General features: G+C 35.3%; 2 protein-coding genes and 2 long non-coding RNA genes across 16 annotated transcripts in view; 2 read left to right on the top strand and 2 right to left on the bottom strand.

Moving 5' to 3' along the window:
- Positions 1 to 3,194: 3,194 nt before the first annotated feature.
- Positions 3,195 to 51,321, bottom strand: LOC132697639 (uncharacterized). Of its 10 annotated transcripts, XR_009618265.1 has the most exons (12): positions 51,156 to 51,321; positions 50,857 to 51,029; positions 49,463 to 49,620; positions 44,893 to 45,018; positions 37,323 to 37,647; positions 30,509 to 30,681; positions 29,294 to 29,451; positions 24,808 to 24,933; positions 19,337 to 19,491; positions 9,129 to 9,440; positions 4,633 to 4,741; positions 3,195 to 4,105 (listed from the first exon to the last, which is right to left on the bottom strand). It is a non-coding gene; the product is annotated as an uncharacterized LOC132697639 (long non-coding RNA). The 10 variants fall into 10 exon arrangements; XR_009618268.1 differs by lacking the exons at positions 37,323 to 37,647; positions 44,893 to 45,018; positions 49,463 to 49,620; positions 50,857 to 51,029; positions 51,156 to 51,321 and adding exons at positions 10,306 to 10,894; positions 10,947 to 11,023; positions 32,752 to 33,091 and having other exon boundaries at positions 30,509 to 32,682; XR_009618266.1 differs by lacking the exons at positions 37,323 to 37,647; positions 44,893 to 45,018; positions 49,463 to 49,620; positions 50,857 to 51,029; positions 51,156 to 51,321 and adding exons at positions 32,660 to 32,682; positions 32,752 to 33,085 and having other exon boundaries at positions 30,509 to 32,608.
- Positions 33,197 to 37,292, top strand: LOC132697638 (uncharacterized). 2 transcript variants are annotated; one of them, XR_009618262.1, is made up of 6 exons: positions 33,197 to 33,328; positions 33,383 to 33,651; positions 33,859 to 33,930; positions 35,602 to 35,676; positions 35,743 to 35,939; positions 36,780 to 37,287. XR_009618262.1 is itself a non-coding variant. In XM_060663182.1 (6 exons), the coding sequence occupies exons 2-6, from the start codon at positions 33,626 to 33,628 to the stop codon at positions 36,877 to 36,879; spliced, it is 351 nt and encodes a 116-aa protein (XP_060519165.1). In that variant the 5' UTR covers positions 33,197 to 33,328; positions 33,383 to 33,625; the 3' UTR covers positions 36,880 to 37,292. The 2 variants fall into 2 exon arrangements, 1 of the variants encoding a protein (XP_060519165.1); XM_060663182.1 differs by having other exon boundaries at positions 35,743 to 35,820; positions 36,780 to 37,292.
- Positions 51,322 to 51,412: 91 nt separating the features above from the next.
- LOC132697637 (uncharacterized) lies at positions 51,413 to 56,328 on the top strand. Of its 3 annotated transcripts, XM_060663179.1 has the most exons (8): positions 51,895 to 52,164; positions 52,222 to 52,291; positions 52,358 to 52,435; positions 52,484 to 52,555; positions 54,209 to 54,283; positions 54,350 to 54,427; positions 54,483 to 54,554; positions 55,407 to 56,328. In XM_060663179.1, exons 1-8 carry the CDS (start codon positions 52,152 to 52,154, stop codon positions 55,504 to 55,506), a joined length of 558 nt encoding a protein of 185 aa, XP_060519162.1. In that variant the 5' UTR covers positions 51,895 to 52,151; the 3' UTR covers positions 55,507 to 56,328. The 3 variants fall into 3 exon arrangements, with proteins under 3 accessions (XP_060519163.1, XP_060519164.1, XP_060519162.1); XM_060663180.1 differs by lacking the exons at positions 51,895 to 52,164; positions 52,222 to 52,291 and adding an exon at positions 51,413 to 51,644; XM_060663181.1 differs by lacking the exon at positions 54,209 to 54,283 and having other exon boundaries at positions 51,893 to 52,164.
- Positions 56,329 to 63,265: 6,937 nt separating this feature from the next.
- Positions 63,266 to 72,089, bottom strand: part of LOC132697625 (uncharacterized) — a 17,836-nt gene continuing 9,012 nt past the window's right edge. Inside the window, exon 3 of the long non-coding RNA XR_009618258.1 lies at positions 63,266 to 63,385. This is a non-coding gene — a long non-coding RNA (uncharacterized LOC132697625). The remainder of the gene's footprint in view (positions 63,386 to 72,089) is intronic.

Consider the following 72,089-nt stretch of genomic DNA (forward strand, 5'->3'; position numbering starts at 1 on the left):
TTCTTCCTCTCTCTACGAAGTTCCAAAAGAGGGAAATTCAACTATACCAGCTGAAGGAAGATACCATGAAGTCACAGAAGAAAACAAATAAAAATAGTTTTCACAAATTAAAAATAAATATTTATACTAATTTAATTGGTGTTAAACCTGCAGATTTCGCATTGCTACATATATAGGATTGGTTGTGTTTTGGTCGACAGTTAACTTGATAAATAACATACACAAGTTTTATTTAAAAAATATTTCAGAAATGTATCATTTCAACATTTCAATCTAAATAATGTCTTGACTTGTATTAACTCTTTACCCCGAGTTTTCGTAACTAACGAAAATAATATTGATAGTAAATAAAGTAATTTTACTTTGGTTTACCATACGCAAATTAAGGAATTTTCAAAAACTATGCTTGATGACTGCAAACGAATTGCTTTCAAACATTCAATATTTTATTTAGGACCAGACTATAGAAGTAGAACACTACTAAATGTTGGCTGCAATTTTTTTGCACGTGACGAAAGTTGGACTACTTCTGGGAATACCTTCTTGATGTTACCCTACTCAGTTCAGGTAACGGCACTCTGCACCTCGTATCCACATCTCGCTTCCAGTGACCACGATCTGCTCGTTTCTATGGGCAACAATATTGCTCATAAAAATTTTGATTCTATACTTGTAAACAACAACTTCCACTTTTTAGCACAGAAACATGGATTGCCCGCTTGGACAAGCGTCTCCTATTCATACGCCAATTTAATATTGAACACTACTAAATGTTGGCTGCAATTGGTTTGCACGTGACGAAAGTTGGACTACTTCTGGGAATACCTTCTTGATGTTACCCTACTCAGTTCAAGTAACGGCACTCTGCACCTCGTAGTCGCAACAGTTTTCTGGAGGATCCGATGAATTATGAGACCGCTTGAGGCAAGATCTCCGACAGATTTGTGTTTGCTGTTATTGCTGATTAAAATTTTGATTGTAAACAACAACCTTCTCTTTCTTTAGCAGAAAAACATGGATTGCCTGCTTAGAGAAGCGTTTCCTACTCCTATGTCAATTTAATATTGAACACCATTAAAAGTTGGCTGTAACTTTTTTCGTTCGTGACGAAGTTGGGACTACTTCTGCGGTGATATTACCCTACTCAGTTCAGGCAACGGCACTCTGCACCTCGTAGTCGCAACAGTCTTCTGTAGATTATTTTGACTGCGCCGTGTTCGAGTTTTGAAGAATTTCAGAAATAATTACTATTAATAATAAGGACAGTCAGGACAACCACAAGTCAACAACATCAACAATGACTCGCCAGAAACTTCAGGTGTTTGAATGGGAGTTTCTTGCACATCCACATCTTACTTCCAGTGACTAGGGGCAACAATATCGCTTTTCCTATGAAAATTTAATATTGAACATCATAAAATGTTGGCTGTAACTCTTTTCGTTCGTGACGAAAGTTGGACTACTTCGCCGATAGATTTGTCGCTACTCTTATTTTGACTGCGCCGCTTCTTGATAGAGCCTGGGTCGAAAAACTAAAATTTCTTCTCAATACATCATCCTGGCAAAATTCAGTCTCGTTTAAATGGTCGTGTTCGAGCTTAAGAGAATTCATAAATAAAAAACGCGATTTGCCGGAAAATGAAGATAAACAAAAGGAGTGAAAAATATTAATCAGGCGTGAGGTTGCCAAATGTGCCAAACAAGAAGAGACTTTAAGAAAAATTAATTCGCTCACAACGGTCATTAAAAAGTCATGTTATAGCTATCATTGCGGCCATTTTGTAGCCTATCCAAATGCAGAATATCTGTCTCGATAGATTGCGGTAATGACTTCTTCTTCTTGAGGTACAAAGAATCAAATATGGTAATTCAATTAAACCAGCTGAAGGATACCATGAAAAGTCACGCTTACAAAGAAAACAGAAAGAAAAATAGTTTTTACAAATTAAAAATAAATATTTATACTAATCTATATGGTTTCAAACCTGATGATTTCCCATAGTTACATGTGTAGGATTGGGTTTTGTTCGACAGTTAACTCGATAAATAACATACACAAGATTTATTTAAAAAATATTTCAAAAATGAATCACTTCAACATTTAAATCCAAACAATTTTTTCATGGGTATTAACTCTTTACCTCGGGTTTTCGTAACATACGAAAATAATATTGATAGTAAAATAAATACACTAAATAACTTTATCTTGGTTTATTATTGGCAAATTAAGGAATTCTTAAAAACTATGCTTGATGACAGCAAACGAATTGCTTTCAAACATTCAATAAAACATTAGGACCATACTATCGAAGTAGAGAAGAACGGCCAATTATATACACATTCTTCAAAGTACTCATTTTTACCTGCAGGAACCAGCAATTGAAGGTTTGCCATCTTCGGAAACATAAATACCTGCTAGAGTGTGTTCGTTGTAAATCCACATCTCCCTTCCAGTGACTACTATCTGCTCGTTTCTATGTATCTATACTTGAAGATTTTATTTAGGACCATACTATAGAAGTAGAGAAGAACGGGCAATTATGTACAAATCGTTAAAAGTACTCATTTTTGTCTGCAGAAACCAACAATTGAAAGTTTGCCATCTTCAGAAACATAAATACCTGCCAGAGTGTGTTCGTCAATAGCTTTTACCTTTATCATAGGCTCTATTATAAATTACTGTTTATTATAACGACAGTGGGGACAACACCAAGCCACAAACATGATCAATAACTAGCCAGAAACTTCAGGAGTTCGGATGGGAGGTTCTTGTACCTCCACATCTCGCTTCCAGTGACTACTGCTCGTTTGTATGGGCCACAATATTGCTCATGAAAATTTGGATTCTATACTTGTAAACACCAACTTCGACAGAAACATGGATTGCCCGCTTGGATAAGCGCCTCCTACTCCTATGCCAATTTAATATTGAACACTACTAAATGTTGGCTGCAACTTTTTTGCTCGTGACGAAAGTTTTTACTACTTCTGGGAATTCGCGTTAATAACTTCTTCTTGTTCAACTGAATTAGAACACAGAGAGAAAAATAGTTTTTATAAATTAAAAATATTGTACATGCGAGTGCGAAAAATAATAAAATTATTTGGTAAAGAGGCAATCGTGCGTAAGTAATCTAATAACAACAATTGAAGGTAACCAATGGGGTAGTCAATGCAAAACAATTAAACAGATTTTGATGTTTATTGAATCATTTATAAATATTTACACTAATCTATCTAGCGTCAGACCTGCTGATATCGCATCGTTACAGACATAGGATTGGTTGGGTTTTGGTCGACAGTTAACTTGATAAATAACGTAAGTTTTATTTCAAAAATATTTCAAACATGGATCATTTCAACATTTCTTAATAATAATTCTTAAAAACTATGCTTAAAAATTTCCTAGATGAAAAATATTTTAAGTAGACGTCCACAAAATATATAATAACAGCAATAAGAAGCGTTACCTTGACTCAGCCAAATATAATTATAAAGAACATTTATCGGAACCGAATAATATTAATAATTTGTTTGTATTTATTTACAACAAACATCAGGTACTTCAAAATTCTTAACATTAGAAATGATAGTTTAGAACTTTGCATATCTTGCAAAAATGTTACAATTCGCAATACACCTATGATAGAAGGTAAAACTTCTACAGTTAGTAGTTTAAATCTTTGATCGAAAAAGGTGATAAAGTCGCTCATCATCTGACAGTCGAAAAATCTGTAACAATTCGAAGAAGGCAAGACTGTTCAAATCGACTTTGAAGAGTTTGAATCGGATTAAATTATCAACAAAAATCAGAACTGCATTAATAACAATAATCAAGACAATATTTTTCTATAAAATTCAACAAGTACATTAATTCATAAGTGGTATAAAAATGAGTGGATAATGTAGAATGTAACTAGTTCAACTTTTAGAATTTTGAAGAAAATGTTATGATCTACAATTTCATATTATTTGATAAATCATTATTCCTAGTGATGTACCCAAGGCCTCCACCTCCAAAATCCAGCCCTAGCAAAACTTTCACCTCGTCACCACATATATGCCGTATTACATATTTTTTTCGAGTGAGAAAAAGTGACAAGCGCTGTAAAAAAAACATTTTTCAATCAATAATTAAAATCGATATTTACTGTCTGTTGAAAGAATAGCATAGCATATTTTATAGTAAGTTCCAGTAATTGTTTTTTTTTTGTTGAAGTGCTGAAAATATGTTTTATTTTTAATATAAAATATAAATATTATGATATATAAGCTTTATTAATTTATAATTTATTTTATTTATTAATTTATATATATATATATATATATATATATATATATATATATATATATATATATATATATATATATATATATATATATATATATATATATTAATTATATAATTTTTACTTGTTAAGTCTAGTTTAAGACCCATGTTTTTACGTTTGTCTTTATTACCTCCCAAATTACCATAAATTACAGAAATGTGTCATTCAGTGTAAAGAATCAAGATTATTGTGACCAAACCGTACATTACAACGAACTTATATACATTTAGATAAATATATTTAAGGCAATAAACATCTCCTTTGCAAGTAACAAAGATCGACAACGATGCAAAAGACTTACCTCAACAACTACTCCTTGTAATGCTGTAAAGGTGATATAGCACGCGCAGCTATAAAAGTAACTGTACCGCAATCACAAATATGCCAAAGGCGGTTCTTCCTGACGTGATCTAAAATAAATTTGATACTGAATACTGATTACTCTGGAAACAATGACTTACTTAAGATTTTGTCGCAACAACAAGTCAAGAGAATTAAGAATAACCGAAGTGCTAATTAAAGGTTTCGCGTTTGTTGCAAAGGAAGAAGACGTTAATGCAAATAATGCAATGCAATTATTGATTTGGTGGTGAACTGTGTATTACGAACAGCGGACTTTATTGCAGCACCTGCACATTTAATTTAACCGATGACTGAACTCTATCCTCTTATAAATATTCATTTTATCCGTTCCTTTGTTGATATCCGATTGGGGTCTCGGAGACGTTTCGCCAAGATCCCACTTATCATTTTCAAAGATTGACTACAAAATTAATTCGATGACCGCAAACTAATTGCTTTTAAAAATTCAAATTTTTAGGACCAGGATGAGGTGGAGAAAAACGGACACCTATATAAAATCTGTTAAAAGTACGTTTACTCATTACCCATTTTTACCTGTAGGAACCAGCAATTGGGTCTACTCTGGGATTTACATCATCCATTGTTGCTTTTTATAGCCTATAGAAACACGTGATACCCGCCTAAGTGTGTTCGTCAATAGCTATTACCTCCATATAGACTCTTTGTTTTCTTTCTGCTCTAATAGATTACAAAATTGTCGCCATTTAGTTTTCTGGTATTGAAATTTTCAAGATTGCTAGCTTAATTGTTCTATTAAACAATCCAATGCAATTTTTCTTTGCTTATGTTGTTATAGACGATAGACGGATCCACAGCAATGGACGTTCGTCCGAGTTTTAGTTTATTTCGGGCATCGGCAAACCAAACTACCTCAAAGATCCAAAAACCAACAATTTGATTACCATATAAATACAGTTCCGCAATAATGCAAAAAGTTAATATTTGGTAAAATTGTATTTTTTTTTTATTTGTCCAATTTGTACAATTTCTAGAAACTGCCGAGGATAAGACAACTTTTACTTATATACAGCATTTCGTTAAGTGTTGCTTTGGCCATGAAAATGTTACTACTTACCATAATATTAAAACACGCTGTGAAATAAATTTTGTGCGTTGGTTGTCTTTAAATGCGAAAAATAAGAGAGAAATGAAAGTTTGCTTTAAGAAAAATATTATATATTATTATAGTTTGTCGCTTACAACCCTGGCAAAAGGGCAGCAGCGGGCCAGCAAATTAATCTCATCAAAAGTTAAAAACTTTTGGTTAATTATTTCGCTCTTAAAAACGAACGAATGCAGCAATACATAAACAAAAAAACAAAAAGTTGATAAAGAATACTTTCTCACCACAAATTTCTTATTTAAGGAAAAAATATTTTAAAATGAGATTAAATACATATACAAAAATTAAAATATATGCTTTGAAATAAATGTTAACCAGTTGCGTTATTTGCACCTGAGTAATATTATAAAACTAATTAAAGGGCACTTCTATTCGATTACTGCAAATCTTGTGTGTCCTTACACTTACACATTAAGGATACCCATAGAAAAAAACCGAAATATAAATTATATTACAAGAACCGTGGTTGAGATCGAATCACTTAATTGGTTAATTTGGTTTCGCTGGAACTGATTGCCATGCATTGTCTTCTCCACATCTCGGGTATTATAACTGAAGAACTGTAAAATCAGGAAAACAAAAGACCTGAAGATAACTGGAAGAATGAAAAGTAGTCATTTACTAGAAATTGAATCAGGGGAGATTCTGCCCCCGCTATTTGTAAGTTGATTGTTTTCAGTGATAATCCAAATCAATAACACCAACCAACCAACTATCTAACCAACAACCAGAATATCGGATATTGTATTGTCCTGCTAGCTCACAATCAATCAATCAATCAATATTTTTATTTATATAAGTGTACTTATTGATCTAGTGGTTTCGTTCCTATAAGCTTATTTTCAAACCAGGAAGTAGATTCCACGGTCTTATCTGTTTCAATAAAGTCACCTTACTTGTTCAACCACAAGACAGACGTTTAGACATTAATGTAAATAGTGGTTACGCTCCAACCGCTGAGAAATCATAAAATGAAATAGAACTATTTTAGAGACACCCCACTTAAAATTCTTCCGTTAGTTATGAAATATCTTGCTACTTTCTGACATCTTCGTTCAAATTTTTATATTTTGGTGGAACTTCTTACTTTGCTCCCGATAAATATGACATCTCAAAAATAATTTAAAAAATGTTGCACGACACAAACGAAAAACATTTTACTTCTATTAGCTCAGTCCCTATATCTGTAAAAATATGAAAAACACCAAATCACAAAATATTTGTTGGTCTGTATAATAGTGTAATTAAAAAATTTTAGTTTACTGAATTTTTCAAGTTTGCCTCCGAACAGTTTTGGTTGAAACTTCCTTCTTTTTTAGTTTTGGTTAGTTATTATATAAAAAACTAAAAAAGCAGCAAATGCCAACCAAAAATGAGCAAAATATAGTGGTGAGTTAAACTTAAAAATTAAATTTAGATTGGTTCTTTTATGTGTAACTAATGAATGTTTTTATTTTCAAACTATCTCAGCTTTAGATATTTTTTTTTATTTCTTTAATTTAGTTCTAATAAACAAATAAGATTTTTTCGGAAACCGATCGACGGATGACATCAAGACAAGAGATCATTTTTTATTTAATTTATTTTTTAAAAAAGCTTACTATAAAAAGCTAAATATTCAATGTCAGATTTACGATGACCCAACTGGTGAAAATAAAAAATCACCTCCACCTCCAGTTTAATTGAAGATTTTGAAACCCCGTTTCTTTTTATTTTCAACGCACTACATATCAAAATTACTGCGATTGCTTAACTACGTTGAAATAAATCTTTTAAAATCGCAATCTTAAGGAGCACTAATGGCCAAAGATGAGCAGAAAATGTCAAGACTTATTGAGAGTCGAGAGAGTGAACTTTGTCAATTGAAAAGTCAAAAAACGAAATTTATGGTAATAAATCGCACCCCCAGCACTGAACAAATACCCAGCACTAAAGCTGTTGAGGACGTAGATGAAAAAATGTATCTGTGTGACCACAAAATGACGGTTCAAGTCAAGAAATTAGAAGGATAGCTCGGCATATAACAACCTCAAAAGAATTATTTTTATACAAAATACACGTTTTATAGCTAATTTAGAGAAATATATTAAGATAATATTTAAAAAATTGTGGCAGTTATTTAGAAAAATCTGCCTACATACCTATATCATATTATATATTGTTTAAAAGAAATTTTATAAACTTTTAGAATTTTGCGTTTATTATGTCAGAATCGTTAATTTTAAATGACCCTGTATACTATGCAACACATTTATCTAGATAAATCTGACCTAAGAGCATGTAGCAAACCTGCGAGTAGAAATGGCAGCTAAGTTAAAGTTTTAGTTTTATCATATTTTGAAGAAAAAAAATGATAAAATTGAACCTGAACTAGGTATTTATGGTAAACATTAAGCAAGCATAATGAGAAGCAAATAGTGAATCGAAAAATGTAATAAACGGTAAAAAAGAATGTTAAGTCATATTATTGTTGAAAGCGACGAGTGTAATGTAAATTTTTAAATTTAATTCGATAGGGACTCGAAAATTCAAGTACCCAATTTTGAAAAGCGTAACCTACCAACGACGGCCACAAGCTCGGTATACAGATATATATCTCTATTTACCATTTTTTCTTTTTTCAAGGAGTCCTTATTAGAGAGATGAGACCTGTCACCGGGTCGAAGGTACAAAATCTTCAGGAAAAGTCTTTAAGTATTCTTTATATAAATAACTACATAATAAGAGTTGAAAAAACACTACTCGTTATTAACAATACAGACTAATACAACGGTCATAGAAAAAGTATAATATGCAACACGTTTGGCAAACTTTCTAAGTCACTCGATTATTAAACACTCTCTCCGCTGTTGTGACTTTCATTAAGCTATTTTTTATTTTCGAGACCAATTTCTAAAATACAGGGCGTTAAAATTTACTATTAAAATAACATTTTCATTTATAAATTTCCCAATTTTTCACATATTTTGTTGAAACTATTATTTACTGTGGCGAGTTACATATAATTTTCATGAAGATTGTGTACATAAAAAGATATAGTATTGTATTCCCAACTTTTCTCTATGTACGCCTATGGACAAAAAACTTATTTCGTTTAATAAACCTTTTACTTTACCCAATTTTTCCTTCTTGTGTATTTTTTATGACAATTGTAATTTTTAAAATAACTTAATAAATTCAAAATTAAAAATAAACTAGTAGATATTTTTTTATTTAATTGAGCATAAGAAAAGTTTTTCAAAAATTAAAAAAAAATTATTTATCGAAAAAAACCATTATATAATGAAAAAATACTTCAAAATATGACTTACGCTTGTCTTGGCAGATGCTCTACACTTGAACGTGAAAAGTAAACTGACTCTCAAAAACCAAACTTCTCCCCTTCCTGCGTCTAACAATCAACGAAGGATATTGAAACACAAACTTGAATAACCCCATTTGTAGATGTTCGGTATTACAACGCAACATAGTAGGCGCGTGACCCGGCTTCGCGAGTCCATCGTAGGCCGCCGGCCCCTGGAATGTTTTGATCCGATGCCGATCCAGACTGGTCCAAACAGTTCGATAAGTCTCTCTGGCAAGAAGTCGCAAAAAGGTGCTAGAGTCAGCATTCATGTACCGGGCTAAGTAATTAATTTAAAGAATATTAGTCCTTTGTTTTCTTTAGAAAATATAATTTATCATAATATAATTTAGTTTATCAAGAAATTTTGGTAGTGATTAATCGAATGCAATAACGAGAGCACGGGTCACTAATCGGAATCCCACACATTATGGTCCTTCAGCGGAATGGTTTTCATGGAAAAACAGTTCAATCATCGTAAAATCACAAGGAAAAAGAAGCAAAAGCGAGAGTAGAGTGCAGAATCATCAGTCAGTCATCAGACGGTCAACGAGAAACTGTAAGTCTGTTCCTTTACAATCCCTTGCACATCCTTAGCATTTGTCGGTTTGTGTAAGCAACGTAAACAAAAAACCGAAAATGAACGAATCACAACCTTTCGAACAACAAAACGCATTAAAAATTAAAGATTTGATACATGAACGTGGTCAAATCAAAGCAACGCTCATTCGTTTTTCGGCATTTCTCAGCAAATTCACTTGTCATCCGTGAATTGCAAATTTAATTTCGCGGCTAGAACAAATCAGCATTTAACAAAGTTCAATCGGAGCAGAGCTGTTAGAACGAGGATAAGAGCAGTGAACGCGAAAATTTTGAGGAAAAGTACTTTGAATCCGTAGGTCGGGCCAAAACGTTAGTAGAACGATATCATGATCAAAAAATGGCTCAAATACAAACGCAAAGTCCAATTCAGTCGGTAAATTCTCATGTTACAGGTAGTCCAAATTTTAACAAATCATTTCCGGCAATCGAACTCATTAAATTCCATGGTTAATACGATAAATGGGATCAATTTCACGATCTATTTGTAACTTTGATACACGATGACCCAAATATCGACAATATCAAAAAATTTTACTACTTACTAGGATGTTTAAAGGGTGATGCCTCAGAAATTTTGGAATCCATTCAAGTAACAAACGACAACTACCTGATAGCGTGGAAATTATTAACTGAGCGTTATGAAAACAAAACGTTAGCAATTAAAAATAACATCAAAGGTTTATTTAATTTACCAATGGTTTCCAAGGACAAAGTTAGTCTCAGAAAGCTTGTCGATGAATTTCAAAAACGGTACCGCGCTTTAGAGTATTAAAAGAGCCAGTTAAGCACTGGGATCCTTTATTAATCTATTTAATAATCAGCAAAGTTGATCAGAGAACATCCAATCTTGGGGAGGAATTTATCATTAACAAAAGGTTGACAAGTCCCACCTTGGAAGAGTTTTTGCAATTTTTAAACGATCGATGCAAACTTTTGGAAACCACTGAACTTAACGTAAAGGTTGAAAACAAGTTACAAAAAACATCTGATCAAACAAAATAAACTTTCTGGGAAGAGAAACAAAAAAGTTCAATCATATTCAACAACGCAATCAAAGCCTCTTTTGTAAAGATTCGCATGGAATATATCGGTGCGAAAAATTCTTAGCGTTACCGGTAGCTTCGAGATTATCTGAAATTACAAAACTTGAAATTTGCTCGAATTGCTTGCGTTCAAATCATACCACTACAGATTGCACTTCTCAGCGATGAAAAGTATGTTCGAAAAAACACAACACGATGCTACATGTAGATGCCAAATCTGAAATTTCGGAAAAAAATTCTGTTGAAAATTTAAAATCTACTTCAGCTGAAAACACGTCAAAATCGGTAGGGTTAATAGTTAACCACAACATTAAAAATGAACCTCAAGAAATTCTCTTATCGACAGCGACAATTTTAATTCAAGATCGCGATGGAAGTTGGCAACCCTGTCGCGCGCTACTTGATAGCGGATCACAGTCAAATTTCGTGACGCAAAATTTGACAAAGAAATTAAATTTGTCTTGCGCTGAAATCAATACACCCGTTGTAGGTGTTGGTAGCACACAGACCAGTATAGCAAATCAAACGCGTGCTAAAATAAAATCGATTGAAAATAATTTTGAAAACAAACTAACGTTTTTAATTCTCGATAAAATAACTGAAAAATTCCCAACTCTTCAAAACGCCGTATTTGGTTTTATCGTTTCCGGTCCTTTAAATTTAAATTATAATACAAAAAAGACTGTTTGTCATTTATCAGTTAACCGAACATTAGAAACCCAGCTGGAAAAATTCTGGCAAATCGAGGAATGTTCTTTTGTAAAACATTATACCGAGGAAGAAACTCTTTGCGAAAAAATATTTGCGGAAACTGTAAAACGCAATAAGACATTGTAACATTACCTATCCGAGAAACAGCAGGCAAAATCGGCAACTCTCTTGATGCCGCTTTGAAAAGGTTACATTCTATTGAAAGAAAGTTTAAAAGAAATCATGATTTTAAGTCATTTTAAGAGGGAATATGAATCACTTGGCCACATGCAACAAATATTCGTTAATGAAAGTGAAACGAATAGAAGCATTTTTAATTTACCGCACCATGGGGTAATTAATAATTCTAGCACTACAACAGCATTAAGGGTAGTTTTTGACGGATCTTGTCCTTCGGTGATCGGTCCGTGTATACAGGACGACTTATTTTCACTACTACTTAGATTTGGAAAGCACAATGTTGTAATAACAGCTGACGTGGCGAAAATGTATCGTCAAGTTAAAATATCCGAGCATCAGCGTGATTTACAACGTATATTGTGGCGCGAAAATTCGGAATCTCCAATTTCTCATTACGTTTTGACAACAGTGACGCAAGGCACTGGTCCAGCTTCATTTTTAGCTACCAGAGCTTTACAACAAGCTGCTATCGAAAATCGTGAATAATATCCAGATTCATCAGCCGTAATTATGCGAGATTTTTACGTGGACGACCTAATTACTGGGGCTCCTAACGTAGAACTAGCATCCAAATTAAAAACTGAAATCAATGAAATATTAAGTCAATATGGTTTTTTCTGAGAAAATGGACTTCAAACGCGGTTCAAGTAATTGAAAAGGAAAACTTTGTTAGTACAGACAAACATTACGTTCATGAAAAAGAAATAAAAAAGACTTTAGGTTTGGTATGGCATGCAAACTTGGATGTTTTGAAATACGAGGTCAGTAATTTCAAACAATCCCAAAAAATCACTAACACACATTCTTTCAGCTATTTCAAGCATATTTATCTCCAAGTTCCTTAAAAATATTCGTAGCTAATCGAGTTGCCGACATTCAAAGAAAAACAAACACTTCACAGTGGAATCGTATTCCTACAAACCAAAATACCGCTGACGTTGTCTCTAGAGGTGTCAGGCCGTCAGAGTTGATCAATCTCAAACTTTGGTGGTTCTGTCCCGAGTGGCTTGCGAATGAGAAAAAATCATGACCTCAAGCAACAATTAAGTTATGGAATATTCCCGAAAAAAGAAATACTAAAACAGTTTTAACAATTACATCCGCAAAAGGTTTTGAGATTTTCCAAAAATATTCGTCCTTATATAGGTTACAACGTATCATAGCAATATGCTTTAGATTCTATTCTAATTGCAAGGTTAAGAAAGAAAACCGAAATTTTGGAAATATAGGCGTTGAAGATATCGAAAGGTCGATGAATGTTACTTTAAGACTAGCACAATCGGAAATGTTTGTCGCTATAAAAAGTAATAAACCTTTATCAACAAAATCAAAACTATATATTATATATATATATATATATATATATATATATATATATATATATATATATATATATATATATATATATATATATATATATATATATATATATATATATATATATATATATATATATATATATATATATATATATATATATATATATATATATATATATATATATATATATATATATATATATATATATATATATATATATATATATATATTTATGGTCTCCCATTTTGCATCAAAACGGCCGCCATTCCACTCTGAGAAGCATCTACAGAAATGGTCGTAAGTTGGTTAGTGTCAAAAAATTGCAAACAAGGTGTTTTTGTCAAAGTTTGCCACGTCTCTTTTCCACTGAAAGTGGAGGGGAGACCGAAGCAATCCTACTATACTTTGCTCACTTTGCTACCGATTGGAAGCAGTAAGTATAGGGCCCAAGCAGCTCAGTTTCTCAAAACATGGGCGGGGTATAAAAAAAGAAAGTAAGTAAATCAAAGGTTGGAAACCGGGGCGCCAGCTAGGATAAAACCCCAACCTATACTATAAGTTAGTGATAGTGACTAGTGTCCTTGCTCACTAGCCACCAAAGAAACTCACAAAGTTAACAAAGTTCGAACCCAAATAACCAAAAACCAAATAAATAATTAATAAATAAGACCGGCACGTCAGTTTAAATCTCCATATATTGGCTCAAGTACACACTAATCACAGGAAGCTTGGTTACGATCGATCGTTTACAAATAATTCTTACAAAAAAAATGTTTCTATAATTGTGTGCTTTATCTTTACCCTAACTGAGCTCTTTAATTTATATTGATATTTAAAAATTGAAATTTGTATCTACAATATAACCTAAATATTTAAGATGCGGTCTACAAAACTGACATTTTTCGCGAGACTGTAAGACCAGATTCTAGAAGACGATCAAAAACCTTACCAATAATACTCAAATACGACTCAAAATCTGAAGAGATAATAATTATATCATCCAAATAGACGAAAACATTGGGTTGAAGGTCAACTCTAACACTTTTTCCATCAACCTTTGGAAGGTTGCCGGGGCATTAGTTAATCCGAATGGCATTCTTTTAAAATGAAAAAGTCCACGACCGAGGACCGTGAAAGCACAATATTCTCGACTGCTTTCCTTAATTGACTTAAGTACTTTGCACCACCGAGGCTATCAAGTATAGAGGAGACAAGGAATAGGATATGCATCCTTTTTTGTAACGGCGTTCAAACGCCTGAAGTCAACACAAAAACGATGAGTTCCATCTTTTTTTGGTACCATTAATATCGGGGAAGACCAAGCGCTTTTCGATGGTTCAATAACATCAGGTTCTAGCATTTTTGTCAGTTCTTTCGTTCTTTAATAGGCGGACCTTCAACAATAATCTCGTGCTCAACCACATTAGTAAGACCTAAAGTGGTTCCCATTTTTGAGAACTTCTCATCAAGCAAGATGTTAAGAGAATTACGTTGTTCTACAGACAGATCTACTACGTCACAGACAGTATTCATTTGACAAACATAAGGCTCATTTGAGAAATGTCACTCATTACGGCGCAAGTCAGGGACGATACCCATTTTCGTCCAGAAATCAGTACCTAAGATCAAAGGATGGGGAAGGCTTGGCACAACCAAAACGTCGACAACGCAAAGTTTATCTAGCAAGCACATATGCCCTGGTACTCGACCTAAACTTTTACAAGACTGTCCATTGGCAACATGAACGGAGACAGGTGGCGAGGTAATCTTGAGTCCTAAGTCTAAATTCCCAACCAGATTGACCAACAACGGTAACGTTAGCACCGGAATCAAGCATTCCTAAAATAGTTTTCCCTAATATGGTGATTTCAAGATAAGGGCGTTGATCTTTATCAGCATGAGATATGACATAATCGAGTAATGCTTTATGAGGAAAAACATGATTGGTCGAACAAGGCAAAGAGCTGGAGGTACTATTTCGACCGATTAGTTCCTCCTGTGATCGTTTCCCGCACGAGGTGAACATTCCGGGCACGTGCGAACGGTGACATTTGATCTTTTACAGCGAAAACAATGCTTGCAATGGATATATTTAAAGACAACTCCTGAGTGGATGCTGACAAATATGCAAGTTCGGGTTCCACATAACTTTGGTTTGACCTACGAGTGGGAGGTCTATAGTGATCCGCACGGAACTTTTTAACCTCAAGTTTTAGCCATTCAGCCTCAAGTTCATTAAGAGAGCTTACAATTGGGAGTTGCATAACGTAGAATGGAGCCAAATTCCTTAAAATGATATCGACCTGAGTTTCTTCGGGAACATTGCCATAACAGCTAAACATAGTACTCATGCAAGCGAGATAATCCACGATTGTTTCGTTGGGACCTTGTGTACGGGATAAAATTTCCCCAAATAAACGAGATTTATAATCTGGTGCTAAATAATGCGAAATACAAAGTTGACGAAGTTCTCTCCAATTTTGACACCTTTTAATAACAGACCTATTCCAAAGTAGTGCTTTTCCCTGAAAAAGATCTAAAGAGGAAGCGAAAAGATCGGCCTCTGAGACATTACGGGCATGGCGAAGTTCTTCTACACGCTCTAAAAATTGGCCCACCAATAGAGAGCAATGAAAAAAAAACAAATTAAATAATTAGTGCTAAGTACCCAAAATCTTCAATAACTAATATTCAAAATTACTCGCTGGCAAAAATATGTGAGTGACCCCGCATTGATTCAAAATTCAAATTCAAAAATATAGCCAAGTATTTTTTGCAGTTCGAACCAATATACAAATCCAAACTGACGGCCCATTAATTCAAAACTCAATAAACTATAAAAAATTGCCAGAAATATTTGAAAAGCTATAAAAACAACGAACCTACAAAATAATAAAATTTACACGTTGGGTGCTAAAAAATTCCCAGAAAATGTACACATTGGGCGTTAAAAAAAAAATACACGTTGGGCGTTAAAAAAAAAAATTACACGTTGGGCGCCAGAAAAATTGCCACGTCTCTTTTCCACTGAAAGTGGAGGGGAGACCGAAGCAATCCTACTTTACTTTGCTCACTTTGCTACCGATTGGAAGCAGTAAGTATAGGGCCCAAGCAGCTCAGTTTCTCAAAACATGGGCGGGGTATAAAAAAAGAAAGTAAATCAAAGGTTGGAAACCGGGGCGCCAGCTAGGACAAAACCTCAACCTATACTATAAGTTAGTGATAGTGACTAGTGTCCTTGCTCACTAGCCACCAAAGAAACTCACAAAGTTAACAAAGTTCGAACCCAAATAACCAAAAACCAAATAAATAATTAATAAATAAGACCGGCACGTCAGTTTAAATCTCCATATATTGGCTCAAGTACACATTAATCACAGGAAGCTTGGTTACGATCGATCGTTTACAAATAATTCTTACAAAAAAAATGTTTCTATAATTGTGTGCTTTATCTTTACCCTAACTGAGCTCTTTAATTTATATTGATATTTAAAAATTGAAATTTGTATTTAATAGGCATAAAATTAACCGGAACATAAATAGAGGCTTATCTGTGATCCTCCAGTTACCAGCAACGAACGAGTCGGGCAAGCTCTAAGATGGCTGTTCTGTATACAGCCTACGGGTTCACCAGTCAGTGGGATAGGCACGAATGCTTATCACTCTTGGACGAGGAGATATGCACTGCAACGTCCTGAACCGAGCTAACTTGAAGACTTGATGAATTTTTGGGTTGCAGAATTCATAACACGTGCCGTCCACGATGTAAGGTGGCACCAAATCCAATTGAACCGGAACTGGGGAAAACCAAATCGAAAACCAAAATTAAAACCAAAAACCAGAACCGCCTGATGATCGTGGGTGGCGGTGAAGAGTGCCAGGTGCTAGGTTGGTTAGCTTTAATCCAGCCTAAGCTGTAATGTTGGGGACGTCCAAGCAACATACTACCAACAAGACGACGATCCGCAACTTCTATACGAAGAAAGAAAGATCGATGAAGTTTCACAAAGTTCCAAAAAAAGAGACCGATGGTGCTGGCAATACGATGTTCGGTTCCGACACCACTAGGGTCAATGGGCCAATAATGACAGGAGTTAATCAACGTAAGGAGAGCAAATATTATCTAAATGCTACTCGCTATTATCAATAAAAACCAATTAATACACATACATGAACGAGATTACGGAGTAACGTCTTAGGAAATCGAAGACGAACGTGGGCCAAAGGTCGAGTGCTTAACTGTACGAATGGCCGAGTGCATTCGCGTTGACAGAGGATTGAAATATAACCTCTCCAAAAAGCAACAAGTGTAAATAAATGAAAGCAAGGGACAACAATGGAAATTGCCGTTAGTTCGGAAATAAGAAGGAATACAGGACGATCGTCTCGTGCAATAACATCTTAAATTGCAGCCAAAATGCAAGGACTTACACTTATTTACATTTATTTTAGGACAGGCAAACCACACCAAGCAATTAAACAGTTACAGTGTGTTCGAACAGAATGAAGTAGTGAAGAATAATTAGCAATACCAGTAGCTTTGAGGATTAAGACAGTGTGTAATTGTGAGAATAAAACATTTAATAGGTAGTCTCCGAGCATTATTAACCTACATGTGAGAAACATAAGTCGAAGTAGCCAATGACAAATTGAATCCGCTACTTTAAGTTTTGAAGTGCTCTCTCATGTTCACCCGACCATTGAAAAGTTACATCTTTTTTCAGTAAAGAACGCAAAATTGAGGTTTTTTCAGACAAACCATCTACAAAGCGAGCTATATATGTGACCATACCCAAAAAACGTTGAATATCTTTGACATTTCCTGGACTTGGCATGTCTAAAATGGCCTGAATCTTAGATCTATCTACCTCTATGCCACGCTCACTTAGTTCATGTCCCATATAGGAGACTTTTTGACATAGAATTTTACATTTTTCTTTGTTAAAACGAATGTTATGTTGTGCAGCACGCTTTAAATTAAATTATGACCAGAAATCGAGTTACTAAAGCAGATAACGTCATCTATAAAAACTGCACAGCCTTCTATGTCTCCAAAAATTTCTTGCATGCGTTGCTGATATACCTCAGATGAACATGAAAGACCATAGGGTAATCTCCGGAAATAATATCTACCAAAAGGTGTCGCAAACGTGCAAAGTTTAGAGCTTTCTTTATCTAATTTTATCTGGAGAAACCCCTGAGTTTCATCTAAAGCACTAAAATATCTAGAACCATGCATTTTTGATGCTATTTCATCCCAAGTAGGCAAATGAAAGGTTGGTTTCCTTTAAAATTGATTTAATCGAGAAGGATCCAAGCATCGTTAAAGGTGAAAAAATTGTTACTATATACGAAGCGAACCATATCAAGAAACTGTTGAAATGCTCGTCTAAAATTGCCAATACTAACTCTAGGGTGATATTCGTAAAAAGAGACACCACATCAAAAGAAGCAAGCACAAAGTCCTGAGGTATTTGAACACCGTTAACAAGTTCGTCAAATTCGAATGTGTTTCTAATTCTAAATTTATTGAAATTCAGCGAAAGAGGCGCTCAAAATCTGACCAACGAAACATGCTAATGGCTATGTAGTTTCTCCGACACAGGACACTATGGGACACAGTGGGCAGTCCTCTTAGTGGACTTTCGGTAAGCCATAATACTAAGGGCTTGTTCTTTAATTTTTTTCACTGATATTGACGACGTAGGGTCTCTATGGACTGGAATATACATGGCATTATCTCCTAGGAGTTCCAATGATTTTTGTATATATGATTCTCTAGACATGGCAACCATGACATTGCCCTTGTCAGATTTGGTAATTAGTAGGTTAGAGTTAGCTTTCAGAAATTCCCTTGTCCTTCTCTCAATGTCATATGTCGATGCACGTGTTACTATTAATATAATTACCAACGAGGTTTGTGGCCCTCGAGCGAACCAGGTCTCTATGCTGTTTGCAAACATATTGAATGATAGATCTGCGAGTAATTTGAAAATATTAATGTACCTTGGTGGAATAGGGAGGCTAAATTTAGGACCTATGGCTAGAAAACCACAAACTTCAGCAAGTATTGTTGTGCTAGAAATGTTCTTAAACCATTTAACATAATCAGCAAAGAAACTGTATCTTCGGAATGCCAAAGTCCTTTGATCTTTTTTAAATTATTCCCCTTAATTTTACTAAAAATCGAATTGTATTGAATGCTCGGTGTGAATAAAAAATCATCTAAAATATTAAAAGGAAGGCTTTTTCCACGTAGAAAGTCTGTATGTCGCCTCAAAGTATGTTCAAGTGTCATGTTGTGCATTTTTTTAGTTACCTTTTGTGTTAGAAATTCAAGTTGTCTATGGTTAGTGTTGTTAAGTTGTTGAGGTATGCGCCACAGTTGTGTGCCATCTTGTAGGTATATGGGAGGCACGACGTCAGTGCCATATGTGATTCCAATCCTACGATAGAATTATCCCATTCTTACTCCTAGAAACAAAGTGTAAATACAGTTAGGGGCTACTGGTAACTTGTTGCACAAAATAACTACGGGATCGCCCAATATTAACTAATATAGAGGGAGCAATACAAGATGCAAATGCTCATTGAATAGTGGCTTTTTATTGTTAAGTCAAGCTTTCGCCCAAGTATTTAGGCTTCCTTAGGACACTAAAATGTAAAAGGGAAACACTCTATAATAAAAACAAGAAGAACACACTGGGCTTATCAATACATACATCAATTAAACTCTAACAGCAGAGGGGGCACAGTACTCCTTGCACAAACAGAGAACCGTGTTAGCCATTAAAGTAAAGGCTGCACAGATTAAAATAGTAAAACAAAGGAAACTTATCCTAGACAACAAGTCACTAATTAATAAGTCAAATAACCGTAAACGACAAAGACCCAACAAAAATGCAACCCAATTCGATTCTGTCGGAGATAATCTGCTCAACGACATTTAAAAAAAAACAGAGAAATTTGACAGTTGGAAAAATGCTCAGGCACATATAAAGAAAACTTGACAAATCAAAGAATCACCACATTACAAAACCAAAGAATAAAAAACAAAAAACCCACCAACGACCATTAACTTCGAATTTACGTTTAACCACGGTGAAAAAAGCACAGAAATAATTTTAGTATTCGACTAGATCAGGGGTCTCCAAACTACGGCCCGCGGGCTACTAGAGATTAGATGTTGTTTATAGCAAATAAATTTAGTTTACTGAAGTAATCTATTTTTACGTTGAATATTAATTAATATGACATCTACATTGATATGGTCATGGGCTAACTACTCATAACATTGTTGTAGGTTATTATATACTAACCAACAAATTATCGAAATGAATTCAACCAACATTTTATACATTTTAAATAAAAAAATAACTTATAACAAGCATAATGACATATGAAATTCTAATGAGATTTATGTAATTGCGATTTTTCACTGACAATAGTTTGTAGTTGTGGGCTAATTTTACTTGTACCAATTATTAAAAGAGATTTAAGATGCCCATCAGTCAATTTAGATCTGTAGACATTTTTTGTGTACTTCATTTTGGAAAAGGTCTTCTCACACAGATAAGTAGTACCAAAAACAGAAAACATTCCACGAGCAAATTTATGCAAATTATCAAATTGTGTCAGTGGAAGACACTTATAAAATTCCAACAAGGATAAGTTTTGATATTTGTTCTTAATGATATCACTGCACTTTAAGTCAATCATTTCCATTTGAAGTTCCGGGGCTAGGGTTTCAATGTCAGTTTCGAAAGGATTCTGAAAAATCTTAATTTGATTCGCAATGGCATCAAAGTCCGAGAAACGAGTATCAAAATTTATTTTTAAAGCAGTCAAAGTTTCGATTGCAAAATTGATAGGAAACTCGGTCTCACTGCTTTGGCTAAATATTTCACATGACTGATTCAACTTTTTATCACCGGCGACAATTAATGATAATATTGTTTTGGCCCTTAGAATTTCTTGGCGTGATCAATATGGCCCTAAGGCTGAAAAGTTTGGAGACCCCTGGACTAGATCACAGACCCACAAAATTTTTTCACCTAAACCAACACAACTGGGCTTTTCTTGAATAGCAATCTGCTCAAATCGCGACTCAGGTAGACTTAAGATTGTTAGGTTGTTTACAGATCTCTATAGACACTCGCATTTTTCGTTGGTAGAAGAATTGATTACATGCAAGAATGTTAGTCATTATTTAAAATAGAAAGATGAGACCTCTCAGAAAACACTATGGCAATATCTAACATATTAAATTTCAAAAGTTTTTAAGCCACAGTTTTTGAAACACGGTTGCTACGGCACTTTTGACCTCCTTACGAAAATTTTTATCTTAAAAGTAACAACATATTAATTTAAAAAAACATCAATACACTAAACCTCATCAATAATAACATATTCAACTTACAGTTTTATTGAAATTAAGAAATTTATTTTGTTTTTGTGAATTAGAATTTAATAAGAGTCTGAGGCAGATGCGTCTGATTCTGAATTACTAAACTTACATATTTATAACTGTAAAGGGTTGGGGGAAGGTGGTTGTAAATCACCCTGAAAAATTAAACGGTTAGAGCGGCAAGAAAACGGTAGGACATACAATACCCAAAATTAACACAGCAAAGCTTGAATTTTACAAAAAGCCACTTATTCACGCTACCCGAATAGAACAAAGCTTTTTGTCTCCTCTAAAATTACTCATTCATTCATTCGCATTCGCAACAGACCAGAAACAAAATGGAATATCACAGAGCAGAAACCTAGCACTACCTAGCACTATCGTTAGAGACATGGTCCAAAGCAAAATGGCTTGCGTTAAATTCTTCCTGACTTCGCGATCATATGTACTTTTGTCGTACGCACAATGCTAAGTCGACTAAGAAATCCATGGAACACAGGCATCAGATGAAGAAATGGACAACACAATTAATTCTATAAGCTACTTATAAAACTAATATTATTATAAGAAAATTATTACTACATCCAAACAAAATAAACCCATTACTTCTCAAATGTGCCAGTACTTTTACTTTAAAAATACTAAATTTTACTATTGAAATATGAAACCGCCACAACATACATGTAATGCAAAAGTAAACTGTTATCTCTCAAACCTTCTCGGTGATGGGTATCTCAGAAATTGTGACAAGGACAATGGCCGTTCATTTAATTCTGCAAAAAATACATGGGCAAACCGCAGAAAAAGAACTTAATAATTTTGACTACAAAAATTCCCGTCCTTTTAAACAGAAACACTCTTGGCTAAGCCCAATCGAAATTATTTTTATATTAAACCCCAAAACAAAATTTGATTTACTTAAATCGAAAGTGAATAATACCTTTAAATTTGCAAAGAATTATGATTTTATATAACCTTTATGCCTTTCAATGGAAGAATTAGAAATGAATGCAGATGAATAGTAGAAAGTAGAAACAATTGAAAGGCATGTGAGGCGAATTACCGATAATGTAAATATCGAATGGAAATTAAAGGGTGGCTATTATTGAAAATAACACTGAGCGCAGCATACATATCAACATTACAATCATGTTTCCCAGCCACCGCTCCATAGGCAAAGTATTAACTCGCCAAAAAATCTAACGTAACTACAGCTAGCTCTCCATTATCATTAACGGGAACCACGTCTCCCAAAATTTATCCAACTAGGCCATACCTGACAATCAAGTAGCTTGTAACTCCAATAGCACCCTTACATTGTGTAAAACTAGTAGAATTAGTTTTTTTATAAATATTTGATGTAATAAATAAGTGTAAATACTGCTCAAAGCATCCACATCTCTTTTATGGTTAATACAGTTGGCACACTGATGAATATAGCACATTTCTAGGAACCTGCGTTTATAGCAATTTTTTTCAGTATCTAGAATATAAGGATTGTTGTATGTTACTTGGTGGTCATGGTTATTCACATAGGAACTAAAGCTAGTAATCTTGGGCTTATGTTTACAGTCACTTTTATGTAGTGTGTAATTCTTTTTTTTTTAATTTGAGATGTTTGCCTTATGTAAAGTTTTTCACATTCACATTGAAAACCTTAGACGACATATTACTTTCTATTTATTGGCGTGGTGTCTTTTAGTTGAGAATAGAATAATCTGAGCGACCTACCATTATATTTTGCCATCTTCATATTTGAAGGTTGAAAGAACCGCACAAGTGATGGCCTTAATTTGTTAATATACATGAGTTTACCAAATTTAACTTCTAAATTGGTCAGCCAATCCTCCTGCACATGACGTGGGGGGAGGGTCCTGTAGTGTAGGCCTCACAGAATAAAAGTTTATTAATTAACCTGATGGAACATTTATTGTCCACAAGAAGAGTTCTCAATAACAGTAAGTTAAAAAGTTAGAAAGAACGGTGACAGATCTTGTAAACCCAATAGAGCGTTAATTTTTTGGTTCATGGGGTGGTGGGAAGAGAAGGGGATATATCTACCAGACCTGAACGCTTTACGCTACCAATCTAAAATAACGACATTGTCCATCGTCCGAATAGCTTTCGAGTCTAAGAAATGCACCAAACGAGCACATTCCGTCTCCACAGTAAACACCAGACACGGATTGGATTAATTAAAAATGTTAAGTGTTGCATTGAATGAATTTTCGGGAAGTACATCAAACAAATCATCCACATATTGGCATAAAAGTGCGAATTTATAGTCAACTTTATCTACAACGAAATATAATAATTTATTCATCACAATTTCCGCGATCACTAGGGAGGCGGCACCACCCATCCGAAGAACCTTAATTTGTTGATAGTAATCGTTGTTAAAGGTGAAAAAAGTGTTACTATATAGGAAGAGAATCATATCAATAAACTGTTTTTTCGGAATATTACAATTGGGTTCAATCAAATTGAAATGCTCGTCTAAAATTGCCAATACTAACTCTAGGGTGATATTCGTAAAAAGAGACACCACATCAAAAGAAGCAAGCACAAAGCCCTGAGGTATTTGAACACCGTTAACAAGTTCGTCAAATTCGAATGTGTTTCTAATTCTAAATTTATTGAATTCAGCGAAAGAGGCGCTCAAAATCTGACCAACGAAACATGCCAATGGCTGTATAGTTTCTCCGACACAGGACACTATGGGACACAGTGGGCAGTCCTCTTAATGGACTTTCGGTAAGCCATAATACTTAGGGCTTGTTCTTTAATTTTTTTCACTGATGTTGACGACGTAGGGTCTCTATGGACTGGAATATAAATGGCATTATCTCCTAGGAGTTACAATGATTTTTGTATATATGATTCTCTAGTAGGTTAGAGTTAGCTTTCAGAAATTCCCTTGTCCGTCTCTCAATGTCATATGTCAGTGCACGTGTTACTATTAATATAATCACCAATGAGGTTTGTGGCCCTCGAGCGAACCAGGTCTCTATGCTGTTTGCAAACATTTTGAATGAGAGATCTGTAAGTAATTTCAAAATATTAATGTCCCTTGGTGGAATAGGGAGGCTAAATTTAGGACCTATGGCTAGAAAACCACAAACTTCAGCAGGTATTTTTTGTGCTAGAAATGTTCTTAAACCATTTAACATAATCAGCAAAGAAAATGAATCTTCGGCCTGCCTAAGTCCTTTGATCTTTTTAAAATTATTCCCCTTAATTTTATTAAAAATCGAATTGTATTGAATGTTCGGTGTGAATAAAAAATCATTTAAAATATTAAAAGGAAGGTTTTTTCCACGTAGAAAGTCTGTATGTCGCCTCAAAGTACGATCAAGTGTCATGTTGTGCATTTTTTTAGTTACCTTTTGTGTTCAGTTATGAAGGTATGCGCCACAGTTGTTGTGTGCCATCTTGTAGATATCTGGGAGTCACGACGTCAGTGCCATATGCGATTCCAATCCTGAGATAGAATTATCCTATTCTTACTCCTAGAAGCAAAGTGTAAATACAGTAAGGGGCTACTGGTAACTTGTTGCACAAAATAACTACGGGATCGCCCAATATTGACTAATATAGAGGGATCAATAAAAGATGTAAATGCTCATTGAATAGTGGCTTTTTATTGTTAAGTCAAGCTTTCGTCCAAGTCTTTAGGCTTCCTCGGGACACTAGAATGTAATTAAACTCTAACAGCAGAGGGGGCACAGTACCCCTTGCACAAACAGAGAACCACGTGTTAGCCATTAAAGTAAAGGCTGCACAGATTAAAATAGTAAAACAAAGGAAACTTATGCCTAGACAACAAGTCACTAATTAATAAGTCAAATAACCGTAAACGACAAAGACCCAACAAAAATGCAACCCAATTCGATTCTGTCTGGTGGTCGGGGGATAATCTGCTCAACGACACTTAAAAAAAAAACAGAGAAATTTGACAGTTGGAAAAATGCTCAGGCACATATAAAGAAAACTTGACAAATCAAAGAATCACCACGTTACAAAACCAAAGAATAAAAAACAAAAACCCTCCAACGACCATTAACTTCGAACTTACGTTTAACCACGGTGAAAAAAGCACAGCCAATAATTTTAGTATTCGGCTAGATCACAGACCCACAAAATTTTTTCACCTAAACCAACACTACCGGGCTTTTCTTGAATAGCAATCTGCTCAAATCGCGACTCAGGTAGAGACTTAAGATTGTTAGGTCGTTTACAGATCTCTATAGACACTCGCATTTTTCGTAGGTAGAAGAATTGATTACATGCAAGAATGTTAGTCGTTATTTAAAATAGAAAGATGAGACCTCTCAGAAAACACTATGGCAATATCTAACATATTATATTTCAAAAGTTTTTAAGCCCCAGTTTTTGAAACACGGTTGCTACGGCACTTTTGACCTCCTTACGAAAGTTTTTATCTTAAAAGTAACAACATATTAATTAAAAAAAAACATCAATACACTAAACCTCATCAATAATAACATATTCAACTTACCGTTTTATTGAAATTAAGAAATTTATTTTGTTTTTGTGAATTACAATTTAATAAGAGTCTGAGGCAGATGCGTCTGATTCTGAATTACTAAACTTACATATTTATAACTGTAAAGGGTTGGGGGAAGGTGGTTGTAAATCACCCTCAAAACTTAAACGGTTAGAGCGGCAAGAAAACGGTAGGACATACAACACCCAAAATTAACACCGCAAAGCTTGAATTTTACAAAAAGCCACTTATTCACACTACCCGAATAGAACAAAGCTTTTTGTCTCCTCTGAAATTACTCATTCATTCATTCGCATTCGCAACAGACCAGAAACAAAATGGAATATCACAGAGCAGAAACCTAGCACTACCTAGCACTATCATTAGAGACATGGTCCAAAGCAAAATGGCTTGCGTTAAATTCTTCCTGACTTCGCGATCATATGTACTTTTGTCGTACGCACAATGCTAAGTCGACTAAGAAATCCATGGAACACAGGCCTCAGATGAAGAAATGGACAACACAATTAATTCTATAAGCTACTTATAAAACTAATATTATGATAAGAAAATTATTACTAGATCCAAACAAAATAAACCCATTACTTCTCAAATGTGCCAGTACTTTTACTTTAAAAATACTAAATTTTACCATTGAAATATGAAACCGCCACAACATACATGTAATGCAAAAGTAAACTGTTATCTCCCAAACCTTCTCGGTGATGGGTATCTCAGAAATTGTGACAAGGACAATGGCCATTCATTTAATTCTGCAAAAAATACATGGGCAAATCGCAGAAAAAGAACTTAATAATTTTGACTACAAAAATTCCCGTTCTTTTAAACAGAAACACTCTGGGCTAAGCCCAATCGAAATTATTTTTATATTAAACCCTAAAACAAAATTTGATTTACTTAAACCGAAAGTGAATAATAGCTTTAAATTTGCACAGAATTATGATTTTATATAACCTTTATGCCTTTCAATGGAAGAATTAGAAATGAATGCAGATGAATAGTAGAAAGTAGAAACAATTGAAAGGCATGTGAGGCGAATTACCGATAATGTAAATATCGAATGGAAATTAAAGGGTGGCTATTATTGAAAATAACACTGAGCGCAGCATACATATCAACATTACAATCATGTTTCCCAGCCACCGCTCCATAGGCAAAGTATTAACTCGCCAAAAAATCTAACGTAACTACAGCTAGCTCTCCATTATCATTAACGGGAACCACGTCTCCCAAAATTTATCCAACTAGGCCATACCTGACAATCAAGTAGCTTGTAACTCCAATAGCACACTTACATTGTGTAAAAATAGTAAAATTAGTTTTTTTGTAAATGTTTGATGTAATAAATAACTGTAAATACTGCTCAAAGCATCCACATCTCTTTTATGGTTAATACAGTTGGCACACTGATGAATATAGCACATTTCTAGGAACCTACGTTTATAGCCATTCTTTTCAGCATCTAGAATATAAGGATTGTTCTATGTTACTTGGTGGTCATGGTTATTCACATAGGAACTGAAGCTAGTAATCTTGGGCTTATGTTTACAGTCACTTTTATGTACTGTAATTCTTTTTTTTTTTAATTTGAGATGTTTGCCTTATGTAAAGTTTCTCACATTCACATTGAAAACCTTAGACGACACAGGACTTTCTATTTATTGGCGTGGTGTCTTTTAGTTGAGAATAATCTGAGCGACCTACTATTATATTTTGCCATCTTCATATTTGAAGGCTGAAAGAGCCGCACAAGTGATGGCCTTAATTTGTTAATGTACATGAGTTTACCAAATTTAACTTCTAAATTGGTCAGCCAATCCTCCTGCACATGACGTGGGGGGAGGGTCCTGTAGTGTAGGCCTCACAGAATAAAAGTTTATTAATTAACCTGATGGAATATTTATTGTCCACAAGAAGAGTTCTCAATAACAGTAAGTTAAAAAGTTAGAAAGAACGGTGACAGATCTTGTAAACCCAAAAGAGCATTGATTTTTTGGTTCATGGGGTGGTGGGAAGAGAAGGGGATATATCTACCAGAGCTGAACGCTTTACGATACCAATCTAAAATAATGACATTGTCCATCGTCCGAATAGCTTTTGAGTCTAAGAAAGCCACCGAAAAGCAGATTCCGTCTCCACAGTAAACACCAGACACGGATTAGATTAATTAAAAATGTTAAGTGTTGCATTGAATGAATTTTTGGGAAGTACATCAAACAAATCATCCACATATTGGCATAAAAGTGGGATTTTATAGTCAACTTTATCTACAACGAAATATAATAATTTATTCATCACAATTTCCGCGATCACTAGGGAGGCGGCACCACCCATCCGAAGAACCTTAATTTGTTGATAGTAATCGTTGTTAAAGGTGAAAAAAGTGTTACTATATAGGAAGCGAATCATATCAATAAACTGTTTTTTCGGAATATTACAATTGGGTTCAATCAAATTGAAATGCTCGTCTAAAATTGCCAATACTAACTCTAGGGTGATATTCGTAAAAAGAGACACCACATCAAAAGAAGCAAGCACAAAGCCCTGAGGTATTTGAACACCGTTAACAAGTTCGTCAAATTCGAACGTGTTTCTAATTCTAAATTTATTGAATTCAGCGAGAGACGCTCAAAATCTGACCAACGAAACATGTCAATGGCTGTGTAGTTTCTCCGACACAGGACACTATGGGACACAGTGGGCAGTCCTCTTAATGGATTTTTGGTAAGCCATAATACTTAGGGCTAGTTCTTTAATTTTTTTCACTGATGTTGACGATGTAGGGTCTCTATGGACTGGAATATACATGGCATTATCTCCTAGGAGTTCCAATAATTTTTGTATATATGATTCTCTAGACATGGTAACCATGACATTGCCCTTGTCAGACTTGGTAGTTAGTAGGTTAGAATTAGCTTTCAGAAATTCCCTTGTCCATCTCTTAATGTCATATGTCGGCGCACGTGTTACTATTAATATAATTACCAATGAGGTTTGTGACCCTTGAGCGAACCAGGTCTCTATGCTGTTTGCAAATATTTTGAATGAGAAATCTGTAAGTAATTTGAAAATATTAATGTCCCTTGGTGGAATAGGGAGGCTAAATTTAAATGTTCCTAAACCATTTAACATAATCGGCAAAGAAAATGAATCTTCGGCCTGCCTAAGTCCTTTGATCTTTTTTAAATTATTCCCCTTAATTTTATTAAAAATCGAATTGAATTGAATGTTGTGTGAATAAAAAATCATCTAAAATATTAAAAGGAAGGTTCTTTCCACGTAGAAAGTCTGATAAACCGGTCACAATCTGCGGTAGACATGTTGTGCATTTTTTTAGTTACCTTTTGTGCTAGAAATTCAAGTTGTCTATGGTTAGTGTTGTTCAGTCGTTGAAGTATGCGCCACAAGTGTTGTGTGCCATCTTGTAGGTATCTGGGAGTCACGACGTCAGTGCCATATGTGATTCCATTCCTCCGATAGAATTATCCCATTCTTACTCCTAGAAGCAAAGTGTAAATACAGTAAGGGGCTACTGGTAACTTGTTGCACAAAATAACTACGGGATCGCCCAATATTGACTAATATAGAGGGAGCAATAAAAGATGTAAATGCTCATTGCTCTTTTTATTTGTTAAGTCAAGCTTTCGCCCAATTATTTAGGCTTTCTCAGGACACTAAAATGTAAAAGGGAAACACTCTATCACAAAAATAAGAAAAACTCACTGGGCTTGTCAATACATACATCAGCAGAGGGGCACAGTACCCCTTGCACAAACAGAGAACCACGTGTTAGCCATTAAAGTAAAGGCTGCACAGATTAAAATAGTAAAACAAAGGAAACTTATGCCTAGACAACGAGTCACTAATTAATAAGTAAAATAACCGGAAACGACAAAGACCCAACAAAAATGCAACCCAATTCGATTCTGTAGGGGATAATCTGCTCAACGGCATTTAAAAAGAAAAACAGACAAATTAAATTAAAATTAAATAATTATTCTCATTTCCTAATGATAAAAACGTTAAAAACTAAATATGAAGCTGGTAAAAACCTTTTACAGTATGTTACAACTTTACTGGATAAAGTTAGGACAAAGATTGTTGATTCTGGTATTCCAAAGTCTTTATTGGATGAGGCCTTAAAGTGTTGTATGAACTAAGTCGGACTCCAAATAGGGCGATAGTTAGAGTAGTGGCACCCTCTACAATTTGGCATGGGTGAAAATCTAAGCAAGCTTCAGCCTGGTATATTACTCTACCAAAGAATAATAGGTTAGATGCTAAATCAAAAACCAAAAAAATAACAATCAAATCTTATATATCACCAACAAATGTAAAATCATGTTTAATCCCCATTTCTCAAATTGGAATCCTTTCATACAGAGGCTTGAGAGAAAAATGACAACACTGTATAATCAAACTAATGTCTAGGCCGCTAGCTTGCTTTTTCCAGAGTACTAGTTAAATCTTCTAGTTCTACAGGAATATTCTAAAATAACATTAACATAATTGAAATTTATTAATACCTATATACTCGATACTAATAATTTATCTACCTTGAAGCAGATCTATTCTATAAATTCCCTCAAGTTCCTTTCTCTCTCAGACATGCTGGCAACTCTTAATATTTCCGCCTTGTGGTTGGTCCTCCAAGTGTTTATGATTGTGTTGTCCCTTCCTGATGCTTAACATTTTGTTTCTGTACATTTAAGATATTATTTTCCAATAACTGAAATTTACATATATTTATTAATCTACAACCTACAAAGGATAATAATATAAAATGCGACATTTTTTGCGATAAACTTGCAAAATGCCTCTTTTGAGCTATTATAAAATATTAAATCAATTTTACCTCGTGGAAAACTATTCGTTGAGGAGTTTTGATACCTCACCACCCTATGAATTTACCTTCTAAAATTAATTGCATTCCGGCTTTTAAACATTTAAACTATTAAATTTGATATCTCTATACAAATTGCTGGCTCTAACCTAAACATTCTGTTTATCAATTACGTCTCAGCAGAGACTAGACGCTTTTGATACAGACTTGGTCTGCTGCCCGATTTCTTGCAATTAAAAACTCTTTTTTATACAGTGACCAAACATAGGTATTATTTTTCTTTCCATGGTTAATTTAAGGCGTGCCTAGAGTTGTGTCAATTCGTCTTGCGGAATACGGTTCTTTTGAATTGTTACAGATTGAAATGAATGACAGAAACAGACTATAGAAAAGGAATTTGAGTATTGTTATAATATTTGTATATTATTGAGTTGCGATATCCTTGGTGGATTTACTTATGTGTTGAATTGAATATTGAATGAACTATCTATTTTCAGTCAGGTATTTAATTTACAGAAATTAATGTATTACTCGTCCAACCCAATACGTCCCAATTATATTGATAAAATGATGATGCAGTAAAAAGCAGAAGACAGCTAACTATTATTATAGCTCAAACAGAAAGATTCGTCCTTTTCGTAATCGATCACCGATTGATTCGGTCGTCGTAAAATGAACGGGTCACACAACACTGGCCACGCGATGACACCATCCTTGCGATCCCGGTGTAGGCGCAAGGATAGTGGAAAAGAGCAAGTGTGGCAACAACACTACTCCTAATCTCTGTAAGCACAGGTCTAGTAAAATAATTTAATTGAAAAAACCTGTTCACCTTCAGCACACTTAGTGTACATCTGTAAGATACAGAAGAAATTGCAACAACATTTTAAAAAAAAGCAATTTGGCAAGAGAAGGAAATTTACTTTGACAATTAGACTGCCACATTTTCGAAGTTATTTATATTATTGGAAAAGTATCTGATGAAAATTACATGTTTTTTTATATAGTGTGCCGATTACTGCTATTATAGTTAAAGTCTTATTTTAGTGGATACCAAATGTATCAAAATTTATAAAAGAAAAGCACCAGAAGAAAATACTAAAAAGTAAGAAATTTCTTTTGAAATTGAATTAAATTTCCCATATCCCTTTATTTCTACCTTTGTTTTTAGGATAAATAAGTTGGTCTCTTACCTCTCCATCTCAGGGTCGTGAAAAAGAAACGCATTAATTAATTAAATTCGTAATTTAGTAGTGAGGTAAGACAATGCCTAGGCTAACTCATTAACAACCGAGAAAAAAAAAATTAATAAAGTAGAAAAAAAAATACTAAACCAAAGCCAAGTTGGAAGGCGGTGAACGGCACCTCGGTGAGATCCGGAAGGTGGTAGGTAGGCGCCACGTGATTCGAAAAGGGTAGACTTATCAACCCGAGGTTCCAACCCGTAAAGGAAATAAACAAGTGAATCACGAACAATAATTTATTTCCTTCAACCTGGTGGTAGGTGTGAGTGTCAAATCTCACCTTCAAGTTTTGGCGGTGCAAAAGAATGTAAGACACTATAATTTAAGGCTATAAGTTCCGCAAACCGTTCTTAAAGAGAACAGGCCACTTAAGCTACCCAAACCTCAAGATGTCCCGAACGTTACACAGCTCTGTCACTATCCCGGGAACCAAGCCAAGATGGAATGGTGGCTCAATGGGGCAGCCGCAGGTGGGCAGTCCCAGTTAAACCAGCAAAGTCCATCCGGAAAGCCTGCTGCTCGATAGGGGAAACTCCGCAACTAAACATGTACCCAAGAGACAGGATACACTGCAAGACACCAAGTCTAAGGTTTGCGGGAAACGGAGCAACAATACGTACAATACTAATTAAAAAAAAAAAACCTAAAATAAAATCGGCATAAATTGAGGCACACTGATTAGGTGGCGAAATGGTTCCAAAAGGTAACTTACCTCGATTAGAGGGTTTTCTGGAAATGTGGGGCAATGACAATTCTTTTCAAAATCCCTCGTTGAGGAAGATTCCCATCCCAAACTCCAAATAGATCCAAAAGTATGGGAAATCATAAATTAGTGACCAATTTACATATCCCCCTCTTATTGGGGTAGCACTACCGGCTCAAAAAGAAATCGGTCACACAAAAGAAAACCTGCCACAACCCCAAGCTTCAAAAGCTAGCGTACAAAATGCCGGACGATTCAGACAACCAGTTTTATTAAAAGGCAAAACGGGCACAAAAAATTAGAGGGAAAACGCTACTCGTGCCAACCTAGTGGACGGTACGCCGCCAGTAGAATGAACAACCGAACTATATCTGTGGTGATGGCCGTATGGCCCGTGTCATGGAATCGAGATTGCGTCAACGAGATCGAACTACCCGAACGCTATCTATGGTGGCGACTGGACAGCCAGTCACAGAAAATCGAGGAAGAATAGGTTAAGAAACAAAACAATGTTTACTAGGCTCTCCGAGGAATACCGAAGCAATGAAAAGCAAATGTGGTCCCTAGTCTCATAGGGTGACAGATGGTAATGGTTATGACTCCTTCTAATGCGCAACTAATACTCTGTTTTTTGCATTAGTATCTTTCAGTAAACGGGTGTCACTTAAAAGAAAACCAAGCGAACAAGCGGCCACGCACACAGCCGTTGCAGCATAAAATATTTATGGTTCGGCAACACAATCGGCCGGGGAGTACAAGTCCGAAACTAAAGGAACCGAGTCTACAAAAGAACATGTGTTCAAATCGCAAAATCGATATGAACCTAATAAACAAGAATTTTAATTGTTAAGAAGCACTCGCGAAACAGCAAAAGGTGAAGGAAATGGATAGTACAATTAATTCTACAAGGTACTAATAAAATAAACCCGTTACTTCGCAAATGTGCCAGCACTGGTACTTTAAAAATGCTAAATTTTACCATTGAAATATGAAACCGTCACAGGTCAGCAAAAGTTGTGCTTGTAGAAAAGATTTTCATGAAAAGATATTAGAAGGGATTAGTGAAGTGTAAGTGCTTTTCTTTATTGCAAGCTTTTTTATTAATGTATTTTTTAGTCAACCACACACTAGTTCCAAGTGCAAATGTAAGATACATTTTAATAGGAGAATGTTTAAAGAAAAGACTGGGTGAGTAAATAGTTTTTGTTATTGTTTAGTTTTCACAAATTTACTCCGTATGAAATTTCTAAGCTTAACTGCTGTGCCCGCTACTGCTCTATGGCTTATAAACCACTTAGCAACATGGTAGAATGCTCTGACAACCTTGTTAAAAAAGTTACATTAAATTCTCTATTAAAAAGGTTTGTTTGTCAACACTTGTTATTTTTGTCTATTAAAACACATTGAAATTTAGTTGAAAATATTAATATATTAAGACAAAATACCAAAAAGTCAATTCTAAACACAAATAGTTCTGAGCAACATCTCATAATACTTGCAAAATACTACTAAATATTTCTTATCCATATGTAAGCATTAAGTAAGTGTAGTAGTAGTCAAGAAATCTTTAGGTGAAGGAGTTCTCTTTAATTATGTTCTAACCAATACAATCTTTATTTTGTTTCTGTTTAATCATAGTTTTCTTTCAAACCAAGTTTATGTTTATGAAAAATGTATTTGCGATTGAAGCAAGCTTTGGGATGTCTGAGCTATATTATGTTGTCCACATACTGAGGCTGGAAAACCAAATTTTCTGTCAATACATTTTTTTTGGAAAATACTTCCTAATAGAAGTAGAATGTCAGTTTTATGTCTATTTTACCGATATGGACAACTTCATATCAGTTTTGATTGGAAAAAAAAAAAAAATATATATATATATATATATATATATATATATATATATATATATATATATATATATATATATATATATATATATATATATATATGATGACACTATATTCCGGGATATCATCCGTTCGCTTGTTGAACTCCGACTGGAATCCTGCAGACGTCTGCAGGATTCCAGTCAACAAGCGAACGGATGATATCCCGGAATATAGTGTCATCACATTTTTCCATCCGTGAATCAATACGTGAAAAAAAAAAAATATATATATATATATATATATATATATATATATATATATATATATATATATATATATATATATATATATATATATATATATATATATATATACATATCCTGCTTATTTTTATACATACACAGAAGTTGAATTTGTCATAATTGAATGTAGGATAAAAGGGTTGATTCTATTGACTTGTGTATTGTATTATATAAAAGCCTTAATATTTTTTATTCTGGTCTTCTTCGATTTTTTACAAAATAAAAATACTTTAGCTTTTTAGTAAATTTTTAAAGGGCTGTATTGCAAGAACTGATTGTAGGCAAGAAAAGTTGTTTAGAATTCTTTAGTGAGTTCAAAAAGTAAGGAAGTTACATATGTAATAAAATTGAGGTTATTTCTGGTGAACTGAAAACGGCATTCAATTGTTTTTATGCTACAGATATTCACAATAATCAACCCTTTGAAATTACCAAATTGCATATTTTTATCTCAACCTATAGTAGTTTCATATCCACCTCTTTTGAGCAGTTTGTCTGCAAATATCTATAGAACTGGTGAAATAATCTACAATAAAGGCTTTTGACGTTTGATAAAGCGCAAATCCCATTTGTTTAAGAAACATTTTTAAATTTCTTTGATATGCAACCTCTGTGGGCTTGCAAGAAAGCTGATAGGTAATTCAAGCAATGTCCAAGATAGAAATGACTAAAATTAAGTGTTATTTTGTATTAGTGTCTGTTATAATTATAAAAGTATTTTTTAGTAAACAGATTATCAATTTGAAGTGCAAATGTCTTAAAATTTTTAAAGGAAACATACCAGGGAAACATATAAAAAAGTAAGAAGTTTCTTTTGAAATTGGGTTTGCATTTCTTACATCCTTTTTTTCTACTTTTCTTTTTAGGAAAAATAAGTTTGTCGGCAAAAGTTGTACTTGTAGAAGAGATGTTCATGAAAAAAGATTTGGAGGGATTAGTGAAGTGTAAGTCCTTTTTTTATTATATGCTTTTTTGTAAATATATTTCTTAGTCAACCACACACTAGTCACAAGTGCAAATGTAAGATAAATTTTAATTGGAGAATGGTTAAAGAAAATACTGGGTGAGTAAATTGTTTTTGTCTTTACTTGTTTAGTTTCAACAAATTTACTCTATATGAAACTCGTAAGTTTAACTACTGTACCTGCTGTTACTCTATGGGTATAATTAGCAACATAGGGGACCATCTTATTAAAAAAATGACTTCTAAGAGTGTTATTGATTTCCATTGTTTCTGTGTTATAAAGGTTGTTTGTCGACACCTGTTATTATTGTGTAGTTAAACAAAATGAAAATTAGTTAAGTGAAAATATTAATATATTAATTCAAAATACAAAAAAAGTCAATTCTAGACATATACATTTCTGGGCACTAGTCATGAGCATTTTAGTTAATTTCCCATATGTAAACAGTATTAGTATAAGTGTGGTAGTAGTAGTCTAGGAACCTTGAAGTGTAGGAGTTCTCTATTCTTGCTGTTTAAACATACTTTTTTCTCAAACCAAGTTTACGTTAATGATTACAAAAACGTATTCTACCAAGAAAGTTGTAAAAATATCTATAGAACTGGTTAAAGACTTTTGATATTTAATAAAGTGCAAGTCCCAATTGTTTGAGAAACACTTTTAAATTTTCTTTTGATGCAATCTCTGTGCGCTTGCAACAAAGCTGATAAGTAATTGAAGCAATGTCCAGGATATAACACATATTCCTCATAGGATGGAGAAATAGCAGTGTAATAAAAGTGTCAAATTACGAATATTAAGTGTTATTTCATATTAGTGTATGGTATAGATGTAAAAATATTTTGTCATAAAATTTATAACGGAAAAGTGCCAGAACATAAAAAAATAAAAAGTCCAGTTTGAAATTCTAATTGCATTTTCTATATGTTTTTTTTTAGGAAAGATAAGTTTGTCGGCAGAAAGTGTGTTTGCAGAAGAGAGCGGAAGGGATTACAGTCAAATGTGATGTGTTTCAAATATAATTTAATATTTGCTTAATAGTTGAATTTGGCATTATATATTTTTTTTAAATATCTTCACAATTACGTAACTGGGTCTCTATGTTTATTTCGTTTATATTTTATAATTTTTACCAAAGAAAACTAACTTTATACTTATTTTTACCCAAGTGGCTTTTATGGGCCTTGAATATATAATTCACATAATAAAATTGTTTTTTAATTTTTATATAAAAGTTAATTTAAAACGGTTGAAGCCAAAATACGGAAAGCGCCGAATGATCAGTGGCCGCGGAAATTTTTAAAACAAACCTTAACATATAAACTATTTTTCACCTCCCTATATATCAAAATATAAGAACCTTTCTTCCTTTTTACTATCTATCTAAAAAATATTTGTTTGCACTCCCGTACGAGAGTTGCTATTGAGGGAAACTAAAAAACTGAAAATATTTTTTCCTACATTAATTGAAATTAACACACTTTTACTTATCGAGGATAATATCTACCAAGTGGATAATTTTTGTTTCCAGCAGAAATATTTGCTTAGACTCCCGTACGACGGTTAGGATTTAGATTTTATTGTATGTGGTCAATGTCTCGGCCTTCCTATTCCTTCCTGCATCAAATTTATCCCTCGTAGAAAGGGAGGGGTATACTTTGTGAACCTCAGGTTTGGAGATTTCGGTCCCTAATTTTAAGGACCTGTTTCTTCCTACTGCCTTTTCTTCGGATTCGTAGTTTTCGTTTCCAGCATAAATATTCGCTTCCACTTCCGTACGAGAGTAGAGTTGTAAACGTAGTAAAACTAAAACATTGAAAAAAAAAATGTTTATTTTTACGCACTTTCATATCTTGGTAAAACTAGATCAAGAAAGTTATACTGTGCCATCAGGCAACCGATGCAACCAGGGAAATTCCATGGTTCGCGCGGGACTCTGTTCTATGGTAGCCATGGTAGTAGAAGGTCACGGAAATAAAGGTGTTAAAAAAACGTATATTCAGCGTATGTTATTTTAAAATGTTATAGACAATAACATGACATATACCAAAATTGTCTTGAAACAATTTAGTATGGAAAAGATCAAACCAGTTACAATACCTATGAAGAAAAACAGGTAGGTCATAACAAAAGAAACTGTGAGGCTGTGGAAAGCATGTTCTATTTACCAAACAAAACATACCATATAATCAGGCCATACTAAATTTAAATAGAATTGTAAAATATTTAGCAAAAACCAAAACAAAATATCCATTTTATAAAGGAAAAAGTTAGGAAAGGATTGTAGGAAAGTAGAGCATTTAATTTCGGAAAACAGTACAGCAGATGTTTATACTAACTCTAACTCTAAACAGTAAAAATTTTTAAACATCGGAATATGTTGGTAAAGTAATTTAAGGTAATAATTTCAAAAATTGTAATTTTTAATAATTATTCGAACACGGTGATGGGTAGTAGTGAAGTTATAGAAGTTTTTAGCCTCTGTAGTTAATTATTTTAAGTTCAACAAAAATGTAAGTAAATTTGTAAAAACCCATCACATACGATAAACAAAAATAAAATTCTTAAAGTTAATATAAAAATTATTATACTTATAGAAAAGCAGCCTAATCTTATTAAAGATGGCAAAATTAACTTCATATTCCACATATTTCTGACGCGACACAAAAGTGTGAAACATGCAATTTTTTGATAAAATTGTCTTTTTAGACACCGTCGGCGTTGCAAAAATTACAAGTTCCTGGTCTTACTGAGGAGAGCAAGGTAGTCGCGGGAGGCGAGCCTGGCCGACGACGTTACGCGGAGCGAGACTATTATGTCACCGTGGCCGCGCATAATCTATATAAATATCTCTCAATGCTACTCGCTGTTTGTTTTTGATTGCAGCGAGACAATTGGGTCGTCCAGGTCGCATATAATTAAATTATTAAAGATAACCCGCAAACGTTATCAATATTTTTTTAAGATAGAAACTATAGGAAAGCTCGCCTTTATCGGTATCTGCTCATACCGGTGTTGAAAGTGCCCCAATTGCTGACGTGCAAAAGGCTGTAGAAGCGTCTTCAAAGGAAGGAAGTAAAACCTCTGTGGCGCTATCGAGTAGAAATTGTGGGACTCAAGGTCAGGTGTTACTTTCTACAGCGATTGTCAAAATAAAAGATGTGAGTGGCAATGTGCATCATTGCAAGGTTTTGTTAGATTCAGCTTCAATGAGCAATTTTATCACTGAAAAAATGTGTGACAGACTTCAGTTAAAAACAAAAGATGCGAATGCGTGTGTGGTTGGGATTGGTCAAAACACTGAAAAGATTTCGAGACGGTGTGAAGTAGAAATCAGTTCTCAGAAAGGTGATTTCCAAATTCCTATCAGTTGTTTAATCATTCCAAAAATTAGTGATGAGATTCTTTTGTCTGAAATTGAGTTAGGGCCAATAAATATTCCAGGAAATATTTGTCTAGCAAACAGTGAATTTCATTCGCCTGATGAAGTGGATATGTTAATTGGTGCAGGTGTGTTCTGGAAACTCATAAGAGTAGGAAGAATCGAATTAGGGGAAAACAAACATGTCTTACAAAACACTTGGTTAGGATGGGTAGTAGCGGGCTACATCAGTGGACAAGGATCTCTAGTCAAATCTAAGAAAACGGTGTGCAACCTAAGTATCGGTACAGAGGTACAAGACCAACTGGCCAAGTTTTGGGAACTAGAACAGCCAGGTGGAGGTCAAATCGAGGGAATGACACGGGATGAAGTTGATTGTGAAAATTTGTTTGTGTCAACAACAAGACGTGATGAGGATGGTCGATTTGTTGTTGCAATCCCATTGAAAATGAGTATTGAAAAGTTGGGAGATTCTCGAGAGATGGCATTGAGGAGATTTTACTCTTTGGAGAGGAAATTTGCCAGGGACAAACAACTACATGTAGATTATTGTGAATACATGAGAGAGTATGAACAGGTAGGTCACATGACTCAAGTAAGTGAGGACATCACGAATGAAAGGTGTTATTACTTACCACATCATGCTGTGAAAAATGAAAGAAGTTCTACAACAAGGTTAAGGGTTGTGTATGACGGCTCTGCACAATCAGACTCGGGTGTGTCACTTAACGATTTGCAATTTTCGGGGCCAAGAATTCAAGAGGATATCATTTCAATTTTGTTGAGGTTTAGACAACATGAAGTAGCATTTTGCGCAGATATCGCCAAAATGTACCGACAAGTATGGGTTAAGGAAGATCAACGCCATTGACAAAGGATACTGTGGAGAGAAAATCCAGCAGAAGAAGTCAAGGTCTACAATTTAAACACGGTGACGTTTGGATTAACCTCAAGTCCATTTTTAGCGGTAAGGTGTTTGCTAGAACTGGCAAAAAATTGCGAACAAACGCAGATTTCAAAGGTAATTGGCAAGGACTTTTACGTTGATGATTTGATATCAGGGGCCTCGTCGATTCAAGAGGCACTTCAGATACGTAAGGGTGTTTGTGAGGTTTTAAAATCCTGGTGGGTTGAGCTCAGAAAGTTCAGTTCGAACAAGAAAGAGTTCTTGGAACAATTTGGAGTAAGGCCCAAGGCATAATTACAAACTCTTAATCTAGGAGAGCATCAACACAAAACTTTGGGATTGTATTGGGACTGTCAGGCAGATATCTTTACCTACAGGGTGAGGGAATTTTCAAGTAATTCAAGTACCACAAAACGGAAGATTCTGTCAGAAATTGCCCAGCTGTTCGATCCACTTGGGTTAGTTAGCCCATGTGTCGTCATTCCCAAAATTATTTTACAAAGATTGTGGATTCTCAAGTTGGATTGGGACGATGAAGTACCGACCAATATTGCCCAAGAGTGGAAACAATTTAAGCAAGAAACGGTGAAATTAAACATGCTGCATATTCCAAGACATGTAGGTAGCAACAATGCAGAGGACATCGAACTTCATGGATTTTGTGATGCTGCACAAGAAGCGTTTGGAGCATGTGTCTATGTCAGAAGTGTCACGAAAGATGGAAGTGTAGTCGTTCGCTTATTGTGTGCAAAAAGTAAAGTTGCCCCGATAAAGGCACTAACTATACCGAAATTGGATTTGTCAGGTGCATTATTACTTTCAAGGTTGATAAAAGAAGTACAAACTTCCATGACGTTAAATTTCAGGAAACTGTTTTTGTGGAGCGATTCTACAGTAACATTAAGTTGGATAAAAGCACCAGCAAATCAATTCCAAGCGTTTGTCGCAAATAGAGTATCTCAAATTCAGTCTATGACGGATCAAGACAATTGGCATTATGTGCGGTCAGAAGAAAACTCCGCAGACTTAGTATCCCGGGGACTTTTTCCTTCCAAGTTGTGTGGAAATAAATTGTGGTTTGAAGGTCCACAATGGTTGTCACAAGATTTCTTTCCAAATCAGGGTGTTAATGTACCTTTAGAGGAACTTCCAGAAAGGAGGAAGCGAGTAAAAGCTTTTTTGAATACAGAGAAGAATAGTCTAGAGATTTTTTCCAGATATTCCAGTTGGACAAAATTGAAACGTGTATTTGCATATTGCTTAAGGTTTACGGCACGTTGCAGAAAATTGGATAGTCACGAATCAAAGAATTTGACAGTGAAGGAACTCCAAGAGTCTGAAAAAATGTTAATAAAGTTATCACACGATGAATGTTTCGAAAATGAGCAGAAAATCTTGGAGACCGGTGAGAAGATAAAAAAGAGTTGGTTGTCAAATTTAAATCCGTTTCTAGACGCCAACGGATTAATCAGAGTAGGCGGAAGACTAGCACTTTCAGAATTTAAATATGACAAAAAATTCCCAATTGTGTTAGACCCAAAACATCCATGTACAAAATTGATTGTTAAGGCAGAGCATTTGAGATTATTGCGTAAAGGCCCTCAATTAGTGCTCATTTCATTAAGGGAAATTTATTGGCCACTAAAGGGCAGAAATGTTGTGAGAAAGGTGGTGCATGAATGGGTTGTGTGTTCGAAGGTTCAACCTAGGTCCTTTGAAATACAGATGGGAGACCTACCTAAGTCACGAGTGATCCCACAATTTCCATTCAATACCACAGGGGTATGTTTGTTTATTTATTTGTTTTTGCACACGTGCAATACATTTAGAGGCTGTAACAAGTCTGTCTACGCAAGCATTTGTTGCAATTTTCAGGAGATTCGTGTCTAGGAGGGGCAAACCAGAAAAAATGTTTTCAGACAATGGTAAAAATTTTGTGGGTGCTTAGACAGAACTGAGAGAGTTGGGAAAATTTTTGCGTAATAATCATGTCAGTTTAAAGGCATTGATTGTGACAGAAGGAGTTAATTGGTCTTTTATTCCGGCATATTCGCCTCATTTCGGGGGTTTATGGGAGTCAGGGGTAAAAAGTGTAAAATACCATTTAAAAAGAGCTGTGGGCAAGGCAAATTTGACTTATGAGGATTTTTCTACTTTGTTGTGTCAAATAGAGGCCATTTTAAACTCACGTCCTCTCACTCCAATGTCCTCTGATCCTTCTGACTTGGACGTTTTAACCCCATCCCATTTCCTGATCGGAAGAAGGGCAACCTCATTACCGGACCCACGATTGCTCGAGCAATCTGAAAATAGGTTTGCTAGCTATCAACGTATTCAACAATACCAACAAGGTTTTTGGTCTCGTTGGTCACTGGAATACATCGCTGAACTTCAGAGGTGCCTCAAATGGAAGGCTGGCGGGGACACTCTGCAGGAAGGGACATTGGTGATCGTGAAAGAAGAAAATGTGCCTCCCTTGTGTTGGAAAATGGGATGCATCGTTCAGTTATACCCAGGAAAGGACAACATTAGTCGGGTGGCTGATGTAAAAACGAGTGAAGGTGTCATCAAACGTTCATTCGCAAAATTGTGTCCATTGTTTCACGAAAGTGGGTGAGAAAAAAACTCAGTTCAAGTGGTTTCAAAGGTTGTCTAAGACAAATTGATTTTCAAGAAATGTTTGTTTTGTTGTTTTTTTTTTTGAAAGAGGGTTCTTTCAAGGCTGAGGGTATGTTGAGTTCAAAATTATGTAAATTTCTTTTTAATTTTGTGTATCTTAAACATGCCGGACATTTCAGTCAATGTGACAACAGGGCGTTGTACGCCAAACCGACAAGGTCTACGTTTCTGCTAGGCTAGTAACAATTTTGTAGCGTTACGGGGTAGACGTTCACGGAAAAATTCAATAAATATTAAGTGATTGAGGAAACGCTTGTATTATTGAAGAAACAGTCACTTTTATGTACTGTAATTCTTTTTTTTTTTAATTTGAGATGTTTGCCTTATATAAAGTTTCTCACATTCACATTGAAAACCTTAGACGACATAGGACTTTCTATTTATTGGCGTGGTGTCTTTTAGTTGAGAATAGAATAATCTGAGCGATCTACCATTATATTTTGCCATCTTCATATTTGAAGGTTGAAAGAGCCGCACAATTGATGGCCTTAATATGTTAATATACATGAGTTTACCAAATTTAACTTCTAAATTGGTCAGCCAATCCTCCTGCACATGACGTGGGGGGAGGGTCCTGTAGTGTAGGCCTCACAGACTAAAAGTTTATTAATTAACCTGATGGAATATTTATTGTCCACAAGAAGAGTTCTCAATAACAGTAAGTTAAAAAGTTAGAAAGAAAGGTGACAGATCTTGTAAACCCAAAAGAGCATTGATTTTTTGGTTCATGGGGTGGTGGGAAGAGAAGGGGATATATCTACCAGAGCTGAACGCTTTACGATACCAATCTAAAATAATGACATTGTCCATCGTCCGAATAGCTTTTGAGTCTAAGAAAGGCACCGAACGAGCAGATTCAGTCTCCACAGTAAACACCAGACACGGATTGGATTAATTAAAAATGTTAAGTGTTGCATTGAATGAATTTTCGGGAAGTACATCAAACAAATCATCCACATATTGGCATAAAAGTGGAAATTTATATTCAACTTTATCTACAATGAAATATAATAATTTATTCATCACAATTCCCGCGATCACTAGGGAGGCGGCACCACCCATCCGAAAAACCTTAATTTGTTGATAGTAATCGTTGTTAAAGGTGAAAAAAGTGTTACTATATAGGAAGCGAATCATATCAATAAACTGTTTTTTCGGAATATTACAATTGGGTTCAATCAAATTGAAATGCTCGTCTAAAATTGCCAATACTAACTCTAGGGTGATATTCGTAAAAAGAGACACCACATCAAAAGAAGCAAGCACAAAGCCCTGAGGTATTTGAACACCATTAACAAGTTCGTCAAATTCGAATGTGTTTCTAATTCTAAATTTATTGAATTCAGCGAAAGAGGCGCTCAAAATCTGACCAACGAAACATGCCAATGGCTGTATAGTTTCTCCGACACAGGACATTATGGGACACAGTGGGCAGTCCTCTTAATGGACTTTCGGTAAGCCATAATACTTAGGGCTTGTTCTTTAATTTTTTTCACTGATGTTGACGACGTAGGGTCTCTATGGACTGGAATATAAATGGCATTATCTCCTAGGAGTTACAATGATTTTTGTATATATGATTCTCTAGTAGGTTAGAGTTAGCTTTCAGAAATTCCCTTGTCCGTCTCTCAATGTCATATGTCAGTGCACGTGTTACTATTAATATAATTACCAATGAGGTTTGTGGCCCTCGAGCGAACCAGGTCCCTATGCTGTTTGCAAACATTTTGAATGAGAGATCTGTAAGTAATTTGAAAATATTAATGTCCCTTGGTGGAATAGGGAGGCTAAATTTAGGACCTATGGCTAGAAAACCACAAACTTCAGCAGGTATTTTTTGTGCTAGAAATGTTCTTAAACCATTTAACATAATCAGCAAAGAAAATGAATCTTCGGCCTGTCTAAGTCCTTTGATCTTTTTTAAATTATTCCCCTTAATTTTATTAAAAATCGAATTGTATTGAATGTTCGGTGTGAATAAAAAATCATCTAAAATATTAAAAGGAAGGTTTTTTCCACGTAGAAAGTCTGTATGTCTCCTCAAAGTACGTTCAAGTGTCATGTTGTGCATTTTTTTAGTTACCTTTTGTGTTCAGTTGTGAAGGTATGCGCCACAGTTGTTGTGTGCCATCTTGTAGATATCTGGGAGTCACGACGTCAGTGCCATATGTGATTCCAATCCTGAGATAGAATTATCCCATTCTTACTCCTAGAAGCAAAGTGTAAATACAGTAAGGGGCTACTGGTAACTTGTTGCACAAAATAACTACGGGATCGCCCAATATTGACTAATATAGAGGGATCAATAAAAGATGTAAATGCTCATTGAATAGTGGCTTTTTATTGTTAAGTCAAGCTTTCGTCCAAGTATTTAGGCTTCCTCAGGACACTAGAATGTAATTAAACTCTAACAGCAGAGGGGGCACAGTACCCCTTGCACAAACAGAGAACCACGTGTTAGCCATTAAAGTAAAGGCTGCACAGAATAAAATAGTAAAACAAAGGAAACTTATGCCTAGACAACAAGTCACTAATTAATAAGTCAAATAACCGTAAACGACAAAGACCCAACAAAAATGCAACCCAATTCGATTCTGTCTGGTGGTCTGGTGATAATCTGCTCAACGACATTTAAAAAAAAAACAGAGAAATTTGACAGTTGGAAAAATGCTCAGGCACATATAAAGAAAACTTGACAAATCAAGGAATCACCACGTTACAAAACCAAAGAATAAAAAACAAAAACCCACCAACGACCATTAACTTCGAACTTACGTTTAACCACGGTGAAAAAAGCACAGCCAATAATTTTAGTATTCGACTAGATCACAGACCCACAAAATTTTTTCACCTAAACCAACACTACCGGGCTTTTCTTGAATAGCAATCTGCTCAAATCGCGACTCAGGTAGAGACTTAAGATTGTTAGGTTGTTTACAGATCTCTATAGACACTCGCATTTTTCGTAGGTAGAAGAATTGATTACATGCAAGAATGTTAGTCGTTATTTAAAATAGAAAGATGAGACCTCTCAGAAAACACTATGGCAATATCTAACATATTATATTTCAAAAGTTTTTAAGCCACAGTTTTTGAAACACGGTTGCTACGGCACTTTTGACCTCCTTACGAAAGTTTTTATCTTAAAAGTAACAACATATTAATTAAAAAAAACATCAATACACTAAACCTCATCGATAATAACATATTCAACTTACCGTTTTATTGAAATTAAGAAATTTATTTTGTTTTTGTGAATTACAATTTAATAAGAGTCTGAGGCAGATGCGTCTGATTCTGAATTACTAAACTTACATATTTATAACTGTAAAGGGTTGGGGGAAGGTGGTTGTAAATCACCCTCAAAACTTAAACGGTTAGAGGGGCAAGAAAACGGTAGGACATACAACACCCAAAATTAACATCGCAAAGCTTGAATTTTACAAAAAGCCACTTATTCACGCTACCCGAATAGAACAAAGCTTTTAGTCTCCTCTGAAGTTACTCATTCATTCATTCGCATTCGCAACAGACCAGAAACAAAATGGAATATGACAGAGCAGAAACCTAGCACTACCTAGCACTATCATTAGAGACATGGTCCAAAGCAAAATGGCTTGCGTTAAATTCTTCCTGACTTCGCGATCATATGTGCTTTTGTCGTACGCACAATGCTAAGTCGACTAAGAAATCCATGGAACAGAGCCGGATGAACCCCATCGAAAGACAATACCATAAAAGCCGCGTCAGATAAAGCCACACAGGCCTCAGATGAAGAAATGGACAACACAATTAATTCTATAAGCTACTTATAAAACTAATATTATGATAAGAAAATTATTACTAGATCCAAACAAAATAAACCCATTACTTCTCAAATGTGCCAGTACTTTTACTTTAAAAATACTAAATTTTACCATTGAAATATGAAACCGCCACAACATACATGTAATGCAAAAGTAAACTGTTATCTCCCAAACCTTCTCGGTGATGGGTATCTCAGAAATTGTGACAAGGACAATGGTCGTTCATTTAATTCTGCAAAAAATACATGGGCAAATCGCAGAAAAAGAACTTAATAATTTTGACTACAAAAATTCCCGTTCTTTTAAACAGAAACACTCTGGGCTAAGCCCAATCGAAATTATTTTTATATTAAACCCTAAAACAAAATTTGATTTACTTAAACCGAAAGTGAATAATAGCTTTAAATTTGCACAGAATTATGATTTTATATAACCTTTATGCCTTTCAATGGAAGAATTAGAAATGAATGCAGATGAATAGTAGAAAGTAGAAACAATTGAAAGGCATGTGAGGCGAATTACCGATAATGTAAATATCGAATGGAAATTAAAGGGTGGCTATTATTGAAAATAACACTGAGCGCAGCATACATATCAACATTACAATCATGTTTCCCAGCCACCGCTCCATAGGCAAAGTATTAACTCGCCAAAAAATCTAACGTAACTACAGCTAGCTCTCCATTTTTTATCCAACTAGGCCATACCTGATAATCAAGTAGCTTGTAACTCCAATAGCACACTTACATTGTGTAAAAATAGTAAAATTAGTTTTTTTGTAAATGTTTGATGTAATAAATAACTGTAAATACTGCTCAAAGCATCCACATCTCTTTTATGGTTAATACAGTTGGCACACTGATGAATATAGCACATTTCTAGGAACCTACGTTTATAGCCATTCTTTTCAGCATCTAGAATATAAGGATTGTTCTATGTTACTTGGTGGTCATGGTTATTCACATAGGAACTGAAGCTAGTAATCTTGGGCTTATGTTTACAGTCACTTTTATGTACTGTAATTCTTTTTTTTTTTAATTTGAGATGTTTGCCTTATGTAAAGTTTCTCACATTCACATTGAAATCCTTAGACGACATAGGACTTTCTATTTATTGGCGTGATGTCTTTTAGTTGAGAATAATCTGAGCGACCTACTATTATATTTTGCCATCTTCATATTTGAAGGCTGAAAGAGCCGCACAAGTGATGGCCTTAATTTGTTAATGTACATGAGTTTACCAAATTTAACTTCTAAATTTGTCAGCCAATCCTCCTGCACATGACGTGGGGGGAGGGTCCTGTAGTGTAGGCCTCACAGAATAAAAGTTTATTAATTAACCTGATGGAATATTTATTGTCCACAAGAAGAGTTCTCAATAACAGTAAGTTAAAAAGTTAGAAAGAACGGTGACAGATCTTGTAAACCCAAAAGAGCATTGATTTTTTGGTTCATGGGGTGGTGGGAAGAGAAGGGGATATATCTACCAGAGCTGAACGCTTTACGATACCAATCTAAAATAATGACATTGTCCATCGTCCGAATAGCTTTTGAGTCTAAGAAAGCCACCGAACAAGCAGATTCCGTCTCCACAGTAAACACCAGACACGGATTAGATTAATTAAAAATGTTAAGTGTTGCATTGAATGAATTTTTGGGAAGTACATCAAACAAATCATCCACATATTGGCATAAAGGTGGGAATTTATAGTCAACTTTATCTACAACGAAATATAATAATTTATTCATCACAATTTCCACGATCACTAGGGAGGCGGCACCACCCATCCGAAGAACCTTAATTTGTTGATAGTAATCGTTGTTAAATGTGAAAAAAGTGTTACTATATAGGAAGCGAATCATATCAATAAACTGTTTTTTCGGAATATTACAATTGGGTTCAATCAAATTGAAATGCTCGTCTAAAATTGCCAATACTAACTCTAGGGTGATATTCGTAAAAAGAGACACCACATCAAAAGAAGCAAGCACAAAGCCCTGAGGTATTTGAACACCGTTAACAAGTTCGTCAAATTCGAACGTGTTTCTAATTCTAAATTTATTGAATTCAGCGAGAGGCGCTCAAAATCTGACCAACGAAACATGTCAATGGCTGTGTAGTTTCTCCGACACAGGACACTATGGGACACAGTGGGCAGTCCTCTTAATGGATTTTCGGTAAGCCATAATACTTAGGGCTTGTTCTTTATTTTTTTTCACTGATGTTGACGATGTAGGGTCTCTATGGACTGGAATATACATGGCATTATCTCCTAGGAGTTCCAATAATTTTTGTATATATGATTCTCTAGACATGGTAACCATGACATTGCCCTTGTCAGACTTGGTAGTTAGTAGGTTAGAATTAGCTTTCAGAAATTCCCTTGTCCATCTCTTAATGTCATATGTCGGCGCACGTGTTACTATTAATATAATTACCAATGAGGTTTGTGACCCTTGAGCGAACCAGGTCTCTATGCTGTTTGCAAATATTTTGAATGAGAGATCTGTAAGTAATTTGAAAATATTAATGTCCCTTGGTGGAATAGGGAGGCTAAATTTAGGACCTATGGCTAGAAAACCACAAACTTCAGCAGGTATTTTTTGTGCTAGAAATGTTCTTAAACCATTTAACATAATCGGCAAAGAAAATGAATCTTCGGCCTGCCTAAGTCCTTTGATCTTTTTTAAATTATTCCCCTTAATTTTATTAAAAATCGAATTGAATTGAATGTTCTGTGTGAATAAAAAATCATCTAAAATATTAAAAGGAAGGTTCTTTCCACGTAGAAAGTCTGATAAACCGGTCACAATCTGCGGTAGACATGTTGTGCATTTTTTTAGTTACCTTTTGTGCTAGAAATTCAAGTTGTCTATGGTTAGTGTTGTTCAGTCGTTGAAGTATGCGCCACAAGTGTTGTGTGCCATCTTGTAGGTATCTGGGAGTCACGACGTCAGTGCCATATGTGATTCCATTCCTCCGATAGAATTATCCCATTCTTACTCCTAGAAGCAAAGTGTAAATACAGTAAGGGGCTACTGGTAACTTGTTGCACAAAATAACTACGGGATCGCCCAATATTGACTAATATAGAGGGAGCAATAAAAGATGTAAATGCTCATTACTCTTTTTATTGTTAAGTCAAGCTTTCGCCCAATTATTTAGGCTTTCTCAGGACACTAAAATGTAAAAGGGAAACACTCTATCACAAAAATAAGAAAAACTCACTGGGCTTGTCAATACATACATCAGCAGAGGGGCACAGTACCCCTTGCACAAACAGAGAACCACGTGTTAGCCATTAAAGTAAAGGCTGCACAGATTAAAATAGTAAAACAAAGGAAACTTATGCCTAGACAACGAGTCACTAATTAATAAGTAAAATAACCGGAAACGACAAAGACCCAACAAAAATGCAACCCAATTCGATTCTGTAGGGGATAATCTGCTCAACGGCATTTAAAAAGAAAAACAGACAAATTTAACAGTTGGGAAAATGGTCAGGCACATATAAAGAAAACGACATATCAAAGAACCAAAGACTCACCACGTTACAAAACCAAAAAATAAAAAGCAAAAAACCCACCAACGACCTTTAACTTCGAACTTACGTTTAACTACGCTGAAAAAAGTACTTTCCAACTATATTAAATAATCATTCTCATCTCCTAATGATAAAAATATTAAAAACTAAATATGAAGCTGGTAAAAACCTTTTACAGTATGTTACAACTTTACTGGATAAAGTTAGGACAAAGATTGTTGATTCTGGTATTCCAAAGTCTTTATTGGATGAGGCCTTAAAGTGTTGTATGAACTAAGTCGGACTCCAAATAGGGCGATAGTTAGAGTAGTGCCACCCTCTACAATTTGGCATGGGTGAAAATCTAAGCAAGCTTCAGCCTGGTATATTACTCTACCAAAGAATAATAGGTTAGATGCTAAATCAAAAACCAAAAAAATAACAATCAAATCTTTATGCCTATATGTGGCAATTTAGAGAATATCACCAACAAATGTAAAATCATGTTTAATCCCCATTTCTCAAATTGGAATCCTTTCATACAGAGGCTTGAGAGAAAAATGACAACACTGTATAATCAAACTAATGTCTAGGCCGCTAGCTTGCTTTTTCCAGAGCACTAGTTAAATCTTCTAGTTCTACAGGAATATTCTAAAATAACATTAACATAATTGAAATTTATTAATACCTATATACTCGATACTAATAATTTATCTACCTTGAAGCAGATCTATTCTATAAATTCCCTCAAGTTCCTTTCTCTCTCAGACATGCTTGCAACTCTTAATATTTCCGCCTTGTGGTTGGTCCTCCAAGTGTTTATGATTGTGTTGTCCCTTCCTGATGCTTAACATTTTGTTTCTGTACATTTAAGATATTATTTTCCAATAACTGAAATTTACATATATTTATTAATCTACAACCTACAAAGGATAAAAATATAAAATGCGACATTTTTTGCGATAAACATGCAAAATGCCTCTTTTGAGCTATTATAAAATATTAAATCAATTTTACCTCGTGGAAAACTATTCGTTGAGGAGTTTTGATACCCCACCACCCTATGAATTTACCTTCTAAAATTAATTGCATTCCGGCTTTTAAACATTTAAACTATTAAATTTGATATCTCTATACAAATTGCTGGCTCTAACCTAAACAGTCTGTTTATCAATTATGTCTCAGCAGAGACTAGACGCTTTTGATACAGACTTGGTCTGCTGCCCGATTTCTTGCAATTAAAAACTCCTTTTTATACAGTGACCAAGCATAGGTATTATTTTTCTTTCCATGGTTAATTTAAGGCGTGCCTAGAGTTGTGTCAATTCGTCTTGCGGAATACGGTTCTTTTGAATTGTTACAGATTGAAATGAATGACAGAAACAGACTATAGAAAAGGAATTTGAGTATTGTTATAATATTTGTATATTATTGAGTTGCGATATCCTTGGTGGATTTACTTATGTGTTGAATTGAATATTGAATGAACTATCTATTTTCAGTCAGGTATTTAATTTACAGAAATTAATGTATTACTCGTCCAACCCAATACGTATCAATTATATTGATGATGCAGTAAAAAGCAGAAGACAGCTAACTATTATTATAGCTCAAACAGAAAATGTAGACACAACAATAATTCAAATTCAAATGAATCCGATTGAAAAGATTCGTAATCGATCACTGATTGATTCGGTTGTCGTAAAATGAACGGTTCACACAACACTAACGACGCAATGACACCATCCTTGCGATCCCGGTGTAGGCGCAAGGATAGTGAAAAAGAGCAAGTGTGGCAACACCACTACTCGTAATCTCTGTAAGCACAGGTGTAGTAAAATTATTTAATTGAAAAAACCTGTTCACCTTCAGCACACTTAGTGTACATCTGTAAGATACAGAAGAAATTGCACAACATTTAAAAAAAAAGCAATTTGGCAAGAGAAGGAAATTTACTTTGACAATTAGACTGCCACATTTTCGAAGTTATTTATATTATTGGAAAAGTATCTGATGAAAATTACAAGTATGTTTTTTATATAGTGTGCCGATTACTGCTGTTATAGTTAAAGTCTTATTTTAGTGGATACCACCTGGAAATGGCAATGTATCAAAATTTATAAAAGAAAAGCACCAGAAGAAAATACTAAAAAGTAAGAAATTTCTTTTGAAATTGAATTAAATTTCCCATATCCCTTTATTTCTACCTTTGTTTTTAGGATAAATAAGTTGGTCAGCAAAAGTTGTGCTTGTAGAAGAGATTATCATGAAAAGATATTAAAAGGGATTAGTGAAGTGTAAGTGCTTTTCTTTATTGCAAGCTTTTTTGTTAATGTATTTTTTAGTCAACCACACACTAGTTCCAAGTGCAAATGTAAGATACATTTTAATAGGAGAATGGTTAAAGAAAAGACTGGGTGAGTAAATAGTTTTTGTTATTACTTGTTTAGTTTTCACAAATTTACTCCGTATGAAATTTCTAAGCTTAACTGCTGTGCCCGCTACTGCTCTATGGCTCATAAACCACTTAACAACATGGTAGAATGCTCTGACAACCTTGTTAAAAAAGTTACATTAAATTCTCTATTAAAAAGGTTTGTTTGTCAACACTTGTTATTTTTGTCTATTAAAACACATTGAAATTTAGTTAATTGAAAATATTAATATATTAAGACAAAATACCAAAAAGTCAATTCTAAACATATATAGTTCTGAGCAACAGCTCATAATACTTGCAAAATACTACTAAATATTTCTTATCCATATGTAAGCATTAAGTAAGTGTAGTGGTAGTCAAGAAATCTTTAGGTGAAGGAGTTCTCTTTAATTATGTTCTAACCAATACAATCTTTATTTTGTTTCTGTTTAATCATAGTTTTCTTTCAAACCAAGTTTATGTTTATGAAAAATGTATTTGCGATTGAAGCAAGCTTTGGGATGTCTGAGCTATATTATGTTGTCCACATACTGAGGCTGGAAAACCAAATTTTCTGTCAATACATTTTTTTTGGAAAATACTTCCTAATAGAAGTAGAATGTCAGTTTTATGTCTATTTTACCGATATGGACAACTTCATATCAGTTTTGATTGGAAAATATATATATATATATATATATATATATATATATATATATATATATATATATATATATATATATATATATATATATGATGACACTATATTCCGGGATATCATCCGTTCGCTTGTTGAACTCCGACTGGAATCCTGCAGACGTCTGCAGGATTCCAGTCGACAATATAGTGTCATCACATTTTTCCATCCGTGAATCAATACGTGAAAAAATATATATATATATATATATATATATATATATATATATATATATATATATATATATATATATATATATATATATATATATATATATATATACACATATACATATACATATATATATATATATATATATATATATATATATATATATATATATATATATATATATATATATATACATATCCTGCTTATTTTTATACATACACAGAAGTTGAATTTGTCATAATTGAGTGTAGGATAAAAGGGTTGATTCTATTGACTTGTGTATTGTATTATATAAAAGCCTTAATATTTTTTATTCTGGTCTTCTTCGATTTTTTACAAAATAAAAATACTTTAGCTTTTTAGTAAATTTTTAAAGGGCTGTATTGCAAGAACTGATTGTAGGCAAGAAAAGTTGTTTAGAATTCTTTAGTGAGTTCAAAAAGTAAGGAAGTTACATATGTAATAAAATTGAGGTTATTTCTGGTGAACTGAAAACGGCATTCAATTGTTTTTATGCTACAGATATTCACAATAATCAACCCTTTGAAATTACCAAATTGCATATTTTTATCTCAACCTATAGTAGTTTCATATCCACCTCTTTTGAGCAGTTTGTCTGCAAATATCTATAGAACTGGTGAAATAATCTACAATAAAGGCTTTTGACGTTTGATAAAGCGCAAGTCCCATTTGTTTAAGAAACACTTTTAAATTTCTAAAACTAAGTGTTAAAATTAAGTGTTATTTTGTATTAGTGTCTGTTATAATTATGAAAGTATTTTTTAGTAAACAGATTATCAATTTGAAGTGCAAATGTCTTAAAATTTTTAAAGGAAACATACCAGAGAAACATATAAAAAAGTAAGAATTTTGTTTTGAAATTGAGTTTGCATTTCTTATATTCTTTTTTTCTACTTTTCTTTTTAGGAAAAGTAAGTTTGTCAGCAAAAGTTGTACTTGTAGAAGAGATGTTCATGAAAAGAGATTTGGAGGAATTAGTGAAGTGTAAGTGCTTTTTTTATTATATGCTTTTTTGTAAATATATTTTTATATTTTTTAGTCAACTACACACTAGTCGCAAGTGCAAATGTAAGATAAATTTTAATTGGAGAATGGTTAAAGAAAATATTGGGTGAGTAAATTGTTTTTGTCTTTACTTGTTTAGTTTCAACAAATTTACTCTGTATGAAACTCCTAAGTTTAACTACTGTACCTGCTGTTGCTCTATGGGTATAATTAGTTAGCAACATAGGGGACCATCTTATTAAAAAAATGACTTCTAAGAGTGTTATTGATTTCCATTGTTTCTGTGTTATAAAGGTTGTTTGTCGACACCTGTTATTATTTTGTAGTGAAACAAAATGAAAATTAGTTAAGTGAAAATATTAATATATTAATTCAAAATACCTAAAAAGTCAATTCTAGACATATACATTTCTGGGCACTAGTCATGAGCATTTAAGTTAATTTCCCATATGTAAACAGTATTAGTATGGTATAAGTGTGGTAGTAGTAGTCTAGGAACCTTGAAGTGTAGGAGTTCTCTATTCTTTCTGTTTAAACATACTTTTTTCTCAAACCAAGTTTACGTTAATGATTACAAAAACGTATTCTACCAAGAAAGTTGTAAAAATATCTATAGAACTGGTTAAAGACTTTTGATATTTAATAAAGTGCAAGTCCCAATTGTTTGAGAAACACTTTTAAATTTTCTTTTGATGCAATCTCCGTGCGCTTGCAACAAAGCTGATAAGTAATTGAAGCAATGTCCAGGACATAACGCGTATTCCTCATAGGATGGAGAAATAGCAGTGTAATAAAAGTGTCAAATTATGAATATTAAGTGTTGTGTTATTTCGTATTAGTATATGGTATAGATGTAAAAATATTTTGTCATAAAATTTATAACGGAAAAGTGCCAGAACATAAAAAAATAAGAAGTCCAGTTTGAAATTCTAATTGCATTTTCTATATGTTTTTTTAGGAAAGATAAGTTTGTCAGCAGAAAGTGTGTTTGCAGAAGAGAGCGGAAGGGATTACAGTCAAATGTGATGTGTTTCAAATATAATTTAATATTTGCTTAATAGTTGAATTTGGCATTATCATTTTTTCTTTTTTTTTTTTAAATATCTTCACAATTATGTAACTGGATCTCTATGTTTATTTCGTTTATATTGTATAATTTTTACCAAAGAAAACTAACTTTATACTTATTTTTACCCAAGTGGCTTTCATGGGCCTTGAATATATAATTCACATAATAAAATTGTTTTTTAATTTTTATATAAAAGTTAATTTATTTAAAACGGTTGAAGCCAAAATACGGAAAGCGCCGAATGATCAGTGGCCGCGGAAATTTTTAAAACAAACATTAACATATAAACTATTTTTCACCTCCCTATATATCAAAATATAAGAACCTTTCTTCCTTTCTACTATCTATCTAAAAAATATTTGTTTGCACTCCCGTACGAGAGTTGCTATTGAGGGAAACTAAAAAACTGAAAATATTTTTTCCTACATTAATTGAAATTTACACACTTTCACTTATCGAGGATAATATCTATCAAGTGGATAATTTTTGTTTCCAGCAGAAATATTTGCTTAGACTCCCGTACGACGGTTAGGATTTAGATTTTATTGTATGTGGCCAATGTCTGGGCCTTCCTATTCCTTCCTGCATCAAATTTATCCCTCGTACAAAGGGAGGGGTATACTTTGTGAACCTCAGGTTTGGAGATTTCGGTCCCTAATTTTAAGGACCTGTTTCTTCCTACTGCCTTTTCTTCGGAGTCGTAATTTTCGTTTCCAGCATAAATATTCGCTTCCACTTCCGTACGAGAGTAGAGTTGTAAACGTAGTAAAACTAAAAAATTGAAAAAAAAATTAATTTGTTTATTTTTAAGCATTTTCATATCTTGGTAAAACTAGATCAAGAAAGTTATACTGTGCCATCAGGCAACCGATGCAACCAGGGAAATTCCATGGTTCGCGCGGGACTCTGTTCTATGGTAGCCATGGTAGTAGAAGGTCACGGAAATAAAGGTGTTAAAAAAACGTATATTCAGCGTATGTTATTTTAAAATGTTATAGACAATAACATGACATATACCAAAATTGTCTTGAAACAATTTAGTATGGAAAAGATCAAACCAGTTACAATACCTATGAAGAAAAACAGGTAGGTCATAACAAAAGAAACTGTGATGCTGTGGAAAGCATGATCTATTTACCAAACAAAACATACCATATAATCAGGCCATACTAAATTTAAATAGAATTGTAAAATATTTAGCAAAAACCAAAACAAAATATCCATTTTATAAAGGAAAAAGTTAGGAAAGGATTGTAGGAAAGTAGAGAATTTAATTTCGGAAAACAGTACAGCAGATGTTTATACTAACTCTAAACTCTAACTTTAAACAGTAAAAATTTTTAAAGATCGGAATATGTTGGTAAAATAATTTAAGGTAATAATTTCAAAAATTGTAATTTTTAATAATTATTCGAACACGGTGATGGGTAGTAATGAACTTATAGAAGTTTTTAGCCTTTGTAGTTAATTATTTTAAGTTCAACAAAAATGTAAGTAAATTTGTAAAAACCCATCACATACGATAAACAAAAATAAAATTCTTAAAGTTAATATAAAGATTATTATACTTATAGAAAAGCAGCCTAATCTTATTAAAGATGGCAAAATTAACTTCATATTCCACATATTTCTGACGCGACACAAAAGTGTGAAACATGCAATTTTTTGATAAAATTGTTTTTTTAGACACCGTCGGCGTTGCAAAAATTACAAGTTCCTGGTCTTACTGAGGAGAGCAAGGTACTCGCGGGAGGCGAGCCTGGCCGACGATGTTACGCGGAGCGAGACTATTATGTCACCGTGGCCGCGCATAATCTATATAAATATCTCTCAATGCTACTCGCTGTTTGTTTTTGTTCGCAGCGAGACAATTGGGTCGTCCAGGTCGCATATAATTAAATTATTAAAGATAACCCGCAAACGTCAATAATTTTTTAAGATAGAAACTATAGTTTATTTACGGCACGTCGCAAATACGCCGCTTACGCGAGCAATATGCGAGGAAGTATTGTCTGCAGGCACATCCGTTAAACTGATAAGAGGAAAGCTCGCCTTTATTGGTATCTGCTCATATATTCAGAGGGGCGGAAAAAATAAGCAATAGGCATAGTACATTTTATTGACTAAGACGTACATAGCTGAAAAAATCTAAAGCATTGAAGAAATCTAATGAGGTATGTATAGGGAAAGACGCCCTTCTGTCGAATAAGTTGAAATTCTATCGTTTAAATTTCGACTCAATTTGTCCAAGCTGGACGCCATGACTCGAAACGAATCTAAAAATCGGAGTTTCAAAAATACCTTTTTTCGATGTTGTCGACCAATACCTGTCTCGTAAAGAAAATGTAAAAAATCTTACCTTCCGGTAGATAAGGTCTCGGGCAAAAAAAATCCAAAGAATGAAGACTGACTGTGGCGGTGGTCACATGTTAATAACGTCATTTCCTTCTCCGATAACGAAGTTAAAATAATGCAAACTTTCGAGTACGTTCCTTCCTTCCGGTTAATTAAGATTTTCTCCGGAAATGCTTATCATTACTGGGTCATATCTGTTTCGGATCTGTCGAAACCTTTTAGACGTTTTGAACATGTTCGAGAGCTGTTCCGCAGTTATTTTTAGACATAATTTAGATCTGACCAAAAGCGTCCTCTCAAATATTTGAAATAAAATGACTGGAAATATATTGTTGGGATTTTATTTTTTTATCACATTACAGTTACTGAATATTTTTTACAATTTTATACAATATCTGCTAGACCCAAATTTTGAAAATATCCGCTTTTTACTTTGTATTCTTCGGCACGTAAGCGCAGTACTTAAAGATCGGCCTGAACAACTGCTATCTGAGTTTCGAACTGCTGGATATTTTCTTCGCATTGCGTCAGCTGCTTTTCCAAATTGTTTTTTAAATTGGACCCTCCACAAACTACCATTTTTTTTTGTCATCTTTAAAAGCCTCAAACCATTCTCCTTGTGCTTGCGGTAGAGATTTAATTTTTCTTCTTTTATCTCGGCAATTGCACCAATAGGTTTGCCTTTTAGAATATCAGTAGTTATCTACACACTTAACTGTGACCGGGGATGATATCTAGGTGACCATCATCCCTCCAGAAGGGGTCGTAGCAGCTGAAAAAGTAAGGTGTCTCACCTGTCGCTAATTACAGGTGTAGGTGTAATGTCACCTGACCTGTGGTAACCGTTAGGTGTAGGTGACACCTGTCGCTAATTACAGGTGTAGACGGTTAGTTTTCGCGTTAGTGCCTTTTTGGCAGTTCCAACCCCGCTTGAGGGGTAGTTTTCGCGTTAGTGCCTTTAAGGCAATTCCGGCCCTGCTAGGTGTAGTTTTTGCGTTAGTGCCTCTTTGGTAAACTCACTCCCGGTAAAAAAAGGGGTTTGTTAGAAAAAGAAATTTAGTAGTGCCTTTTTGGCACTACGAGGGAAATAAATGGGCGTATTTTTGAGAGGAGAAAAAACCGACCGGTGTCGCGGTCGGGATTTGAATTTCAAATCTTCGGATAAGCGCCGCCGACGCGCTGTTCCTATAGCCTAACTCGGCTTACATGGGATAGCGTCCTTTATGCCCGGTGAACCGCTTCGCGCGCGCGCTATGTTAGTCGAGCCTAGCCGAGCCTAGCCGACGACGACTCGTTTATTTCGCGGCGGCGACGATAAGAGAATTCAATTAAACTTATTAAATAAACACGCTTCGATAAAATGTATGATTTATTGACATTTACAAAGTATTGACATCCGATATGTTTAAATTTGCTAATCGGAGAAATATTAGAAATGCGCGAAATAAATAAACATATTTTAATTAACTTACAATGTATCTGGTTAAGGGTTGAATAACATTTTTTGGTAACTTTATAATTTTTTTCCTTTGAGTTGAGTATACAACACCCCCACCATACCCAACCTTGGTTAAGCCTCGAGAAAAGACAGACTTGCGTGAGAGTCTGTAGTGCGATCCACGAAAAAACAAGCTCTCTTCCGTGACCGGTTCGCGAAAACCCCGCCCTCTGTTCCTTACCACCCCCCAATGCTTCAGAAAATACCCCTAAGGAGACCCAGCCCGGCAGACGACGACGCGGGAAACCATCAAGGTGGGTGATTAATCGTTTCGGGTGTTGTATGTCCTACCGTTTTCTTGCCGCTCTTTCCCGTTTAAGTTTTGAGGGTGATTTACAACCACCTTCCCCCAACCCTTCACATATTGCTCCTTCTCCCAGGATTAGAATCAGTCTTTTGGATTTTTAGAGTCATTCACAAACTTTAGTAATTTAATGTTCGCTATCGTGAACAGGTTAGCAAAAAACGTGTAAAGTTTGGAGCGCAAAAAAGCGGTCTCACAAAAAGCGTTTACCGTCGATTCGAATTGCGGCCGTCTTCTTTATTTGATTCGTTTTAAACATATTTTCTGGGTGCTCAAATTCTTCTTCCTTTTAATTTACAGCGGGTACTCTCTAGCTTTTGGAAAGAAGAATTTTGTTCAAAACGATTTCTAGACTTAGGTGTGCATTTGTTGATTCTGTGGTGGAGCATTGCACGCGGCGGTTTAACCTCCGTTTGCTCCCGACAGAATCCCTTGTATTCGTCCTCAAAAGTTTGATATCGGTTTCCACTGTGTGGACTTAGTGTTTTTAGTGTTCAGTGCATGTTTTAAAGTGATAATCGTCGTCGGCCCCGTCGTTTTTCCCTGTTCACGCCGGTATGGAGGCCGGATGGGCCCGGATGGTCCGTGGTGGAAGCGGGGGGAAGCCGATTTTTTGCTAGCTGAGCAAATTATTGGTTATTCTTCTTCTTTGTACGTGGTGGTCAATGACCAGAAGCGAAAATCCTCGACGGAAGTCGGCAATGGGTGAATGATCCTAGCAGTCGAGCCCAACATTTTTTTGTGAAACGCATAATTGAATTGTGTGCATTTGTTTACAAAACGATTTAGAATGTCGGAAATGGATACATTTAGTGCTAAGCGGGATTTAACACTTAGACGCTTTAACGATATATTGTTAGCGGGTGAGAAAGCTCGCGTTGAACCCGATGATGATGAAATTTTATGCAATTTTATGGATGACAAGTTTAGCTAGCACTTTTGAGTCCTTGCAATTGGAAGTAATCTCCTTAGCGAATGATTCGGAAAGAGATCGACAGTTTGCGGTTCAAGATCACTTTCATCAATTGCATTATTCAATTCGATCTATTGCCAAGCGATTATTTGAGAAAGTGGAACCTAAGGCTCACCGTCACCATCGTAGTTAGTCGAGACTCGCAAAGAAATAGTAATCTCCGACTCCCCCGTATTGCCATTCCGAAATTTGATGGTGACTTGAAAAATTGGCCTACATTTTTTGATATGTTTAACACCTTAATCCATAATAATTCTTCCCTTTCAAACATTGAAAAATTTCAATTTTTATTGTCTTATTTGGTCGTATTGGTAGTATAGCTTACAATGCTCTCGTGAAGCGTTATTAAAAGATCGATTGATGTTAACCGATTATTGGCTGTCGATCTTACGGGCTCGGACTATGAAGAGTGACTCGGTTGTCGAACTGAGGAGATTGCTTTCAACATTTTCAGAGAATCTTGCAGCTATCGATAAATTCAATATCGACTTGTGGGATTTTACAAAATTCAATTTGCTTTTAGAGAAACTCAACTCGACTCTCAAGATGTCCCGTTAAGACCAATAGTTAGCGCGGATCACGAACGTATTACATGGTTAAACACTTGGCATCGCTGCTCCAACCACACATAGGACACGGCACCAGTTACATCAAGGACTCCACCGACTTCATGCGCAAGATTCAAGATATCAATATTGAACAAAACGACATCTTTGTGAGCTTCGACGTCGTCTCACTGTTTACCAAAGTACCTCTGAAGAGTTGTTTGGACATGGTGAACTGGATATTTCCTGTCGATATTTGCTGACTTTTTGAAGTCTGTCTGACCGGTAGCTATTTTGTGTTTAAGGGAAACTTCTACGAACAGGTGGATGGAGTGGCAATGGGAAGCCCATTAAACCCGGTTATAGCCAACTTATTTATTTTGAGGAAAAAGCGATCGAGACCTCAGAGTACAAGCCAGCAAAGTGGTTCCGGTGCGTGGATGACACCTTCATGATTTGGAAACATGGTATGGACAAGCTCAACAACTTTCTGCAGCATCTCAACAGTCAACATCCCAGCATCCAGTTTACTATGGAGACTGAAAATGACCAACAACTTGCATTCTTGGACGTACTAGTGAGGAAGCGAGGTAACAAGCTGGGCCACACAGTTTACAGAAAACCAACCCATACGGACAGATACCTGCATGCTCTATCCAACCATCACCCAAGTCAAAAGTATGGGGTTATCAGAACCCTGACAGAACGAGCCCGAAGGATTTGCGAACCGGAGAACCTCCAGATGGAATTTGAACACCTAAAAACTACGTTCCAGCGAAATGGCTACAACAAGAGGGAGATCGAAAGATCAATGAACTCAAGACCATCGAGATCACGGGATACCGAACAACGACCCTTCACCTCCCACGCATATCTGCCGTATATTTCGAGTGTCACCAACAGGATTGGCAGAGTAACGGCTATCACAACAGACTAGTCAGGGAAGCCATTGAGATACAAAAACATCCACACAATTTCAACAGAAAGGAGGAGACCCTTAGACTCAACCAAATCTGAAACCCGATCCTTAGGAACGCCCGAGCAGTGCCGATCGATATCCCGTGACCAACCGAAGCGGAACAAGCCCCGCCCACCACCAATCGGCATAAATACAACCTGCGCAGGAGAAATCGTCAGTCTACGTCCAACATCGGAGTTGGAAGGACCTCTGAAGAAGCTCGCCACTCGTGCTAGCGAAACGTTAGGAAGTAATTCCAATCGACGACGGCCTTTAAACCCGAATCAAGATAATAGCTGAATGGGTCCTGTTCTGCGAAGGAAAAGACATAGAGTTACTGGTAAGCAAACTTAATAGAGCTCTAAAAACATTACAGAACTGACTAGAGAACAACAACCTCCCACTGTGTGCTGATAAATGTGAAGCCGCCTGGTTTACAAAAGGTAGGAGAAGAGTCCCGTCGGTAAATATATAACGGTCTATTCTTCACCGTTAGCGCTTCCGCCAATTCGTCAAGAACCCTGGTAAAATTTTCGAACGGAAAGAACTCCTTAGTAACAGCCAATTTTTTATTTAGGATCTTATTGCACTTACAGGTACAGTTAGCACAAGCCATTAAAAGGATATTTCTAACGTAGTATTGGGAAATTCCGTGTAGTGGTGGTTATCTTCTTCCAACCCTGTATATAATGCCCCTGCGTCGTCTTTTTTGGCCTTGTGGCGGTATTACACGCCAGTGCATGTAGACACGTTTGCATACTTCGTTAGATTGAGACCTTAGTACTTATTGGATGGCTAGAGGCTGCTCGGAGTTGTAACGGTCATTGTAGCCATTGCTTTCGTTCGTCCTGGTATATTCCTGCGACATCCCTCGCACTCGAGGCTCCGTAGCATTGACTGTCTCTATTCTAGTTGTTGCTCCTTAAAAGGAGAGCGATCAAATCGGTATCCAAGGCTCTAAGAGAAGACATGCTCGTGGTTGTTTTAGGTTAGTTGGTTGCTGTTCCCTGTATCTGGTTTGTTATGCATAGAGGGAGCATTTTATTACTTACCTGGCTGTTATTTGTACACATCTCCTGGTTCTCGACGTAGAAGTGGAAGACTTTTAGTATTTGGTTTGCCGGCATTGTTTACGTCCTTCGCTTCGCTGACAGGTGTTTGGCAATGTTGCCATATGCCGCAGTTTCTTGGACCGTCGCGTGTATATTTTCTTCAATTTCTCTTGGGTATTCGGTCTCTCGAAAACAATTAATGTGATTCTTCTAAATATTTATTAACGTTTCGATCGTAATTTCGATCTTTTGCAAAATATTTTTATTTTGTATAGGTGACATATATAACAATTATTGACATTTAACGTTGTGTTAATATATTGAAAAAAAAAGTCAGCGAATATTTTATACAGATTGGAATGAGATGCAAAACAGGTACGGATGTTTTTTATTATATTGGATAATTTAATTTTGTTAGTTTAAAATTTAAAAAAGTTAAATTGAATTGAATGTTTTTAATAACATTTTCTTCTAGATACTCCATAACAAGTTGTGCTACTATGCTTGAAATTGACATACCCATGGCACAACCTTCGACTTGTTTATAGAACATGTTTTTATATTGAAAAAATGTGGATTTTAGTGTAAAATCTAAAGCCATTAAAAATTCATTGAGAGGAATATCTGTGTGTAATTTAATTTTATCCCATTGTGTTTTAATTTGTCACGGTTCCGTTTTATTATTACCCTTTATTGGCGTATTTAAGATATTAATTTATTAAAGATTATTACTGCCGTATTATTTGGGCGAGAGTCCTTAGTCAACGTGGCTAACGCCGATTACTGGCTTAGCGCGGCTTCTGTGGGTTGGTAAAATACTGGTTGCATAGCTCACGAAAATTACAAATTCGGATTTGATTTCTGATGGGTTTCATTTTTTAACGTTATACAAAGCTGCTTTACAGCGAAGCAGTAGATTTTTCTATCGAAGTCCGTAGTAGTTCGGTTCCGGCTTTCTGAAGTATTGGTTTGGAAGTGTTAGGTTGGTATTGTGCCTAGGGTTATTTTGTTTTGCTAGTTTTGGGACTCCTTTTTTCCTCGATTTTTGATGGCGGCAGGAGCCTGGTGAAGGTCATTGGAATTATGGTTGGAAATTTCCCGAGTTTGGGGATCGAGCCTTCCGCCGCGACTGCGACTGCGACTTGTTGCTTGGATGACCCTAACGGAGACTATATTAGCGATGGAAGTGACGATGGCAGAGATGAAGTTCCCAAGTACACATCGTCGCCAGAGGAAACTCTATATGCCTCATGCATATGAGGCATCGGAGGCCTTAGCCAGAGTGGGCTGCTCGCATAGGCATATAGGGTCAGAGCCCCGGTTGGGGATCGCCCCGTGTGTGAGGCGGGGAGCTCTCGAAGCCTGGGCGAGAGACCGGGCCGCGGGGGGCTGGAGAGTTGCTCCGGGAATGGGGCAGGCGAGGCTTATGATGGATGGGCCCGCCCTTCCTCGGACCAGGGAGCTGCTTAGACTGACCAGAAGAGAGTGTAGAGCACTAACAGGGGCGTACACAGGACATTGCTGGCTTAGAAGGCATCTTTGCTTGCTTGCTTGAGTGCCCTGCCTTGACATGGGCAAGATTGGGAGTTTTCGGAACGGCCCTGATCGATCCGGACTCAGTGCACGGTATTGGGCTAAAGGAGTTGCTGACCTTCTATAGGAGGGGCGGCATTCTGGACTCCCTCTAGAGCGGCCTGGGGGCACAATGGGCCCGTCTGGTGGCCTAAGTTCTTGGACGCCCCCCTTTAATACCAATACCAATACCAATAATGCCTCATGCATATTTCTCATTTTGTCTGAAATCATAAAATTTAGATCTTTAAGTCGACTTTCGAAATCGGCGTAGATTACAAATGGCGAAGTTTCTTTGTCGTCGGTACCGGATCAAAATCATTAATTTTTGTATAATGCTTATTTTAAAATAATATTAAATTGACATTTTTTTCACGTTTGTCTTTAGTTAAATCCGGTAACACTGAATAAAAACATTTAATGTGGTTTTGAATTTACTCTAAAACCTACACATGTAGGCAAATTCCGTTGCATTTATCAAATATATGAATTTGGTTTAGATTCACCGCCGTTGGACAGTTGTCATTTCATGATACGTTCTTAAAAAAGGACATGAAGTCGGTAAGTATTGTTGGCCACGTTCTTTTGCAGGAAAAAAAGACCACAGATTCGTTTAAATTCGTTCCTAAGTCGATTTTCGGTAGAAACATATTTCACTTCGGTCACGTCTTGGCCGTCGTTTTTTCTTTTTATGAATTCACCGCAGTCGCTTAAAATTTGTTCGTCTTTTTGTTTCAAAGTTATTATTACACCCGTTAAAGCTCTTCTCTGGAAACAAAACCCGATCTGCTCCCGCAAAACCCTTTGTTTTATACATATTTGCGGGACTGTTGTTTTGCAAACCCAATCGAAAATGGCGATGATGCAAAATCATTTTTTTAATAGGGAATTGCTGTCTGCAATTTTCTTTGTATCATCTTGCCTCTCGATCTCAGGGTAAGACACTGCCCAGGCTAGTTCACTAACAAAAAAGAAAAATTAATAAGGTAAAAAAAATTTACTAAATAGAAGCCCAAGTTGGAAGAGGGTAAAGGGCACCTCGGTCAGTCCCAGAAGGTGGTAGGTAGGCGCCACGTGATTCAAAAAGCTAAACTTAACAACCCGAAGTTCCACCCGTGAAGGAAATAAACAAGTGAATCGCAAACAATAATTTATTCCCTCGAACCTGGTGGTAGGTGTAAGTGTCAAATCTCACTTTCAAGTTTTGGCGGTGCAAAACAAGGCTGCAAGAACAGGCCACTGAAGTTACAAAAACCTTAAGCTGTTCCGAACATTACACAGCTGTCTGTTACTGTTCCGGGAACCAAGCCAAGGTGGAATGTTGACTCAGTACTCGCACTCAACACCCGCACGTGGGCAGTCCCAGCCTCCTACTCGATAGGGGAAACTCCACAACTAAATATGTGTAAGAAACTCAATGTTTCCTAGACTTCCTTTTAGAAGCCGCGTGTGGAATAATAGTATACAAGTTCATCGAAATAAATTCTTAATTTAAAATTTGATCACAAACAAAACAAAACTACGGATAAACCCTCGAATTATAAAATAAACGGCCTACCTTATGTGCACTCTAGTGTAAGACCCCCGAGACCTCTCGGATTTTCTTTCTCCACACCATGTCCATTGCAGCAATGTAGTGGGGGTTACCAATCGCAAACACGCGAAAACTATGCGCGGTAATTCGGCCAAACAAAACCCGAGGGCTCATATTATCGCGGTGAAATGACACGCGTTTTTTACCATAAAGTATATAAAAAATTAAATTAAAATAAAAATTGATAAATGTATTCGATTAACCCCGAATCATAAAGAAATCAATATATAGAAAACCCAGGTAATGAATTAATATTTAGTGTCAATATACAAAATAAATAACCAAAACTGAACATACCGCCCATATGTAAGAAACTCAATGTTTCCTAGACTTCCTTTTAGAAGCCGCGTGTGGAATAATAGTATACAAGTTCATCGAAATAAATTCTTAATTTAAAATTTGATCACAAACAAAACAAAACTACGGATAAACCCTCGAATTATAAAATAAACGGCCTACCTTATGTGCACTCTAGTGTAAGACCCCCGAGACCTCTCGGATTTTCTTTCTCCACACCATGTCCATTGCAGCAATGTAGTGGGGGTTACCAATCGCAAACACGCGAAAACTATGCGCGGTAATTCGGCCAAACAAAACCCGAGGGCTCATATTATCGCGGTGAAATGACACGCGTTTTTTACCATAAAGTATATAAAAAATTAAATTAAAATAAAAATTGATAAATGTATTCCATTAACCTCGAATCATAAAGAAATCAATATATAGAAAACCCAGGTAATGAATTAATATTTAGTGTCAATATACAAAATAAATAACCAAAACTGAACATACCGCCCACCAAATACAACGGTATTTCAAAAAACAACAAAAAAAAGAAAATAAACAAAATATGCTAATATTAAAGTTTATCAATTGTGATTAATGCCAGCTTCGTGTAACCCACCAAAGTGAGGCGCTGAAGGAGGGAAAAATTGCCACTCGATTAATTCCTCAGCGGCTGCTTTAGCCATGCAATCTGCTAAGTATCGAGCTGCACCAACGTAGTTGGTACCGTTATCACTGTGCAGTTTGGAGCATCTACCACGTCGACTGATGAAGCGACGCAATGACGCAAGAAAGGCAGAAGTGGATAGGTCTGATACCAGTTCCAAATGCAGGCACTTTGTAGAACAACACACAAAGAGAGATAGATAAGCCTTTTGAGTACGGCAACCTCTATGTCTTGACATCAGTATCTGAAAAGGGCCACCGAAATCCAAAGAAGTACATTGAAAGGGCTTGGCTTGGGTAATGCGGAAACTAGGCAAATCGCCCATTTTTGGTTCTATTACCTGAGGATGTGTTCGAAAGCAGCGGAAGCACTTATGGACAAAATTAAATTAAAATAAAAATTGATAAATGTATTCGATTAACCCCGAATCATAAAGAAATCAATATATAGAAAACCCAGGTAATGAATTAATATTTAGTGTCAATATACAAAATAAATAACCAAAACTGAACAATATGTAAAAACATTATTTGCCTAACAGGCCTGTAATAAAACAAGTTCGTATCTCATAGGGCGAAGCAGCTTTGTATTTCAAAATGAAGCCGCTTGTCCTACAGGGACGCATTGTATCATGTATAAAGTGTCTTTCACGTCTCGCAGAACTTAAAGTCACAGCAAACTTTGTTAAATATCAAAATTTGTACAAATAATGGCGTTGTCGAATGATATTTTTTCAAATATCTCGCGCGCCCTGTAGAATTGACGAAATCTCAAATCAAATTAAGGGATCTTCAGAAGTTTTTCATTTATCCCCAATAATTTATCCAAAAAAACGGAAATTTTTAGGTTATTTTAGATTTTTTGTCCATAAACGACACACCCGGCACATAATTTAAACAATGTTCGATATAGAGGTAATAGCCCTGGAAGATGCAGTACGTAGTAATAGTAAATGACGTCATCGCGTTTAGATTGACAGCGTGAAATAGTGACTTTCATTTGGATGTTTTCAAATATCTCGAACAGTGTATGTGATAGACGAAAACTGTAAATACAAAAGTTGTAGCTGTCGATGTGACCTGTAACACTGTTTAAACCAATTGACCATATTTTTGACGAATTTTGTTTTATATCTAATAATTTAATGACGAAAAGAATTTTTGTCTATAATTAAAAAACACTGTACATAATCAAAAAATGTTTGAAATTAAAGTTATAGTACCGAATCTTCCGCGTCTCTTATTAAAATAATTTGGCCGATCAAGTTAATAGTTTTTTCTAGAAGAAAAAACCAGCCTTTTAGTTATGGTCAATTGTCCATATAAGGGGAACCTAATTTTCAGTTTTTTGCAATTTGCCGGCGCACCCTATCCATTTTTAATAAATCATCAAGAATAAATAATTTTCACCACCTCATACGTCTTCTGGGTCAAGAATTTTTTCGATCATCTATACTGTTTTTAATCTTTTAAAAATATTTACCGACCCCCTAGCCCCCGCCCCCACCAAATTTCACTAAGTCGCATTAGGGTACTAAACTCTATATGGGGGCCAATATTGAAATAGCTGCAAATCTCGGACACTTATCGTGTTTCATAGCGATGTACGAAAAACAGAAGAAAATTGCAAAAAAAAGACAGACGCCAATATCTCGTGGCCGGTTCTGAAGTTATTCGCGTTTTTAGGAAGCGTCCACACAGAACGAATAACAGAGAACGGGCAAACAGACAATAAAAACTTTTTTTCTACGCGTATAGTTCGACCCGTTTTTGACGATTCAGCCAAAGGGAAGAAAAGTCCTTCGTTGAAGCAATGCCTTGATAAGAAGGTGAACTTAATTGAGCTAATTCCGGACATCTTACTCAGGTTCAGACAGTGCCAAATCAGGTTAAAAGCGGACATTTGTAAGGCATGTGTTCATCAAGATGACAGAGACTACCTTCGCTTCTTCAGAGGGCCGCAAAAAAATTTACAGACGATTTGTTTTTGGAGTCAACAATGGTCCTTTTTTGTTAGGGGCTACCATATTTTATATCTCGTTGTCTGGAAAGATGGGAGGGGAGTTGTCCGAAAGGTTTCATGTGAACAATTGTGTTTCGAGTGTGTTGATGTTGGCACCTTAAACAAGTTTATCAGAGAGTCGACTAGTGCCATGGCCGAAGCCCGTTTCGACTTGCGAGTCTGGCAGTTCACGCATCAGCCAGTTAAAACGGACGTCTCATCAGAGGGTTCACTTACTCTTCTGCTAGGATGATTTTGTTATACGAGCAGCGATTTTTTGACTATTTCCAAAGACTGTATGGTAGAGTTGGGCAAGACAGCAGATGAAATTGTCGCCAAGAGATTGATGCTTTCATTGACGCAAAAAATGTTTTAAAAACAGCGATTTCTACACATTTAACTCGTTTTCCTAGAAAATTTAGCGAGGTCTGGACATGTTTTGAAAAAAATGTTTCCGTAAAAATGCTACATCTATAGAAAAAGGAGAATAAGCGCTTGTGGAATGAATAATCTGGTTATAGTCGTCCCTATCTATACGGTCAAAAGTTTGTCATCGAAACGGACCATAACCCACTAGTGTGGTTGACAATGAGAACGATTGAGTATTACATAATATATTAACTAAATAATTGTCAGTTGGGCCGTGGAACCATCTACAATTTGGCTTGGGTTCGATGCTTGACTTAGTGTAAAGTGAATCTCAGTATTATATAGATCGCGATGAGGATGGAACAGAATTTCCAAAGCACCCACGTGCAGAAAATGAAATTGCACTCGTCTATCTCAATATGATCGCCGAAATCTAAAATCAGTGAATTTTCGGGAAATACAACAAACAAATCATCCACATATTGGCATAAAAGTGGGAATTTATAGTTAACTTTATCTACAAACGAAATATAATAATTTATTCATCACAATTTCCGCGATCAATAGGGAGGCGGCACCACCCATCGACAGACCTTAATTTGTTGATAGTAATCGTTGTTAAAGGTGAAAAAAGTGTTACTATATAGGTCCATGTCAATAAAGTGTTTTTTCGGAATATTGCAATTGGGCTCAATCAAATTGAAATGCTCGTCTAAAATTGCCAATACTAACTCTAGGGTGATATTCGTAAAAAGAGACACCACATCAAAAGAAGCAAGCACAAAGCCCTGAGGTATTTGAACACCGTTAACACGTTCAGCAAATTCGAATATGTTTCTAATTCTAAATTTATTCAATTCAGCGAAAGAGGCACTCAAAATCTGACCAACGAAATATGCCAATGGCTATGTAGTTTCTCCGACACAGGACACTATGGGACACAGTGGGCAGTCCTCTTTATGGACTTTCGGTAAGCCATAGTACTTTGGGCATACACGGTTATATGTGATAAGTTTTTTTGAGATGGCTTCTTCAATATACCCTTTTTCTTTCATTTTTTTCACTAATGTATTACATTTATTTTTTGTTGAGGACGTAGAGTCTCTATGGACTGGAATATACGTTGCATTATCTCCAAGGAGTTCCAATGATTTTTGTATATATGATTCTCTAGACATGGCAACCGTGACCCTTGTCAGACTTGGTAATTAGAAGGTTAGAGTTAGTTCAGAAATTCCCTTGTCCGTCTCTCAATGTCATGTGTCGGCGCACGTGTTACTAATAATATAATTACCAATGAGGTTAGTGCCCCTCGAGCGAACCAGGTGTCTATGAAAATATTAATGTCCCATGGTGGAATAGAGAGGCTAAATTTAGGACCTAAGGCTAGAAAACCACAAACGTCGGCAGGTATTATTGTGCTAGAAATGTTGTTAAACCATTTAACATAATTAGCAAAGAACATGGATCTTCGGTCTACCTAAGTCCTTTGGTTATTATTATTATTACCCTTAATTTTATTAAAAATCGAATTGTATTGAATGTTGTGTGTGAATAAAAAATCGTCTAAAATATTAAAAGGAAGGTTCTTTCCAAGTAGAAATTCTGTATGTCGCTTCAAAGTATGTTCTAGTGTCTTGATGTTCGGGTCACAATTTGCGGTAGCCATGTTGTGCGTTTTTTTATTTGCCTTTTGTATTAGAAATTCGAGTTGTCTATGGTTAGTGTTGTTCAGTCGTTGAAATATCCGCCACAGGTGTTGTGTGCCATCTTGTAGGTATCTGGGAGTCACGACGCCAGTGCCATATGTGATTCCAATCCTCCGATAGAATGATCCCATTCTTACTCCTACAAGCAAAGTGTAAATACAGTAACTTGTTGTACAAAATGACTACGGGATCATACAATATTGACTAAAATAGAGGGAGCAATAAAAGATGTAAATGCTCATTGGATAGTGGCTTTTTATTGTTAAGTCAAGCTTTCGCCCAAGTATTTAGGCTAAATGTTCGCTTGAGCTTAACTCATTGTTCCGTGTTGGTGCGTCTACCACAAATATTAGCGATGAAGAATTCGACTCTTCTTCTGATAATTCAGATGTCGTCCCCAAGAATTCTACTCTAATAGATTCGTCATTTGCATCTGGTCGTTCTCAGCCTGTATACAAATGGAATGTCAAATTTTCTGGTGACCCCAAGAGTATGTCAGTAACACAATTTTTAGAGCGTGTAGAAGACCTACTTTGGTATAGGTCTGATATTAAAAGGTGTCAAAATTGGAGAGAACTTCGTCAACTTCTTATTTCGCATTATTTACCACCAGATTATAAGTCTCGTTTATTTGAGGAAATTTTATCGCGTACACAAGGTCCCAACGAAACAATTGTGGATTATCTCGCT

The sequence above is a fragment of the Cylas formicarius genome, unplaced genomic scaffold (genome assembly GCF_029955315.1).
Source record: "Cylas formicarius isolate icCylForm1 unplaced genomic scaffold, icCylForm1.1 PGA_scaffold_26__1_contigs__length_5699629, whole genome shotgun sequence".
NCBI lineage: Eukaryota > Metazoa > Arthropoda > Insecta > Coleoptera > Brentidae > Cylas > Cylas formicarius.

Coding starts and splice junctions, on each gene's coding strand:
- LOC132697638 (XM_060663182.1), top strand. CDS start 33,626: ATGGATAGTACAATTAATTCTACAAG. Junction 35,677..35,742: donor CCAGGGAAACATATAAAAAA/GTAAGAAGTTTC, acceptor TTTTCTTTTTAG/GAAAAATAAGTTTGTCGGCA. Junction 35,821..36,779: donor TTTGGAGGGATTAGTGAAGT/GTAAGTCCTTTT, acceptor GTTTTTTTTTAG/GAAAGATAAGTTTGTCGGCA.
- LOC132697637 (XM_060663179.1), top strand. Junction 52,292..52,357: donor CCAGAAGAAAATACTAAAAA/GTAAGAAATTTC, acceptor CTTTGTTTTTAG/GATAAATAAGTTGGTCAGCA. Junction 54,284..54,349: donor CCAGAGAAACATATAAAAAA/GTAAGAATTTTG, acceptor TTTTCTTTTTAG/GAAAAGTAAGTTTGTCAGCA.